The 72089-nt window shown below is 40.2% G+C and overlaps 2 protein-coding genes across 3 annotated transcripts; both read right to left on the bottom strand.

The window, feature by feature from the left end:
• Window positions 1–7132: 7132 nt before the first annotated feature.
• On the bottom strand, window positions 7133–57294 carry LOC149188338 (glutathione S-transferase TCHQD-like). Of its 2 annotated transcripts, XM_089411647.1 has the most exons (4): window positions 56925–57294; window positions 9258–9451; window positions 8437–8977; window positions 7133–8113 (listed from the first exon to the last, which is right to left on the bottom strand). In XM_089411647.1, exons 3-4 carry the CDS (start codon window positions 8643–8645, stop codon window positions 7528–7530), a joined length of 795 nt encoding a protein of 264 aa, XP_089267773.1. In that variant the 5' UTR covers window positions 8646–8977; window positions 9258–9451; window positions 56925–57294; the 3' UTR covers window positions 7133–7527. The 2 variants fall into 2 exon arrangements, with proteins under 2 accessions (XP_089267773.1, XP_089267772.1); XM_089411646.1 differs by lacking the exon at window positions 9258–9451.
• A 7659-nt stretch (window positions 57295–64953) lies between these two features.
• Window positions 64954–70704, bottom strand: LOC149188339 (uncharacterized). The gene is made up of 2 exons (XM_089409926.1): window positions 69322–70704; window positions 64954–69186 (listed from the first exon to the last, which is right to left on the bottom strand). The coding sequence occupies exons 1-2, from the start codon at window positions 70702–70704 to the stop codon at window positions 64954–64956; spliced, it is 5616 nt and encodes a 1871-aa protein (XP_089266052.1).
• Window positions 70705–72089: the final 1385 nt, after the last annotated feature.

Consider the following 72089-nt stretch of genomic DNA (forward strand, 5'->3'; position numbering starts at 1 on the left):
TAGCAGCGACAACTAGTACTGCCAGCATTCTGGAAGATGTAGCATGATTGGATGCAGCATCGTTGGATGCAGTACGGTGATGGAATCACCTTGAAGAAATATGTCGTCACCTAAGTTTAGATCTGCAGTCCTTGTCGTCTTATCTGCAACCTCATTATATCATCTTCATGATGAAGATCTCTTCTCTTATCTTGTCAAGTCAAAGTTTTGACTTCTGATGTATATGTACTCTCTCTCTCTCTCTCTCTGCTGAACTTTGAAGATAAAAGAAGATTTGATCAAAGGGTTTCCCCACACATTGTGGGGTTTGTCCCTGGGTCGCGCCATATCTTGTGTCCTCTTGTCTTGGCTTGTCTTCTGCATATTATATTTATGTTCTATCTGCAATTTATCGTAATGCTGATGTGATTGCTGACTGTGAAAATTTAAATAAATTGCTCTAACATAGAACATACCTAATCTTAACAACAACACTCGCCTCTATCAATGCTCCAAGTCCATCTGGCCACTGAAACTCAGTTATCCAATCTACTCACTAGTTGTGCCTTAGTCCATCAAGGGCACAACACATCGAAACTCCTGTTGAGTTGTTCACAACTCCATTTGTGAACTCACGACTGCCCACTATTGCTCCTTAGCTACTCAGGGACTTCAACCCACTATAGTCTTCTTGTGTTGCTCTAATGAAAACTAACATTGGGCACGGAGGGTTGCCACATTTCACTACTACAAGTATCTTCTCCAACAATGAATATGGGTACTACAACTGCTCCTCTGGCTTATCAGACCTGAGCTCCAACAAATTGCGTCTCCTAGCAGCCCTTAATCCATCAAGGCACTGCACATAAGGCTCCATAATTGGACCCTCTCACGCTGCCCTCCACCAGACCTTGAGGTTTCCAATCCTTGTTGTAGCATTTTCTCCTGGATAGGGCATCCAACACCTATAAAGACCCTTCCTCTTGGATGCCACAGACTCCTCAACTGTCCTCTCCAAGGACACTACATCATCTAGCATCCAACTGTCAACCAAGATGACAGCTGCAACTTATTCTTGTTGTCTTCTTGCCCTTGGGATCTGTGCTTCTAGTAGTCTGGTTAAGGCACACAAACAACCCTAAATCCCTACTCCAATCATTGTACAAGTAAGATGCTCCAAAACTGAAGAGATACACGGCCCAAATCGTCCTCCTAGCTTCCATGCATGGTGCCTCAGACCTACGGCTCTCTCTCCCAAGGAAACTGTACCCTAAACCGAGATAACCTTGTTGATTTTTGAGTAGCTTGGGAGGTAGTCCAAGCCCTAGGGTTCGAGGATTAGAAGACGAAGCGCCACAACAGTCACTTGTGGGCTTGGAACCCAAGGTAGGGGTTTTGCACCCATCGGGATTTGGGTCAAAACCATGATGAAGTTGAGTATGAATAAATTTAAAGTGATAGATCTTGGCGTGCCGATTCCAAAGCTCCAAAGATCACTCAAATCGGAGCTCTAAAAATGAAGTTATGAATTTTTGAAGTTGGCATTAATATTTGGACAGGACAAGTCATGTAGGCTTGAGGCATTCATCCAATAGACATGACCCTTCATCAATTCGTGGAGCCCTTCTCTATTTGTGTATAAGTATGAGGTGAGTGGAGGTCATTCAAACCATCCATTTGTGCGACACACACTTGAAGATAAGCTCGTGGAGGAGAGATAAACCTCTATGGAAGTCGCATCAAAAGAAGGCTAGGGCAGCGAGGGAGATAAGGACTATTTTCAAGGCCAGTTAAGGAGACCAAACTACTGGAAGAAGGCCGAGTAGCCTTGCTAGGAAGGCCGAGTTAGGAGACCTCTAATGTAGGTCTGTTGGAGCATTGTTTAAGGGACATATGATTGGTTTTATGCTGGTCGTATGCTACAAGAGGACTGTGTGTTAGGCCGCAAGCCATAACACCACAGCTAAGGTATGCATAGGGATAATTGAGGGCTTATACATGTCCAGAACAACAACATAATAAAGGAGCTTCCCCATGAAGGTAGCTTGCGGGGATTGAAGGTTGTTTGAAAATTGTTCAGTGATTGTTTTAGGGTTGTTGCAGTGTGCCAAAGTGCCCTAGCTAGGAACAGTCAAGGATAGCGTTGGACAACAGATTTGGAGGTAAGTTTGTTGTGTGTTGGGTCAATGTGTTGACCAAATTTGGATCAGATTATTAAGCAGCCTGTGGAAGCCATGAATTGAAGTTGACTTGAGTGGAAAGAAGACTTCAATTAGGAGCATATTTCACAATGAAGGATTGGGCATCTTTGGATTGTTGGAGGCAGTGTGTGGATGTCCAAATTAGCCCTAGACAAGCCATCTTGACATGACGAAGAGAGTTGAAGGTTGGGTGCAATTTGAGCCTAATGAGCAGCGCTTTGATGGATGAAAGTGACTACTAGATTGGCAGATTGGAGCTCAGGAATGGACCAACCTAGAGAGAAGATTGATGAGCCCGTGTACATGCAATAGAAGTGACTTGCAGTAGTGTTAGGTGGCAACCCTCCTAGAGTCTCTATATGTTGTCCTTTGAAGGACTAAGGGGCAACTAGAGAGCATTACGAAACCAAAGGATCAGCAGGACAAGATACGACATATAAGCTACAGCGAAGTTTGTCATTGTATCTTGTATACCATAGACTGTTGTATTATTCATATTTGGTTTAATATAACAAAGATTGGGTTGTACATTATTGTACAATATTTGTTAAAAATTGTGTATACTTGTGTACATGTGATTTACTGCCTTATATTTTCCGTTGTGCAAAGTAGGTGTCTCACGTAAAGCCTCCCAGCATTATGCTCTCAAATAAGAAGAGTTTGTCAATTAAATGCCTTACTATGATGATAGTGTTGGTTATGATGTTGATGCTTAAAAGATGGCTTATCAATCTAACTCTTCTTATGAGAACTTCTCTGTTTGAGAATACTCTTATACCAATTGTACAATTATGAATACCTCCCTAGTTAAGAGGGAGTGTTGGAAAATGTAACTAGTTTCAGTCTTCATAATTATCATTGTACTTATGTCATTATGTATATCTTATGTAACAAGCAAAAGAAAAAAAGAAAAATATCATTTTCTAGCAAGGGTTTCATGCTCAAGTTGATGTGTCACTAGATCAAGCATGATCTTCATGCTACTAGGGTTTGTCAAGTCAAAAGATTCTTTGTCATAAGTCTTGAAGTCAAGTCCCATTTGGACTTTGACAAGAAAGAGAAACGAAAAATTCATTTTGTGTAAAAATGTCAAATTTGTCCCTACAAACCCAAGTCGGCCCTATCAGCAAAAGCCAGCCTAGAAGAGGCCCATTTGATCTCTTGAAAAGGGTATATATAGAAGGAACTTCGACTCATTTGAAGTACATCCAATCCAAGTTCGATCTCTTGTGAAAGGAGGAGCTAAATCTGCGAGAAAGTCAAGCAAAGAAGCCAAAGAAAGGAAGATGAAAAGCGAAGTCAAAAGGAGAAAGAATCTACCCCAGAAAGACTCACACATGCGAAGATTTCATAGTTATAGGGAGGCCAAAAATTACAAGAGTATTGCAAGAGGCTGAAATTTTGTTGCAGGGGCCGACATTTGAAGTTTGACAAGTTTTTGAAGGGTTTGACCATCGTTGACTTGTGAAGACTTCGACTTGTTTGAAAGGCTTGGAAGGAGGGATGACTTGGTGCTTGGAAGTGGACTTGGTCTTGATAGTTGGGCCTTGGACTTTTCATTTGAATTGATTCTATAAGAAGGGAAGAAGTTCTTTCTGGGTTTTTCTCATGGAGAGGTTTTCCCCTTGCTTGGAGCCTATATTTTGTGTCCATTGTCTTTTATGATCTTCATGGTTTATGCTCTTGATAATAGTTTGATGAAAACAATCTAATAAAGAATAACAAGAAGATAACGTAAGTTCACAAGATTTTATCAAGGATAAGGAGAATTGTTTTAATAGTTGCCCTACTTGATTCTCCAACAGGGAGCCCTAAGAATTCCAATCATAATGGACAATATAATTTGAAGGTTGCTTCTCCAACAAAGAATTATTCATGTCATTCAACAATAACAACAAAGTTGTTCCAAATCATCTGAGGACAGAGGGATATCACTTCATGGCACTGATTTTCCTTTTCAGAAGAAAATTGAAAGAAAAAAATTAAAATAAAACTAATTCAAAACAAAAACAAAAATTCCTTAGTCAAGCTACAGATATCATGCAAATCCATTCAGGGGGTCCCATGCCTCTACCCAGGTTTTAATCACAACCCATGAAATAACCTAGCAATGTGCATTTTTCATATCTTAAAATAATGAATAGCGTTAAAAATCTTAAGTATCAACAAGAAACTCTTTAGGAGGGATTTTAATACACCATGCATCACCTTTGTGATGAGCTTCCACAAGACTTTGGGAAGAACCATGTTGGTCAAAGCCTTGCACGATTACCAAAATTGCAGTTTCAAGGCATCGGGGACCATTTAAACAACACGGTGCACTCTTGTGACAACACAACGTCATAGCCTCAAGGCCATGTAGAATTTCACTAAACCCAAAATAGTGAATGTTGTGACCAGGGCAATAACGTCAGACCTACTCTTATATCTCCTCAATCTGAAATCACATCAGAGCTCTTTGAAATCTCAAATAACCAATCTTTCGTTCAAGACACTATCATCGAAGAACCACTCACCAATAGTGAAAAAATGATCCATAAATATTACAATTTGCAAAAAAAATAGAAATGCATGTAGAACACAATTTTGTTTGTATCATCTATTAAGAGAAAATGGCTATGCGGGGATTTCTAGCTATTTTCATTTGGGCAATCTCTTGTGTTTTGATAACTCTATCAGAATGAGGTTGTCTTGCCAAAAGCAGATTCCCTGGTCAGTGAAAATGATTAGCTAATATAGCCCCCACTAGTTCTTTAGTAATACTAGTACTTGTGGATACATGTTAATACACAAAACAATGGTTTGGGTTAGGTGCAAGTCCTAGGCAATAGTGGAATAGATAACCCACACTCGCAGCTGCTTGGCAAAATAGTATCTGGGCACATTAACCTTAATCATGAAAAGAGTAAGCTTGTTCAAAAAAATGAGGTTGTCCTGAGATTAGTGTCAAAACATAATACCCTCGCATAAGCCACTCCAAAAGGTAGTAATATGCACTGTCAACTTGAAACATGCAGTGAAGCACAACATGGCAGTGTGATGTCTATTAGACAAAGTCCAACCTATCGGCAACAAGTTTTGTCCCCAACAGTCCTTGAACCCTGTAAAATTGTAGGCTTAACAATGGCACAACACAATTATTGTTAAGTATGGCTTAAAAATTAAGATGCATCCCATGTCAAGTTTCTGTTGTTGCAGGCATGTTAAATATGTTGATTTTTGGTAGTATCGGATTTGCTCTATCCATGAAAATTGGTGGAGAGGCTAAGGCACATAATATCTTCAAGACCAATAAATCGTTTGGAGAAATTCCACCCAAATGAGGAGATATTAAAATAATTAATATTTTTAATGGGGTTCCTAAGTCTAAACTTAAAATGGGTGAGAAAGTTCTAAATAACGAGGATAAAGCCAAATCTAATCTTAGCCGTTGATTAAGGACTTAATATCGGTCGTTGAATTGTCAACGAGAAAAGTATAAGAGGAAGCTTGAGGGTCAATTGGAGACACACCAAGAGAGCTCAGTCAGTTTGATTTTCTGGAGCGAGGTTTGTTGAGGAAATCGAACAAGTGATCAGTTGCAGTGAGGGGCAAGTCGGCAGGAGGCCGAAGAATACATATCATAGAGGCAGCAAAGAGCCGGAAGAGGAAGCGCAAAGCCTAGGAAGGCTAACGTCGAGGCTAAGGAAGCCAGCGCAGAGGACGCAGAAGCCGCAAAGGTAGACGTAGAGGACACAAAAAGCCACAAAGGCTGACGCAGATAGCGCAAAGAGTTGTAGAGGCTGACGTTGGGCTGAAGAGGTTGCGCTGGGAGGTTTTGTGGGGGGTTGGGCTGAAGAGGTTGCGCTAGGAGGTTCTGTGGGGCAGACTAAGAGCAGATCAACCAAGAGAGGGTGACGTAGTTCCAGAGGAGTGTTTGGAGCAGCTTTCGCTGTCTAGCACAAGGAACAATCAGAGTCACTGTGGGGTTGTTCATCAGGTTGTTGATTTGCCAGAATATCTGTCTCCGGAGTGAGGTACTACTGCCAAGGAAATTCTTTAAAGGGTGAGCCATTTCTGGCACCCTAGTTGTATTCAGACTCTGCTTAATAATAAAACCCTCATATATGTTGCACCGATTTTTCCGAATTGGATTTTTCCGGGGACGATTGTCCAAAAATAACGGTGTCCCTTGTGTTGTCTCAATTTATTTCAGTTGTTGAGCTGAAAATTTGTAAAGGCTGCAATTGTGTTTACTTCGATGCTTATGTTATTAAATAACTTGTTAATGTAAAGAACAAGTAGGAGATAGTAAACCAGATATTGCAGTAGGGGTTTCTGATGTGTTAGATTCAGAAATTTTCACAAAATTTGACAAAAATGTACAGGAAAGGTTATATAACACATATATCTGAAAGAAACCAAAATAAAATTATTAAAATTTGCACAGCAACAGCTTAATAAAAACACATACAGCCAAATTAGAAAGAAGATTCAGAGAACACAAAGTTACAAATAAAGCAATAACAAACATGAATCCATTCAAAGCAAGGTTTGTGAGAATCATCACAAACCTCCAGCCATATTTTTACAGTTCCGAGGACTTGTCCAATCTCTGACAATATCACCAAACATCAAGTGCCAAACATTTTTTTGATTATCTGAATTTCATTTCCAGAACCTTGGCTCAATTTAAGTGCCAAATATTTTATCTGTATTTTGTGTCCCGTGCCTTGATTTTAATGGATTTAATTAGGATGATATAATTGATCACACCACCAAAGATTGTTGAAAACTTAAATAAAAGCATGCTTAGTAAGTAAATAATTACTAGGGTGGTACCATCTACTGTGAAATTCAAATGCTGTAACGGGGTGATAATTAAGCGATTATGAAAATCAAATCTTTGCATCTTTGTGCATCAGACCAAAGGTCAATGCCCCTCTGGAAGCCATTGAGTCATAACAATCAAATGAACAAGTAATCATCTCCCATTGCATGAATTAATAGAGGCAGAGAAGCACACATCCTTCAAAATTTAACATTCTATGATTCTAAGCATGATCTCATTCAAAGCGCAAGATGATGCATAGTCTGTGCATATATCGTTATATGCAAATAGACTGCTAATGGTTGTGGTTATCTTATTCAACCATAGTTTCACGTAATTAAAACAGAAGATACATGTTGCAATAGCCTGTACACATTTGTGATAGCCTGAAAGAAAGAGCCAAACATGTGGCTTCATAGAGTATATCTTGCTTAACAAGCAAAATGCTCTTATAAGCTTATGTTTGAAGTTATGTACACAAAAAAAATCAGGAACTTTGGCACACATACAGACTTTGAAATATATTAAAGCCCAATTTCAATACCTCTTAAATAGGTTTCTAACCCAAACAGTGCAATAGGTGCTGTACAAAGTTCTATATTTCCTCCATCCAGAGAAATACTTGCCTATAACTGCATGATAGCTTGGGCGCTTCTTAACACGATTCCAATAATCCGAAAGATGTGTTCTTGAGCTAATATACTCATCCCCCTTATTCAGCACCTCAATACGAGCTAAAATCGGAACAAACATTGCATCTGCCATAGAAAATTCTTCACCTGATAAATAAGTGGACTCTGCAAGTTGATTGTCTGCATCATCAAGAAGATTGATAAGTAGTTCCTTGCTGTGATTCAGAGCATCTGGGTCCTTCAATTGCTCCTCTGTCGCATAAGCATCTTGAAGCTTTAAATGATACTTGCCAGCAAGTTCGCCACTCTCAGCCATTCTTGCAATTATAACACGTCTCTTGAATCTTGTAAAGAAGAGAATATATTTCTTAGGGACATGCATGAGGGTGAACAGCTTGGGATTCCATTCATCTATTTTCTTCATCCACTCAAGCATTTTCTCACGGTCTACAACATCTCCCCCTAACGGTGCATTGATGCTATCAATATACCTGAGTTGCAAAATAATTGAAATGACCCACAAATTAAAACTTAAAGTCAAATCATTGAAGTAAATTAAACAAGAATCATCACAAAATAATATACACAAACACGAAAAATGGCAGCATTCATACTCTAGAAAAAAAAGTTAATTACAGACAAAACATGCAAAATCTTGAAGAAAATTGAAATGCCTGCACTTGGATTTAAATTCAAGACGATTTGTTTATACTAGGTAATGCAAATAAATTCTCCCACCTATGCCAGCAACTTGTTGCATTTCATATATAATGAATTGAAATAGCAGATAAGTGAATGGTTAAGACAAGCATACCCAATGATGGAAAGTGTGTCAAAAATAACAAGTTCCGCATTCTTAAATACAGGAATTTTTCCACTTAGATTCATGCTGAAAAAGTCTAAATCAAGGTTCCTGGCCTTCAGAGGATTCAATCGATGAGACGAATAATCCACGCCTTTCTCCTCCAAAGCAAGACGCACCTTCTGACTGTCTAGAGAAAAGGGATGGTGATATAGCTGCATTTCTGTATACCGCTTCACAGCATCTCCAGATAAGCTATGGGATAGTTCAAACTTCAGCAAGATTGGCTCCTAATTTAAATGTCAGCTTTGACACCTGAATTACAAACTCCAAGATGGGAAATAGATTGGACTAGTCATTCTCCCCATTAAGTTTCCTGTCTCATTAACAGCCAACTATTTAACCCAGTCAGCAATCATGGAATATCTTAGCCACGTCTGCATTTAGATAAAACCTCTTCAATCACCATCCTCAATTTACATCCAGATTGTGATGTCCATGCATCTGAGGCGTGGATATCCTCCACTGTCTTCACTGATGCAGTTTATAAGCCCTGCAGCATGAAATAGCGGTAGTTTTAAGAAAAGGACCAAGCCCTGAGAATAGGATAACATTAAAACTAGATAGAATAGGAAGACTATGTAAGCAGAAACTTGGTGGATACCAGTACACCTAAAAAATCCCATGTTAGATGACAAACTTTCTTGAAAGCAATTAAATCAAGTGAGTGAAAAGCCAATGAAACTCGAGTAAGTGAAAAGAATGAAACTCAAGTGAAAAGCTAATGGCAAAAAATTTTAAAAAGGGTTAGCCATTGCAAAGATATTACTTGCCAGATTATTTGCTCTTCCAAATTGTGGGCAAGTAGGTCTCCAGTTTTATTGAAATATCAAGGACCAAAATAATTTACAAGATGCTGTCACAAATTCAGAGTTCCTCGTCTTCATGTTGTTGTATTAAGGCTCAATCTGATGTGAAGGCTATTCTCTTAGCCTTTAAGTAGATGAACCCAGTTGTATTCTTTGCTCTGCCATATTTTTGTTAGTACAAGTTATATTCTTCCAAACAAAGTAATACATAAAAAAGCAAGTGTCCTCTTAAAGAAAATATAATGGAGAATTATAACAGAAGCACTTCTGATAAAAGTCAATGAAAAAGATTGGAGTCTTAAGTTAGAGAAATTCTCAGGCAGATAGTATGCACAGAATAATAATGAACATGTTTTAACTTCTATTCCAATATGTTCAATGTTCTTTGGTACATCATAAGACATGCACGGGAAGCAGCAAGAGTCTCATGAGACATGAACCACCAAGGGAAAATTTCATCGGGGTGGCAAGAATTATCATATGCTTGGGTGATTAGGTACGCTACCGACAATGAAGCTGAAGATCTAGTGGCCTTCCAAGGACTCAAAACTCCTAAAGGATGGAACTACCTCTGATGTCATCATAATTGACGACTCCAACATTATCATCTGAGCTATCTTTAATGGTTCTTTTGCCTCACAGCCATCATCACCATAATTCTTCAAAGAGGTTCCCCCTAATTACAGTGCATCTGATGCATTACTCTGTTTCATGTATGAAACATCATCTATACTTGAAGGCAAATGTCATGGAAAATTGATCCAAATGGATCCTAAAACACTCTCTAAAGTCTTCGAAATCTACTTAAAATCGTTTAAAAGACCAAAAAAATCGCATGAGAAAACCTTTCAAAAAGGCAGAAAACACTATCGGCAACCAAAATTATGAAGAAATAGTGAAAAAATGGGTTATTGGCAACTTTTCACAGTAGCTGTCAGATCTGGCCGATCAACGGTCCAGATCTGATCAGCGAATCGCAATCAACAGTGGCAATCGACGGAGATCATATGTATGTTGCGATAGCGATCGGCAGGGTCAACGAGGACCGTCGATCAAGCACGCAGATCGATGGCCCACGTTGCACCGCCATATCACATCAGCAGATTTCAATAGAAGCACTTACCACGACCCGGGGCCCATGCAACATGCGACTGCGACTAGTCCCATCGCAAAGTCGCATCGGAGCCATGCCGAAAGGCGAACACACATATATATACACGACAGCCGGACCCGATAGAATTACAAATGATATGCTATAAAGTTTTAGATTCGTCGATTGGCATTTTTAATATAATTCCGTGTATTTCGAAATACAAAGAAACAGCACCAATGCAATAAAACCCGGACCCGAAGGGGTTGGGAATGAAAATACATAATGTTTGAAGTCCGGAGGGAGCCATTTTTACGTTATTTTCACAAGTTTAATGTATTTCTAAAATACAAAGGGACAGGCCATTGCGACATACGATAGCGACTTATAGGTGGACCCGATAGGAGAATAGGGCGCAATTCTGAAGATTTGAAGTCTGGAAGACTGTGTTTTGGCGGATTTTCTCAGTTTCGAATACATTTCTCTGTGTTAACAAAGAGCGGCTGGTTCAGGGGTTCCAAAGGCCCGAGGCACTCTTACGTTGCAGAATAGGTGGCCACCTCCCCTTAATGCGTTATGCAATGATTGTGTAACGCTAGAAGGGGGATTTGAGCGAATAGAGGCCGAGAGACAGAAAGCCGAGCAGGTGAAATGAACAGGCAAAGCAGATTGGCTTTAAAGCCACAAAAGACAGAAACAAAGACAAGCAGTATTGCATACAGTGCTAAGACATAGAAAACAAAACACAGAGACAGAGAGGGATTGAGAGAGTCTGTGCACTCAGAGAAGCTTGAGAGATTCAAGCAAACTCTTGTTGTTGTATCTGTTGTGTGTTGAGACTCAAGTTGAGCTCACACTGTTGTAAAACTCTGTTCTGAAGACATAATAGAGAGGTCACCACTGAAGGCTGGACCAGGAGATGTAGCCCAGGAGTATTGGGTGAACTCCTTATTAAATTTGATGTGTTTATGTGTGTTGTCTATTATGCTTCTTTATTGCTTCATTGTTTGTGTATTTCGCAATCTTATCGATCCATTGCATAAAATAACATAGGAAAATCCATGCACATGAGTCTGTAATACCTTATTAATTGTCTTAGATCTCATTATCAGATCAAGTGGTATCAGAGCTTTAGGTTGCTAAGGTTAGACAAGCTTGTGCTGGATTGGTGAATGATAACTAGGTCAAAGCTCAAATTAGGAGAAGGAGAATTGGTTGAGACTAACCCAGAAATAGGAAGAGTCTATCCTAGGAGGAAAATGGCAAAAGAAAATCCATTGGAATTAGACTCTTAGTTCATGGACAGTTTCATGACCATGAGAGCCATGGTAGAAGAGATGTATCAAGAATTTAAGAAAGGTCGAAGTGAAGATTCTTCAACCTCCAAACAAGACAAAGGAACAGAGGAATCTCTTCTAGATGGCCACTCTGAAGGCAAAGGGAAAGGAAAAGAGGCTCCTCTATCCACACCTCCTGATAGCCCTGAAAATAAAAAGAAGAAAACATCTCTGATTAAGTTAGATGTAAAATTTGATTTGCCAATATATGATGGAGAATTAAATGCAGAGAAGCTAAATAACTGGATTAGACAGATTGATGTTTATTGCAGGGTGTAGAATATTGATTCAGACATAAGTAAAATTCAGCTGGCCAGCCTACGCCTTGGAGGAACTGCCTTAGTCTGGTGGGAAGGCAGGACACAAGCTGACTTGAAGAAGCATGGTAAAATTCTTTTTGTCTGGAGTGAATTTGTTTCTGCCATTAAAAAACAGTTCTATCCACTAGCTTATATGCAGCAATCTATGATGAGTTGGCAAACTCTTCGCCAATTAAAAGGGCAAAGTGTACAAAGCTATACCTAGGAATTTAGAAAAAAAGTTTTGGTTCTAGGCATTTCTTTAGACTCACCTGAAACTTTGCTGAAGTATATAGGTGGTCTGCATAGTTATTTGAGGCACACCATTCTCATGTTTAACCCTACTAGCATAGATGAGGTATCTGTTCAAGCTACACATCTAGAGGCTAGAGGCAAGAATGTGAACCCAGAGATTGGGGGATCATCAAAACCCACTGCAAGCAAGAACAAGGAAAAGAGGAAGCAGAAATGGAAAGAGAGGAAGGCAAATGTTGTACAGAAGGCCAAACCTTCATGCACTCACTGCAAGAAGGATGGACATGATGATGAACATTGTTGGTCTTTGCATCCAAAGCTAAAACCCAAGAAGTTCAATGGCAAGAAGAAGAAGATTGTTGCTGCTATACAGAAAGATTTGGGGCCAGACTCAGGTGATGAAACAACAATCACAACTACAGGTATAAAAGGTAAAAATTCTGAAGCATCTACTAGTAATTATGCACAAACCATTGATAGTGAAGAAAATGAGAGGAAAAGACATGAGCTTTTTCATATTAGAGTTATTTCCAAGCATCAAAAGATTGATACTTTATTTGATAGTGGCTCACAAGTAAACTTGATTTCTGAAGCAATTGTGAAGAAGCTGGGTTTACTAACCACACTTCACAAGAAGCCATATCCATTAGGTTGGGTATGTGATAAAGCAAAGCTACAAGTGACTAGACAATGTAAACTTAGGTTTTCTTTTGGGTCAGCATTTATAGATGAGGTTAAGTTAGATATCATTCCCTTGGATATATGTGGAATTGTTTTTGGAAGTCCTTAATTGTATGATAGAAAATCCATTTTCTATATAGCTGAAAATAAGTATCAACTCATTAAAGATGGAATAGAATATATTGTAAGAGCTCATAAACTCAAGAATAATTATACTCTCATAAACTCAGGGCAGATGAAAAGAATTGTAAATTCATGCAAGCAATTTTTACTGATGGTTGTAAAGAAAAAGAAGCCTGATAAAACCAATGTATTTGAGGGCTGTGATGCTAAACAGAAAGCTGATTTAGAAAAAAGTTGTTTCAGAATATGATATCTTATTTCAAGAACTTAAAAATCTGCCACCTAAAAGGGAAATTGTACATGATATTAATTTGCAGCAAGATGCTCCATTGCCTAACATCGGAATGTATAGGTTATCCACTTTAGAGAATGCAGAGATCAAGAAGCAGGTACAGGAGCTGCTCGAGAAAGGGTTCATAAGACCAAGCACATCACCATGCGGATCTCCAATCGTGTTGGTGAGGAAGAAAGATGGTTCGTGGAGGATGTGCATTGATTATAGAGCACTGAATAAAATAACGATCAAGAATCGTTATCCCCTTCCTCGCATTGATGATCTATTGGATCAACTGAAAGAAGTTGTTTACTTTTCCAAGTTGGACTTGCGTAGTGGTTACCATCAGGTCAGAGTAGCAGAGCAAGATGCATGGAAGACTGCTTTCAAAACAAAGCAAGGGTTGTATGAATGGCTAGTTATGCCTTTTGGCTTAACTAATGCTCCTGCCACTTTCATGAGAGTTATGAATGATGTACTCAGGCCTTTTATTGATGATTTTGTAATTGTATATTTGGATGACATTCTTGTTTTCAGTAAAACATGGGAAGAACATTTGAAGCATGTAAAGCAGACTCTAGATGTTTTGAAAAAAGAAAATCTCTATGTTAAATTATCAAAATGTGAATTTGGCAAAACATCTTTGAATTATTTGGGTCATATTGTAGGGGGTGGTGAATTGAAGATAGATCCCTCTAAGGTTGAAGTCATTGTAAACTGGCCTAAACCCAAATCTGCTATAGAAGTTAGAAGCTTCCTAGGAGTAGCACAGTATTGGAGAAAGTTTATTGCTAACTTTTCCTTAATTGCAGCTCCCTTACATGCTTTGACAGGATTGAACAAGGTGTTTCAGTGGGGAGGCAAATAGCAGAAAGCCTTCGACACCTTGAAAGAAAAAATTAGTACAGCACCAGTACTAGCATTGCCAGATCTTCAAAGACCATTTGAGATCGAAACAGATGCTAGTGACTATGCCATGGGAGTAGTGTTGATGCAACATGGTAAACCCATATGCTACCATTCTGAGACATTTAATTCTGCAGTAGTTAATTGTCCCACATATGATAAAGAATTGTATGCATTAGTACAGAGTGTAAAAAAGTGGAAACATTACTTAATGGGCAAAGAAACAGTTATACATACTGATCATCAGCCACTTCAGAGTTTGCACTCACAAACTAAATTGCAGCAATCAAGACACTATAGGTAGATGGGTTTCCTATAGCAGTTTCATCTAGTCATCAGATATAAGAAGAGCATACACAATAAAGTTGCAGATACATTGTCTAGACCAATTATAAATGCATCAACTATACTTAAGCATAACTCAGTAATGCATGAAAGCTACATTGAACAATATGCTCAAGATATAGATTTTAAAGATGTATATGCAACTTTATGTCATGGAAAAAAAGAAAAAGAATTGGACTATTATGTTTAGGACCAACTCTTGTATCATTTGGGAAAGTTATGCATTCCACAAACTGAAAGAGTTAACATAATTAGGGAAGCAAATACTTCTCTGATATCAAGTCATTTTGGTGTAAGTAAAACAATTGCACAACTGCAAAGATTCTGCTATTGGCCAAAAATGCATGAAAATATATTAAAGGGTGTACCATGTGTGCTAAAAGCAAGCCCAATAATAGAAAACTAGGCTTGTACACTCCACTTCCAGTTCCTTCTCGTCCTTGGGAAAGTGTTTCCATGGATTTTGTTGGGGGATTGCCAAAATCTAGAAAAGGTCATGACTATTTGTATGTTATTGTGGACAGGTTCAGCAAAATGTGTATTTTAATACCTTGTAACAAACAGATTACAGCTGAACAAACAGCGAAATTGTTCTTTCAGCATGTCTGGGTGCATTTTGGGTTACCCACTTCCATAGTATCTGATCGAGATTCCCGATTTGTTGGGAAGTTTTGGTCAAGTCTATGGGAATTGATGGACACCAGACTGAAGAAGAGCACAGCCTTTCATCCACAAACAGATGGCCAAATAGAGGTGGTCAACAGGACAGTGATCTAGTTGCTCAGGGGTTATTGCAGCAAGCATCCCAAGCTTTGGGATGAACATTTATGTTATGTGCAACATGCTTACAACCGTGCTAAGCATTCTTCTACACAGAGGTCTCCTTTTGAGACTTGTTTTGGTTTTATACCAAGGTCTCCCTTGGATTTTGTCTTTGAAAAAGACATAGCGGTTGATGGACACAGCGATGTGGACAAAGCAACCAGGTTCATTGAACAGATCCAAGAAATTCACTAGGCAGTGCAAGAACAGCTGGAAAAGAGCCAAGCCAAGTACAAGGCAAGGCATGATAAGCATCGGATGGAGCATAGCTTCCAAGTTGGTGATCAAGTCTGGTTGTATATCAGCAAAGACAGAATGCAAGGTGAAGGAAAGAAGTTGAAGCCAATAAGGTATGGGCCTTTCAAGATACTTGAGAAAATTGGTGAGAATGCTTTCCGCCTTGATTTGCTAGCTTACATGCACATCTATTCAGTGGTAAATGCAGAAAATTTAAGATTGTTTGAACCTTCATTAATTGAAGATCCCGAAGAGCAAAGTCAATTGCCTTCTATTGATGATCTGTTGCCTGAATATCTCAATGAGTTGCAGGAAGATACAGTTCTGGACAGGAAGGTGAGAACTACGCGCAGAGGGGATGTTGAGTACCTAAGAATTGGACTCAAAGGTTCAAAACCCAGTAGTGCAAAATGGATAGAGATTGGACAAGTGAGGAAGCTGTATCCTCACTTGAGCGATGCTTGAAAACCAACTTTTGGTGGTCCAAAAGCCTTTTCAGTGGGAAGGCATGATCCAAATGGATCCTAAAACACTCTCTAAAGTCTTCGAAATCTACTTAAAATCGTTTAAAAGACCAAAAAAATTGCATGAGAAAACCTTTCAAAAAGGCAGAAAACACTATCGGCAGCCAAAATTATGAAGAAACAGTGAAAAAATGGGTTATCGGCAACTTTGCACAGTAGCCATCAAATCTGGCCGATCAACAGTCCAGATCTGATCGGAGAATCACAATCGGCAGTGGCAATCGGCGGATATCGACAGAGATAATATGTATGTTGCAATAGCGATTGGCGAGGTCAACGAGGACCGTCGATCAAGCGCGCAGATCAACCGCCCACGTTGCACCGCCATATCGCATCGGTGGATTTCAATAGAAGCACTTACCACGACTCGGGGCCCATGCGACATGCAACTACGACTAGTCGCATTGGAGCCATGCAGAAGGGCGGACACACACACACACACACATATATATACGTGACAGTCGGACCCGATAGAATTACAAACGATATGCTATAAAGTTTTAGATCCGTCGATTGGCATTTTTAATATAATTCTGTGTATTTCGAAATACAAAGAAACAACGCCGATGCGATAAAACCCAAACCCGAAGGGGTTGGGAATGAAAATACATAATGTTTGAAGTCCAGAGGGAGCCATTTTTACGTTATTTTCACAAGTTTAATGTATTTCTAAAATACAAAGGGACAGGCCATTGCGACATGCGATAGCGACTTATAGGCGGACACGATAGGAGAATAGGGCGCAATTCTGAAGATTTGAAGTCCGAAAGACTGTGTTTTGGCGGATTTTCTCAGTTTCGAATACATTTCTCTGTGTTAACAGAGAGCGGCTGGTTCAAGGGTTCCAAAAGCCCAAGGCACTGTTACGTTGCAGAATAGGTGGTCTTATGTTGCAGAATAGGTGGCCACCTCCCCTTAATTCGTTATGCAATGATTGTGTAACGCTAGAAGGGGGATTTGGGCGAACAAAGGCCGGGAGACAGAAAGCCGAGAAGGTGAAATGAACAGGCAAAGCAGATTGGCTTTAAAGCCACAAAAGACAGAAACAAAGACAAGCAGTATTGCATACAGTGCTAAGACATAGAAAACAAAACACAGAGACAGAGAGTGATTGAGAGAGTCTATGCACTCAGAGAAGCTTGAGAGATTCAAGCAAACTCTTCTTGTTGTATCTGTTGTGTGTTGAGACTCAAGTTGAGCTCACACTGTTGTAAAACTCTGTTCTGAAGACATAATAGAGAGGTCACCACTGAAGGCTGGACCAGGAGATGTAGCCCAGGAGTATTGGGTGAACTCCTTATTAAATTTGATGTGTTCATGTGTGTTGTCTATTATGCTTCTTTACTGCTTCATTGTCTGTGTATTTCGCAATCTTATCGATCCATTGCATAAAATAACATAGTAAAATCCATGCACATGAGTCTGTAATACCTTATTAATTGTCTTAGATCTCATTATCAGATAAAAAATATAGGCATAACGACAAAACGAGAACTTACTCTCTGGATTCAAGAGTACCTCCACGAAACCTCACATTCTATCTCATGGCTAAAATGATTAGCGAGAAAGCCACTTGAAGGTGGCCAACGAATATGGTGATTGAAGATTTTAAAAGCGAGAAGGGGATTAAATCCCTCCATCCCGTCACCCTGCCTAACATTATCACCAGTGTTTAATGGACTTCACAATCCAACATCCTCACCCATGGGAGGCTTGTCACATCTACCGAGATCTACTAATCCCCTGTTGCACACCTCAAATGGATCATTCAAGTCCCTTTCCCTCTGGCTCTCTTCTCCCTTGGCAATATTCATATGCCTGACCTCTTGCCTTCAACTTTGCACAGGAAACATGGCCCTCAGGTAGGTACTGTTGTTGATGTTGTGCCTCTTATAGGGAAGTAAGGGCACTGAAATGATGCCTCAACAATAGGGATATCATGGATACCCAAAGGGATTCGACCTACAGCACCCTCTAGTCTGCTTGATGGAAAGCCCAATTGGACTCTCAGCTGGCCTACATGGAACAAAATGTGTACTGCGAGTGGAATGCCTCCAAGCCATGGTAGATAGTTAGAATGAGACTAATACCTATATCGCCAGTCTCAAAATGATAAATGTGGTGTTGGATGCATCTCCGTTAGCACTTTCAGAATTATTGATCAAATTCACAAACTTTGTGCTATTCCTGTTCAGGATATGATCCCATTAGGACCATTTTATGCTGGCCATGTAGAAGAACCTAATACTGAAACCCAAGTGGAGCATGTGGCAAGCACAACAATGAGGTTTAAATTCTTAGTTATTATTTTATGTTTCGTTGTTGTATATTTATCTACTAGGTCAATTTGTAAGTCAGAATCCCTTCCATCTCCGGGGCAAAAGAACATTATTACTCTAGTTTCTATATCTTGAAGAATGAGAGACCACCCCTACTGACATCAAAACCTTCATTTTTGTACTTTGTTTAGAATGTTGTCTGGATTAGCCCTCGGAGTAAGTTTTTATGAAATATATATAACCATTGTTGGGAAAAAACATAAAGGAAACTTATTTGGTATTACTAAATCATTATAAACTAAATACAATAATGTCGTCATTATTAATATTCTATTACCCTCCCCTAAAATGGTCATATGTGAAACTACACCAAGCTTATCCTTAAACTTTACAAACTTATATGGACCAAGAGGTTTGGTGGGAATCTTTGCAGTTTGTTCCTGCAGTTTATTATTAAGTTGTATGGTAGTGTAGTTCGATCTCTCCATTATCTACAAGCTTACCTATGAACTCCTGAACCAGACATTCTTTGACGTTGCTTTAGAGAAAGCAACCTTCTATATGATTTATTCCTAGCTCAATTATCGAGATTTGATTAGTGACAAATCAGCACGTGTAGGGTGCCCCAGCCTTGTTGTTTTCGACATGCTACAACATGAGAATGTTGTCTTTAGGCAAGCTTTTGTGCAATTCACACTTTTATTGAGCATACGTAGAGCACTGATGTGTCCCCAGTTTAGACTTTCTTTATTGTGAAAATTTCTAAACAGAAATTCTATTACTGCAGCCACTGATTTATTTTACCTACTTATTTCTCAATAAGTTATTTACGAAATCCCTTCAGTAAATACTAAAATAAATTCTACTGCAGATATCACACCATTATATAGAAACAAATATATGCACAAGAATCAAACACATCAACACAGTTATTTTTGGACAACTGTCCTCGAAAAATCCCAATGCGGGAAGACATGTGCAGCAGAGGAGAGTTTTATTAATCTTCAGCAACAATCGCTTTTACAGAAAAATTTGCATAGACACTGGGAGAAAACACCTGAGACTTTTCTCTGAGACTTTCTGACACCCTGGAGGAGTTCCTTTACCTATTGCGTCATCCTTGCATCATTCTGTGTGGCTCTGCGCTGCTCTGTCCTTCTCTGTGTCAGTCTTGCGTCATTCTTTGTGGCTCTGCGCTGCTTTGTCCTTCTCTACGCCATCCCTGTGTCTCTATGACCTGCGTTGTCTCTCAGAGTCCCTGCGTCACTTCTTCTGAGCTCCCTGACTGCTACTAATCACCCCCTCTTCCTCCACCCTGCAACTCTCCCTCTGAAATCGAGTGCACTCTCTCTGAGAATCGATTTTCCTTGGGATATTGAGCATCTGTTGGTTGCTCTCCAAATGACCCTCAAGTCTACTCTTATACTTTTCGTGTTGATGAATCAACGACCGAGATACAGTCCCTAATTAACGGCTAAGATTAAAACAGACTTGATCCTCGTCTCTTAAAAGCTTCCCATCCTTATCTTTATAAATAACCATTAATATTTTTATTTTCCTAAGTTTAGACTTAGGAACCCATTAAAAATATTAATTGTTTTAATAACTCCTTATTCGGATAGAATTTCCCAAAATGATTTCTAGGTCTTGGAGATCTCATGTGCCTTAGCCTCTCCACCAATTTTCATGGGTAGAGCACATCCGATGCTACCTCAAATCAACACTCCCTCTTAGTGAGGAATGTGCTCTAGTAATGCTCCACCACTGAACATCACACTGATCCTTCTGCACCAGTACCTGTGTTGAAGTTGGGCCTATTGCCCTACATCCACTGCACTGTTGTTTCCTGTATTGTTGCCCATGGCTTTGCCACTTCCACTGCTACATCTATACTACATCTCCCTCTCAACATGTTGCTTATGCAACTTTTGATACTTATCCATTACTGAAATGGATTCTTTACCATCCCTATCTTCTCCATGAAATGAACAAACTTTGTTCTTCCTAGAGCCTTGGTGAGGATGTCTGCCACCTGTTCTCCTGCAGGAGTGTAGCTCAATTGTACTGCTCCTCGTTGGACACAGTCTCTGAGAAAGTGACACCTGATATCAATGTGTTTCGCCCGATCATGAAATACTAGATTCCTAGAGAGCTTGATGCAACTCTGATTATCACACATGATCTTGGTCGCTTCCATCCTTCTACTGAATAGGTTCGCAAGCAATTTTCTAAGCCATATGGCTTCGCACGAAGTTGTGCTAGCGGCCATATATTCTGCTTCTGCTGAGATCAAAGCTACGGATTTATGTTTCCTACTGCACCAGGGAGTCATCTCCGATCCAATGCTAAAACAGTACCCAGTGGAACTTTTCCGATCTACTGAACTTCCAGCCCAATTTGTGTCAGTGAAACCACTCAGTCGATGTCATTACTTCTGGTGTACAATAGTCCATACTCGACTGTTCCCTGTATATACCTGAGAACATGTTTGGATGCTTCCCAATGCGCCCTCTTAGGCTCCACAAGGCCCTGACTGAGGGTGTTGACAGCGTAACAAATGTCTGGCCTGGGATTGACCAGATACATCAGGGACCCTATGAGTTGCCTGTATAAGGTGGGATCAACATCTTTATTTTCTGATGCATCAATTTTCTTCTAGTTGGTGATCATTGGAGTAGCCATAGGCCTACAGTCCTACATCCTGAATCTCTTTAGGATTTCTGTAGCATATCTCCCTTGTCCAAGGAAGAACTCATAAAACATTTAGAAGATAAAATCATCAAACATTCAAGTAACTTATCTAGCAAGTGAGCAACTGTCAACATGAGTCATGTCCAAAATTCAAATAACATTGTTTACAAAATAGGCCACTTGGCCACTGTTGCATCCTTTTTGTCAAAGTTCTGAGGGAGCAGATGTACCATATTTTTCTTCAAAGGATCAAGATCATCAACCATCAGCGCTATGTTATTGTAAACCCATTCTGCAAATTTTTAATGTAAATGATGCTAGTAATACCATGAATGTATGTAACAACCTACGTAAGCCTATCATTTTGGCAATAATTTCATCCTAGGAGGTTTTTCGTCTCACTAACTCATTTGTGTTTCTAAACACAGATAGTCGGCAGAGTTTTTCCCTCCAACCTCACCCCAAAAGTAGGGTGGAATTCTTCGTCAAAGTCTTAGGTGAGTCTTAGTGTTATAATCAAGTCTTATGTAAAAGTTATTTGGGAATAAGTTAAGCTAATTCGCTAAATTATTTTATTACAAATCACTTGGTCTGCTAAATCATATTGTGTCACAGAATTGGATATGTAATTTGAGGGTCTAAGCCGAACGGGTATTCCCCCTTTGTGGGTTGAATTGTAAGAATCTTATGTAAAAAATATTTTAGTGGATGGTCCCTCATACTTAAACACCATGGCTAAAATATTAGAGGGTGGAAAAAATATTTAATCCACTCAAGTGTCAATTAATTAAATTTTCTAGCAAAATTAAATTAAAATCCTAAGCCAGAGATTTAATTAATTAGAGTCAAAATTAAAAGTCTAGAGAAATTAAATTCTCCAAGTGGAAAAAACCGTGGGTATCAAAAGAAATAATTTTTGGAGGTCCCCCACCAAGAGAATATTGGAAATTTCAAGAAAAATTGAACCCTTGGACCTTGGTAGTTAAGTCAAAGTCAATTTTTTGAGGAAATTAGCTCAAAATAATTAATTTTGAGGTAATAAAAACGGATTTGATGAGAAATTTGAAAATTCCTCAAAATAAATATTTTCAATGGCTAAGATTAAAAAATCATCAATGATTTATCAATGGCCAAGATTATTTTGACAAGGATCAAGCCAACTAGTCGTTATTTTTTCACTTAGAGGATTTATCTATATATAAAGAGTCATTTGTATGTCAAAGCCATCTAATGTTTGACTAAAAAATTGTTAGAGGAAGATTGATGTAACACTACAGTCCCGTTGGGAATGCTTCTTTGAATCATAATAAAGACTTTGGGGCGTAGTTCATGGTGTTCGGTGTTCATTGATTTGTGGTATGTGTTGGGTATGAGCTTTCCTATATTATGCTTATCAAATTTAAAATTTGTTTTTCATTAGATGGGAATAGAATCATTCTATTGATAGATTCTGGGTTTATCTTAAGATGATTTGATTCAACATATGTTTGACAAATTTTCTTGAGAAAGATATATAGTGTTTGCAGGTTCCCCGGTCCTTGGTCCCCAAGTTCACAAACTATGGGCATGAATTGACCTTGTTTGGGCTCCAGATATTTATGTGGTTGATTTAACTTCGCTAAGGCTATAGTGTGCATTAATTTTCCAAAGTACTATTAGCCATTTATCAAAAAAAATCTCAATTTTTTTTGTAAGATTGGCAAATCCTTCCATTTCATTAAAATATGAACAAGTTACAAACACATAAAAACAGGTTAGGTGGTCTCAACTTGCCCATCGGGAAACCAAGTCTGTTGACCACCTTACCGCATGATACTGAGTCTATCTATCCAAGCTATATAAGTTTGATTATCATCTCCACATCCATACTTTATTTGTTTGTGCATATATATAACTGTAAACTGGACATTAAAAGTTATCCACATAAAGAAATCAAAAATAACTTAAAGCCAGCAAACTATTCATCTTGTTCGACGGAGGCAGATGCAACCAGGGCTGGATCTTTAGCACTGGAGCCTGGCAGCTCTGTCGGCGAAAGCAAACAAGGGAAGTGTCTCTCCATGCGGCCAAGGCGTCCATCTTGTTTCTGCAATTGAAATTGCAGCTTTTGAAAATCCTATTTGTAATTAGGGAAATCCTGAACAGCAGTCGCCATGCTCACCGAGATTTGTTCCAAGGCCTTGCCTAGGAGACTTTTCATCAACCAATAAAGATACAGAGTTTGTTTAAATTGAGTCACTCTCCCTCTAGTGTGACCAGGATCCAGAACTAGGAGTCTCCAGTCCTCCATTTCAACTTCATTCGCGCTCGCTTGTCGGTTTAGTTCCTCCTCCCATTCTTCTATCAGCCTTTTGATCTCATCGCTGGTGCCTTCCTTGTATGCGGTGGACACTTCGTTTATCAGGTTAGCCACAGGCTTTCTGCCACGTCACTTGCTCGAGGAGCTTGGTTCCTCCTTTACCTCAACCACCCAAGCCCTGTTGCCTCGACCCTTCCCTTTCACTGTTCTACCCATTGCCTCATCGTCTCGATGCCCGCCTGTCAAATTCTATGGAAATGGAGAGGCTGGCCTCAATGCTCTTGGCACCCCAGACTGCTTACCGTGTCGAGGACCTGATATGGAAACACAACACTAGAACTGCCAGGACATTATATTATATTTTTCCGTCACCCTCAAGTTTTGCCATTTCACAAACTTCCCCACCCTTGGTTCAATTGCATAACGATAGAATTTAAGGATCCCAAACCCAACATGTCCATAACCCGCATCCTGGTGCAGGTTCCTTTGCCTTAGCTGATGCCCTGACATAACCAATGCTTTGCAGACGCTTCGACCCCAACCTTGGGCACGAGGCCCCAATAGATGGCCAGTCACAGACCCTTTCGCAGGGTGCCCCAGCCCACTAATGCCAAGCCTCTCGCCTCTAATGCCAACATTTGTATGGCTATTCCCCCAACCTAAGTGACTCAGCACCGTCTCAGCATGACCCTTACCAACACTGCAACACGAGCTTTGAGCGTCTAGCCCCAAGAGACAACCATCCAGCTCTCTGCTTGCCGCTCGAATTCCATTCAACCATCCGAGGTTGGCATGTCCAGCGCCAGATTCATTCCCAGTCCCAGACCCCAGATGACCCTGCCCCTCGACAGCATCCCCACAACTTTTTCGACTCAGGTGTTGGGTGCCTACCCTCAAGAGCCAACCTATCAAAACCTCCGCAGCAACCTCAGTGAAGACAAAATGACAAATGGTGACAATATCACAGACATTGACAACATCCCAGCTCCCAACCCCCTGGTTTACAAGACAGCCTAGACAGAAGCATACCCCCAGGCTAACACCCTTGCCCTCAAGCCAGATAAGCCCCATGCGAGAGAGGAAAATCCCATAGCAGATTGATACCAGGGAGGTTCCAGTGCAGTTGGGGTTCTGCCACCAGACTCCCAACGTCGAGCACTTCTCCCAGCCCGATTTACTCCCGCCCACTAGCCAAATGCCCCCATGCATATCCCAATTAACAAACCAGACAGAGAGAAACATGATGGAGTGAACGTAGAACCAATTTACATACCCGGTAGCCGGCGTTTGGAGCCGATGGAACCTCTGCCTCTTCCAAAGTTGTTGCTCCACTCTCGCCTCCAGGACCTCTACCCCTTCTCTCACCTCACTGTTATCCTCCACAGCAATCCGAAAACTTACCAAAGTGTTTCTGCCACCTTTCTTCCTGACGGTTTTCTTAAACATGCCAAAGGCCACCGCACCCATCACCTCGAGCGTGTGGGGGGCGGTGGCATCATTCCTTTGCGTACTCATCATTAAGACAGTCGTAATGGATTCGTCCGACGGCGTGCACCCCGATCAGGGGTTGGATCAGGTGTTTGGATGCACTGGGAGCTTTGTCTCCGATCATGCTCCAAGATCTCTTCCAAGGGCCGAAACCTCTCATCCCCAGGTTGACATGGCCATATTTTCTCAAGAGGAGCATTTTGGTGACTACAACCCCAGTTTGCAAGGAAGTCCGTCACTCTGTTACCATCCCTTCTTACATGGTTGGTCATTATATAGTTGAAGTTGTGGAGGAGGCTTCCTATTTCGTGGATCAGCCTTGTAGTTCTCCAACTATGGCTAAGCTTTTCCCATTTGGTTCCTTGATTTAATTTTTTCACCGTTGATAACTAGCCTGGAATCGCCTTCAACTACAATATTTTTATAGCCCATTTTGATAGCTATTTGTAGTCCCTGTCTGACGGCAGCAAATTCTGCTTCATTGTTACTAGCATACCCACAATGATTGGCATAGATGAGATTGGTGTTGGTTCTAGGGTCTCAGAAGAGACCTCCCAAGCCTGCCAAGCCCAGATTACCCTTCAATGCTCCATCAAAACTAAACTTCATAAATCCCTCTGGGAAGCAGTGAAGTAGTTGAGAGAGTTTTCTCCCCTCAAGATGACCTTCCAAAAGGATGGGGGAATCATCGTCGACGATAGGTTCAATCTCTGCATAATTCTAGCCTCGTGGGGGGGAATTTGCTAGTCCTCAAGATGCCATTTTTCTACCAAAATTGTTTCCCTGATGTTCTGGATGATCCCTTTCCAGACAGCCTCTTGGGGAAGAAGATGGTCCTTAAAGATTCGGCGGTTCCGCTCTTTCCAGATGGCCCAAAGTGTTATTCCCAGAGCAAGCCCTCAGGCCCTATTGAGAACCGGGCTTGAAAAAATGCCTGCTCTCCAAAGGAGGATGGTTTCTCGAATGCTCTGGTTGTCCTGATCCATTCTTCCGAAGAGATCCTCCATTTGTCGCCATTTTTGTTTAGCAAAGGGGCAAGTGTTGAGCATGTATTCTAGATCCTCGTTGTGTTGATTACAGAGCATGCAGAGCGAGGGACCGTAGAAATCCCGTCTTTGGAGCTGATCCCAAGGAGCTGATCCCAGGTTAGAATGCGGCCTCTGCATACTAGCCAAAGGAAGCAAGCCACCTTTGGCCACCATCCCACTTTCCAAATCTTCTTCCAGATCAAATTCTGGCATTCTAGCTCTCAGCCTACCCTTAGATCATAAGCCTCCTTGCTAGTAAAGGTCCATGTTGTGGTGTAGCCCCATCTGAGGATATATGGTCCATTTAGGATAGATATCTTTCTAGAATCTAGTTCCTTATGTAGCTAACTCCATTGTTCCGACTCTAGGGCCTGTGGCCAATCCGATCTCTCTTTCCATTTCCTCCATCCTTCCCGAGCTTGTTCTGCTTTCCAGAATTGATCTACCGTATGAGAGTTCCTCCCACTCGTGAATAGAAAGAGGTCACTTAAGTCCTGTCTACCAAGAATTTTCTCCCATTGCTGCCAGGAGTCTTACCAGAACAGGGTCGTTTTCCCGTTCCTAATTTCCCAGAGGACATGTTGTATGAGGTATCTGTTTTGGGTTGCCATGTTCCAGATAGCCGACCCTTTGGGGCGGATCTCGATATTTTAAGATGTCTTATGTCCTGGCTAGCATGTTGTACTTTCGAGTCCATATTTGTTTCCAGAGATCAGGTCCACCTCCCATCCACTGCCACCATAGTTTAGCTCCCATTACTTGGTTTAGGATGTAAGGATCGTGTAGGCCAAGGCCTTCATCCATCTTATGCTTGGTTAAGTTGGGCCAAGATACCAAAGCCCATTTCTTAATTTGTTGAGCTCCTCCCCATAAGAACTTCTTGAATGTTTCCACCATCTTTGCGCAGGAGGTTTTTGGCGCTGCCATCCCTAAGAGTTGATAGATCGAGATAGATTGGAGAACTTAGTTGAGAATAACTATCCGACCCGCCAAGTTTAAAAAAAGGAAAGCCCAACTGTTGATTTTCCCAGTGATTTTTTGGAGGGGGGATTGTCAGCAGGAGATCTTTAGGGAGTTCACCAACAAGGGCATTCCCAGGTATTTGGATGGTAAAGAACCAATGCCGAACCCAAGAACCTGAGCAAGATATGACTAAATATTCCCCGGAGTGTTGAAAAAGAAGATGCAAGATTTGTCATTGTTGATCATTTGTTCCGGAGGCCTCCATAAAGATGAGAAGTGCTTCTTTTATGCTGCGAGCTTCTCATAGTGACACATGACAAAATAGCAGAATATCGTCTACAAATTGTTGGTGGGTTATGGGCAGATCACTACCCCATAGCCTCAGGCCTTTGATCTAAGAATTTCTAGCTTCAGTCTTCAGGTATCAGCCTAGACCTTCCGCAGCGATAATAAAGAGGAATGGGGAAAGGGGATCACCCTGACGAAGTCCGCACGAGGGGTTAAAGGTATAAGAGGGGGAGCCATTAAGCAGTATGGAGAACACAGGGAAGGATACCAAAGCAGACACCGAGTTAATCCATCTCTGGTCAAACCCAAAAGACTTGAGAACACTGTTGAGGTAATCCCAGCTTAGTCAGTCATAGGCCTTGGAGAGATCCAATTTGATCATCATGCCAGGGAGTTTATGATATTTGAGAGAGTGCACAATCTCTTGGGAGGTGACAAATCCATCAAGGATCTATCGTCCTTCCACGAAACCAGTTTGTTCTGGAGAGATGAGGTGAGGTAGCAGAGGTTTGAGGCGCTTGACAATCACCATGGTTATGATCTTATAAATGACATTACAAAGAGCGATGAGTCTAAAACCTTGAGGATCTTCCGATTTCGAAATTAAGGCAATGAATGTAGCATTTAAGCTAGGACATATCTTTTGGTTCCGACGCGATTCTTCCACCACCTCCAGTACATCGAACCCTATGAAGTTCCAGGTAGCCTGAAAAAATTTCGTCATAAAGCCATCCGGTCCAAGGTCCTTGTTTTTTCGCCATTCCCTTGACTACCTCCTCAACTTCTTCTAGCGTTAGTGCTTGCATAAGGGCAAGGTTATGATCTCTTAAGATAAGTTGCAGGATGTTCCTCATGATCCTTTGTGTAGCCTTTGTGCGATCTTGGGGAGGTTCAGTTAGGATGGATTTGAAGTGGTTTACCAGCAAGTTCTTGTTAAGTTTAGGTATGTTCTATGCTAGAGCAATTTATTTAAATTTTCACAGTTAGCAATCACATCAGCATTACGATAAACTGCAGATAGAACATAAATATAATATGCAGAAGACAAGCCAAGACAAGAGGACACAAGATATGGCGCAAGCCAGGGACAAACCCCACAATGTGTGGGGAAACCCTTTGATCAAATCTTCTTTTATCTTCAAAGTTCAGCAGAGAAAGAGAGAGAGAGAAAGTACAATTACAACAGAAGTCAACACTTTGACTTGTCTAGATCTAAGCATAGATCATCTTCTATAACAATGATACATGAGAACAGTTGAAGACATTCTGCTTCAACTGATTCTCCAAGGTGACGGCTTCACCTAACATAGTGTTGCAGCTTGTACTCATGTTGCATCCGTCACTGTGCTACACCTAGTCACTGAGCTGCTCCCATCATCATGTTGCTCCTTACTAATGTGCCCATCATGCTGCATCATGCTGTCTCTTTCATCATCATGCTGCTGCTATACTTTTGTTGCTTCATCATGCTGCAACACCTTGTTGCTACATCATGCTGCTGCTATACTTCTGTTGCTTCATCATGCTGCAACACCTTGTTGCTACATCATGTTGCTGCTATACTTCTGTTGCTTCATCATGCTGCAACACCTTGTTGCTACATCATGCTGTTGCTATACTTCTGTTGCTTCATTATACGGCCATATGTATATCAGCCTTAGCTGCTTGCTATGGCTTGCAGCCTAGCAAAGCAGCTAGGCTATAGTTCCAGATTCCTAGACCCAAGGTAGTAGCTTAGCCCTCTGACTTCTAATCTGATGATAGTTGCTCCTAAACATATCTCATCCAAGTTACTGTCATATACAGTCATCACTTTTATGCACTAAGGTCACTGTCATATCTGAAATTTCTGTCATGGATAAACTGTATCACATATCACTGTAACATATTTTGATCAAAATCCTTGTCATATAACCATATGTATCTGCCATACGAACATTCATAACTGTAATGTGAGCCTAGCCATATTGAATACAATTCGAGTCCACTGTAGTGTGATGTGATGCCAGAGATAGAGAAAATTCGAGCCACATAAATTTCGTGCCAGAGAGAATATAGTGACCTTGCTGCTGAGATTAGAACCTTTCCAAAATTGCATGTCTCAGAAATCATTAGTGTGCCACTGTAATTCAAATGCGTGCCTCAATGTATATTAGCGTGCCATTGTAATTCAAATGCGTGCCTCAGATTATATTAACGTGCCACTGTAATTCAAACGCGTGCCTCAGAGTATATTAGCGTGCCACTATAATTCAAACGCGTGCCTCAGAGTATATTAGGGTGCCACTGTAATTCAAACGCGTGCCTCAGAGTATATTAGCGTGCCACTGTAATTCAAACGCGTGCCTCAGAGTATATTAGCGTGCCACTGTAATTCAAACGCGTGCCTCAGATTATATTAGGGTGCCACTGTAATTCAAACGCGTGCCTCAGATTATATTAGGGTGCCACTGTAATTCAAACGCGTGCCTCAGATTATATTAGGGTGCCACTGTAATTCTAGCGTGCCACTGTAATTCAAACGCGTGCCTCAGATTATATTAGGGTGCCACTGTAATTCTAGCGTGCCACTGTAATTCAAACGCGTGCCTCAGATTATATTAGGGTGCCATTGTAATTCTAGCGTGCCACTGTAATTCAAACGCGTGCCTCAGAGTATATTAGGGTGCCACTGTAATTCAACAAAGTCTTGGAGATATTCGAACCACAGAGCCTTAGAGATATTCAAGATACATGAGCTACAGAAATGCGAGCCTTAGATGAGGACTAAATCTCTTTCTTTTCTGCGTGTAGATCTCCTCATAAGCTTGCGGCTTACTGCGGTTAGGGCATCAACCTTGGGCAAGTGTATCTTTTGGTTCTCTCCTTCCAAAAACCCAGACGTGGAGAGGAGATCACCTCAAGAATACATGTCCAAAATGACTTCCAATCCTCACCAATTTATACTAAAAATGTAGAGGTTGAATAGACACGTCGGTTGGGCTTCTAGAGCCTACATAAGTGCTGGTCGGCTTGATAATAATTACATAAACAAAATAAATTCATATCTCCATAAATACTTATCGGAATCGGATGATCTTTGGATCAACCCTACACCTCTCGACGAGAGGGATCCAATAAAAATATCAGCTGCCAGAAATAAGCTAACCCACATGGAGTTTGGCCCTAGTTGCCAATTTAACAGTTCTCCATCTCCTCATGTTGGACCACACGGTTTCTAGCTTCATCCTTCAGAGAGTAGATCCGGTTATGTTGCCAATGCTGAATCATAGCTTTGTGGAAGAAGTTGGTATTTTGTTCTCCTTCCCGCAGCCAACTAACTCTTGATTTCTGCTTCCATAGTATCTCCTCTTGTTTTCTCCCTTCTTCTAACTGGTTGATTAACTTCCCTTCTTCCTCCGCAAGGTTATCAGTTCTACCCTGTTGGATGATCTGCTGTTGTAAATCTTGGATTTTGTGAGTCAACTGGTTTTGGTCTTTCATAATATGGCCAACCTCTTCCCGGTTCCATTTCTTAATCTTGTGCTTAATCTCCTTTAACTTCAGTTGGAAGGTATGCATGTGATTTCTTCCTTTCTCCTCAATGTTGTTCCACCATTCTTCGATTTTCTCCATTAGGTTGGGGTTTCATAACCAAAAGGCTTCAAATATGAATGGGCGATCTTTTGGTCCAAATTTCAAATCCATCTCCAATCGGATGGATCGACGATCAGATCCCATGCATCGAAGCATCAAAGCTTCGAAGAAAATGTCCCTATTGATGACTTGCTCCGAGATCAGAAACCTGTCTAGCCAAGAAGAAATTTGATTAGTTCATCCCCGTCAGTTGTTCTGGAATAGACTCCATTATTCGTCGTGGGGTCCACTACGTGCAGGTCCTCTATGAGATCCCCAAATGCTTCCATGTCTGCCTCTGTGCGACAAATACCTCCTCTCTTTTCTTCTAGCAATGATATCATACTAAAGTATCCACCTACTATCCAGAGATCTTCCTGGTATAGTTTTCTCAGTTTTGTGAGGTTCTGTAAGAAAACCCCTTTTTCTCCTAGAATGTGAGGCCCATAGACCCCTGTCAAGAGGACCCAGTCTCTGGATCCAATATGTCGAAATTTACCTGAGAGTATCCTTGGGAGCCTAATCCAGTCCTCAAATATTACCTCCGTTGGGTTCCAGAGGACAGTCAAGCCTCCCACACTGCCCCTAGCATCCTGAGCTATTACTTCATAATAAGGTTTGTAGTTCTTTAGGCTTTCTTTGAGCTTTAATTCCACAATCTTGGTTTCTTGGAGTATCATGATGCTTGGCTTATCTTTTTTAATTCTATCCTTCAGGTACTGTTGTTTGCCCCTACTATTGAGGCCTCGGACATTCCAAGTTGTAATTATCATTTTAAAGGTTTATTAAATTGGTGGAAAACCACTGACAACGGTACCACCCTTCCAGAATTTACCAGCATTTCCCCTACCATTTGAATGGATTCACTCAAGTTTTTCCTTCCTCGTTTCTTCCCTCCTTTCCCTTGAGGTCCTTGTTCCATCACTTGACTTGCTTGGGAGCCCAGCTGCTCTGGTTGGTCTGTCACTAGCATGCCCTGCTTGACTTGGTATTGTTGGAAAGTTTCTTTGTACAGTTGTTTCTAGTCCTCTAGGATAAATCTCTCATCAAGATGTCGGCATTCGCTCAGTAGTCTCTTCATCACTTGTTCTTCAGTGCTAAGATCCTCCTTCTGACTATCGATCTCCATATTTGCTTGGTCATCTGTTTGCATGGTGACTTTGTTTCCCTGAGGTTCCTCTTCTTCTTTTCGTTTAGTGTTGCTCCCTCCCCTTTGAGGGTCTGGTTGATTTGTCAGGCCCGTCTTCAATTAAGGGGATTCTGCACTCTCTTCATCCTCCTGTAGGATCTCATAACGATTGTGGTTGCGGAGGCCTTTTCCACTTGGGCCCTGATTGGGATTTGGCAGATTTTTCTAATTTCTTTTCCTTCTCTGGACTTCTTGAAAACCCTTTGCATCTTCTTTTGCTTTGGTCTCACCATTTGCAGTAGGTGCTTCTGGTGATTTGTGTTGATTCAAAGGACATGCACGAAACAGGTGCCCGTACTCGTGGCATCTGTGGCATCTGAAGGGTATGTGTTTGTAATCCATGGGTTGTTGTGCAAACCTCATCATGGTATTCCAGCTCTATGAATTCCGGTAATGGCTCTGTTATATTCATGTAGACACAGATCTGGGTGTATGAGGTGTACCTTCCCTTCCTTGTGGAGTCTGCAACCTTGACAAAGTTTCCAATGGAGTTGCCAATCCCCTCTAGGATCTCTGGATCCCAAAAGTCGACCAGTAGGGCAAATAACCGAACCCAAACAGGGGTTGCAAAGAGTTTTTCTTGATTAGGGTTGTAACGTTCCTCCTAGTGTCTCATAAAGAGGCATGCGTTGTTGAAAAAGTAGGGGCCCTCTTCAAAGACTCATTCCTTGTCTTCCAGATTGGTGAAGATTACTGTGAAAAAGCCTTTAGCTCCCAGCTTCAGCTCAATATGGCCTTTTGGCTGCCATTTATAGTGGATCCATTTGACCAAATCCCTTGTTGTCGACTAAACCCCAATAAACTTGCAGATTAGGGCATGGTTTTTCATGTATTTCCTATATGTTTCCAGTTTGTTGTTGGGTATGATAAATCTCGACTTTTTTGTGGTCGTTGGAAAACATTGACCTCTCAAGCGTGCTTGCCAATGGGCTCCCAGAACCGAAGGTCCTTTGCTGCTACCTTCGTGTTGGCCAGCCACCATCGTTCCTTGATTACTTGTTTCACCCATCGCTACATTCTATTAGGAGGAGATCTCTCCCCCCTAGTTGTCGTGCTCATAGCTCTGTCAGCAGGCTTGCACGTGGTGGGTACGGGTGATTTCTTCTTCAGACTCTGAAGTTTTGCTGCAAGGACGTCAAGGTTTGCAAGCTGAAACCCTATCCAAGACAATCATTCGCTCGCTCAATAACCAACTTGAAACTCATCCTTTTCTTCTCAAAATTTATTTTAAAACCCTTGTATATTTGTAAATTTTGTAAATTATTTTTGCTAATTGGGGTTTTGGGGTTTTAAGATTTTGTACATATTTGGGGTTTTGGGTATTTGTAAATCTATTTTTGTATGTGAGATCAAGTGGAGAAAGTTCAAATAGAGCTAGATCTAGGCCCTTGAGGATAAGATATAACCTCTACTATTTTTTGTAGGGCCAGCCATTGAAGAATTTGCAGTAAAATTCAGATTTGAAGCAAATTATTTTTTCTAAAGTTGGGGTTTCAAGTTTCACTCCTCCCGAACCCGAATCTAGCCCCTCCAAGGCCAGCGTCCTCCTCTCTAACCTCTGCGTCAACCCTAGAGCACTTTACATCTAAGTTTTGAGCCTCTCTGAGGCTAGCCGTGAGGCCTAGAGGCCTCAACCTCCCTTTATTCCCCCTGCGTCTTGGTTTTAGGCACTTCTAGCCCTAGCCGTGAAGCCTAGGGCCTTTGGCTTCCCTCCTCCCCTCGTTTTTCCTTAGGTCGCAGCCCCTAAGGGCCTCTCGGCCCTCTCTTAAGCCAAGCTGCAGCCCTCTAGGGCTTGTCGTAGGATTATAGTTGCTCAAATATTTTCATACCATCGCAGCCGCCTCCTCATCAGGGACTAATTTATCCAATGCTTTCATATAACCAGATAGATCCTTGGATCTAGGTGTGGTTTTTTCCGGCTCACCCCCCCCCCCCCCCCGGGGTGTTGGTGTTGAAAGCCATGATGGATGATAGTATTTAGGTGTTAGAACATATGCTTAGGCATGCAATGGAACGTTTAGTATATCCCATCGTTTTTCCACCTTTGCACGAATATAATTATACAATGACATATCTCTAGGCTCAACAATGTCTTTAATCTACCCCAACATGTTATCCATTTTCTCATACACCTCCCCAATTATTGGTCGATCTAAATCTACAAACTTGATCATGTAATAAATTGGTTTGGTGAATTGCAAAACATATTTAATCTAGGCTCAACAATGTCTTTAATCTGCCCCAACATGTTATCCATTTGCTCATACACCTCCCCGATTATTGGTCTATCTAAATCTGCAAACTTGATCATGTAATAAATTGGTTTAGTGAATTGTAAAACATATTTAATCTGTGACCAAAAGTAATTGTCAAGAATAGTATCCTTGGCTACATTAGCACCATCTTTATCAGTGTTAATTTCCTCCCATGATTCAGAGGTCATCATATTAGTTAAAGCTTGTCTCACCCAATGTTTTTAAAACCGGAACCGGTGACCGGACCGGTCCACCTAATGAACCGGTTTACCGACCGGAACCGGTCTAACCGGGACTGGTTTGGTCTAAACGAACCGGTTTTAAAAAAATACATTAAATAATTAATTTTTAATGAAACAAAACTATTTTTAAGATGTAAAACCATAATTCCAAGCCAATAGAGACAAAATATGCAAAGTTTGCTCATTTATATACCATGTAAAGGTGAATATATCAAAATGGCACCGAGTACAATACATATCATCGACAAAATAGCAAAATACATAAGAAATGAGGCTCTAAATGGCCTATAAAGTCCAAAAACAATGTTGCAAGCTATGAGGCCATTGCCCTATTACAAGTCTACAGTGTACACATGATCAATCATCAAGTTCATCACCACTACTAGACACAGGATCATCATCAGGAGCTACATAGACATCATCTGGTTCAGAGTCTGAGGATGCCTCAGCCTGATCTGCAACCTCAGTATCAATGCCACCAATGACAATAGAAGTGGACCTAATGGAAGCACGAGTTTGTCGACCTGCACGAGTAGTGCCTTCCATTGGTTCTTTGCCTTTAATTGATGCCGCTACTGATTCTGGTTCTAATGCCGCCACATAATCTGCCTCATCCCCCGCTATGTAGAAATTTCTGTTTTCCCACCCCGGTTTTCAGTTTCTCCTTATTTCTCCCATGTAGTTAAATGCCCATTCCCATAATCATACATTTAACAGACTGAAAAAAATAAATATTGCTGAAAACACAAATTCTGGAAATTTTTCAGAATGCTGGAAATTGCAGAATTAAAAATCAGCGATCAAAAACAGCCATTAAAACACATTAAAACACTGGTATTTTTGGTCAACTTGACCCTGGAAAAACCCCCTACAACTCTTGGGGAAAACCAGTTTGAGAGCTCTTCTTTATTTCTGAAAATTGCCTTTTTACAGTGAGAATTATTCAGCAAAAAATCAGCAAGCAAATTTACAACTTATTTCCTTTCCCGTGCCTCACAGCAATCTGGAAATTACAGCAAACAGGACAGCAATAAATGCTGTACGACCTCCGTTTTGTGTGCAGAAAAATCAGCAAACTGCTCCTTGATTTTTGTGCAAAAATTTGCCTTTCACTATGTGCTGAATCAGCTGTACAAATCTGCTCAACTGCTGCCTTGGAATGTGTGCCAAGCTGCTGTCTCCTTCTCCTCCCTGCTCAGAAATCTCTCTTGCTCTCTTGCTCTCCTTCTCCCAATCTGCTCATGAAAGAATGAATGACCTTTTCCTCCTTTAATATAACTCCAAGTGACTTTTGGATGATCCAAGTGACTTTTGGGTAATCTCTAAATCCAATGGCTGAAATAGATTTAGATCAATGGCTGAGATTAAATGCTCATTTAAATCTCACTTTCTATTTTTTAATTCACCCCACTTTAATAAAGACCCACTTAGTCATTTATTTCCAAAGTCACTTTTCCTTTCTAATTTTTCATTGACTTTATAAAAGTCACTTTAAAATTAGACTTAATAACTTTATCACTTAAAGTCACTTTTAAATTAGATTTAACTTTATAAAATTATAAAGTCACTTTAGGAGAAAAATTAAATTCTTTTGGACACTTTTCCCTAGGCCAAAGATCAAAGCCTAAGGGAACCACCTGTCCTCCGGTACCAAATTTCAACACTCCCTCTTACCGAGGAAGGTGTTCCTCACCACACCCATCTTGTCTCTGAAGTAGACATGCTTGCCCCGTGGTAAGGCTTTGGTAAGGATATCTGCAACCTGCTCATCAGTGGAAATATACTCAAGCTTCACAGCTCCCTTCTGAACATAGTCTCTGATGAAATGATATCTGATCCCGATATGCTTTGACCTGTCATGAAACACTGGATTCTCTGTGAGTTTAATGCAACTCTGATTATCACAGTAAATCACTGAAGGTCTCAACGGCTGACCAAATAAGCCAAACAACATCTTGCGAAGCCAGATGGCCTCACAACTAGCTAGACTGGCTGCCATATACTCTGCTTCCGCTGAACTCAGTGCTACTGACTGCTGCTTCCGACTGAACCATGACACTACTGCTGAACCCAACCCAAAACAACACCCTGAAGTGCTCTTCCTATCAGAAGCACAACCTGCCCAATCAGAATCAATGTATCCTGCCAATCTCACTCCATCTCCCTGCCTGTAGTCCAGACCATAATCCACTGTCCCCTGCAAGTACCGCAAAATGTGTTTTGCAGCCACCCAGTGAACCTTCCTAGGCTCACACATAAACTGACTCATCGTGTTGATTGCAAAACAGATATCTGGTCTAGTGTTGACCAAATACATCAAGGAACCAATCAGCTGCCTGTACAATGTGGGATCCACCAACTCGGAATCCGAAGCATGAAGCTTTTTCCAGTTGGTGATCATCGGTGTCGACATGGGTCTACAATCCTCCATGTGGAATCTGCTAAGGATGTCCACAATATACTTCCCCTGCCCCAGGAAGAAATGCCCCTCCTCATGCCACACCTCCAAACCCAAAAAGTAATGCATCAAGCCGATGTCCTTCATCTCAAACTCCGCCGCAAGATCTCTCTTGCAGTGCTCTATGAGTCTCTCTGCACCTGTAATGATCAAGTCATCCACATACAGCACCAGAATGAGAGGCTCCTCACCAATCACAATAAAGTAAAGGTTCGGATCTGCCTCACTCTTTGTGAAACCCATCCCCTGCAAGTATGCATCTATCCTGGAGTACCAAGCTCTGGGAGCTTGCTTCAGGCCATAAAGGGCCTTCTTCAATCTGCACACATGGGACTCCTTCCCATGCACCTCAAAGCCCTGTGGCTGCTCAATGTACACCTCTTCCTGTATGAAGCCATTGAGAAATGCGGTCTTCACATCCATCTGGTGGATCTTCCAACCCATCTTTGCTGCTATCGATATAATGGAGCGGATCGAAGTATATCGAGCCACGGGAGCAAAGGTCTCCTCATAATCAACTCCCTCTACCTGGGAGAACCCTCTAGCCACAAACCTCGCTTTGAATTTCTCAATGCTGCCATCTGCAGCATGCTTTACCTTGTAAAGCCATCTGGAAGTAACCACGGATTTGCCCTCAGGCCTCGGCACCACCTCCCAAACATCATTCTTCATGATAGAAGAATACTCCTCCTGCATGGCCTCTCTCCAGACCTGCTGGCTAGCTACCTCCTCATAGCTAGAAGGCTCAGAGTCAAGGATGCTGGTAACCATCGCCATATAACTACAAAACCTCTCAGGTGGTCTACTCTTTCTGACCGGCCTCTTCAGCTCAGCAACAGATGTGGCATCTCTCAAGGTGTCCTGAAGCCACTTGGGCTTCCTCTTCCCTGAGCATGCTTCTCCCATAGGAGAATGAAACTCCTCCTCCTCATCACCATTAGTAGCCTGAACTCTTAACTGTCTGTCTGCTGTCCTCCTGCCTGCACCTGAACCTGTAGAAGCTGAGGTACCGTGTGAACTGTCCATCAGTGGACTCCTTAGTGAACTGCTCTGCATGCTGCCCGGAGCACCACCCCTCTGGCTCGATGAGCCACTGCTCACTGACGGACCTGACATCCTCATAGATGTACCTCCTGATCCTTCTGATCCCTGCCCATTGGATCCCTGCGACTGACTCAACTGCTGCTGAGGGTCTGGCTGATCCAGATACTCTAACTCCCGTGACCTCCTAAAGGCCCTGTCCTCCTCGAACTTCACATCCCGTCTGACAACAACTCTCCTATGTGCAGGAATGTAAATCCGAAAGGCCTTTGAGCCTTTGAGGTCTCACTGTAGCCCACAAAGATACCCTTCTCTACGGTGGGCTCTAGTTTGGTCCTCTTCTCCTTGGGTATATAGGAGTATGTAATGCATCCAAAGATATGAAGATGACCAAGATCAGGCTTCTTCCCAGAGAAAGCCTCCTCCGGAGTCATGTGCCCCAAGGCACGATGCGGACTCCTGTTCTGCAAGTAAATAGCTGTGTTGCAGGCCTCTGCCCACAAGAACAGTGGCAACCCCTGATCATGTAACATGGCTTTGGCAGCCCCTATGATGGATCTGTTCTTCCTCTCCGCAACCCCGTTCTGCTGGGGGTTGTAAGGAACAGTGAACTCCCTCCTAATGCCTGCCTCCGCACAATAGTCAACACACTCTCCAAGGGTGTACTCTCCTCCATTGTCCGACCTCAAGGACTTGATCTTTCGACCTGTCTGAGTCTCCACAAGAGCTCTGAACTCCTGAAACCGCTTGAAGACCTCACTCTTGGTCTTCAAAAAATAAATCCAGGTCCTCCTGGAGTGATCATCAATGAATAAAACATAGTACTCATATCCACTCAAGGAAACATGAGACATCCGACCGCTCACATCGGAATGAATCAAATCAAGTATCCCCGTCGCTCTGCTGGGAAAAGGGGATTTGGCAAACTTGCCCATCGCACAACCTCTGCAAGTATCAAAGTGATCAGTACTGAAATCTGGCACACCTGTAGTGATCTCCCGCAATGTCCTCAAGGCTCCATGATACATATGTCCCATCCTGCGGTGCCAAATCTCACACAGCTCAGAACTGCTAGCTCTGCTGTCGGTACTACTGCTCAATGCCAAAAGGGGTTGGAATGCAAACTTGTACACCTTTGCATGGCGTACACCTATCACTCTAGCTGAATCAGCTGGAGTGCCCCTGGGATACATCAACACCTGTCCTCCCCTGAACAGTACGTCATATCCTCTGTCCTCCAAAGCTGAGACGGATATGAGGTTCTTCCTCATCCCTGGCACATAAAGAACCTCTGACACCTTCAAGGGAGGTTTGGACTCCCTCTGAAATGTCACTGTCCCCACCCCGACTGCTCTAACAACTCTGTCATCACCGAGTACTACCTCAATATCAGTGCCACTCTATGAAAGCTCTGAGAAGTACTCACGGACTCCTGTCATATGACGTGAAGCCCCACTGTCCACATACCAGATACCTGAGGATGCTCCGCTAATCGAGGGAAAAGCATGCTCCCTCTGAACCTGTGTGGCAAGTGATCCTGCACTAGAGGACTCACACGTAGTGAACGCAAACTCTCGGTCAAAACGACCAGCAAAGTCCTCAATCTCTGCTGAAGCTGCCACGTCCTGGTTCTTCCCCTTCTTCTTCTTCTTCTCCGGACACACAATTGCATAGTGTCCCATCTTTTGACAATTCCAACACTTCACCTTGGAATAGTCCTTCTGTGTGTTCCCCTGTTTACCTTTACCTTTGCCTTTGCCCCCACCACTGCTTGTGGAAGCCTGCTTCTTCCCTTTGCCTTTCTTGCCTCCTGCCACCAGTGCTACATCCTCATCCTGCTCAACTGGCTTGGCTGCCCCAAGCTGACCTTTCCTGATCTCTGTCTGAATGCAATCATCCCAAAACCTCTCCCATGTGGGAAGGGTCTCACGTGCACAAACCCCATCAGCAAAGTTCAACCATGAACGGGGGAGGCCATTCACTGCAATCCGCACCAACTCAGTGGGTGGAATGGCCTCTCCAATCGCTGCCAACTCATCTCTCACATTGGTAATCTTTGTGAGATATCCAGCTGCACTATCATTCCCCATCTTAATGTTCTTCAGCTTCTCCTTTAGGACCATCTTCCGGTTCTCATTGGTACTCTGGTAGAGATTGGACAATGCTGTCCACATCTCATGGGCATTGCTCTTTCCTCTCACATGAGGAATGCAATGGTCTTTGATTCCGTCTAGAATCAGCCTCTTACCCTTATTGTTCTTCTTTTTATACTCAGCCAACTGAGTAACATCAGTTGGCACAACAACAGGGTTCTGTGCGGTATGCACCATGATATCCCAAACTTCTGCCTCCTCAAAGATACTCTGCATTCTCTCCTTCCAAACACTGTAATTTGTATGCCCATCCAACCTATCCTCCACCCTCAATCCCAATGACATCCTGCTGTCCTAAAACTGAAAAATAACACTGCTGTAGTAAAGATAAAACTGTTGTTTATGAAAAAATCAGCTTGCTGGAATTTTCTGAGTGAAAAATCAGCAATTGTAATTTTTCCTTTTGCTGTCCCAAACTGCCCTTCAGCACTCAAGCTCTGATACCATGTAAAAATTTCTGTTTTCCCACCCCGGTTTTCAGTTTCTCCTTATTTCTCCCATGTAGTTAAATGCCCATTCCCATAACCATACATTTAACAGACTGAAAAAAATAAATATTGCTGAAAACACAAATTCTGGAAATTTTTCAGAATGCTGGAAATTGCAGAATTAAAAATCAGCGATCAAAAACAGCCATTAAAACACATTAAAACACTGATATTTTTGGTCAACTTGACCCTGGAAAAACCCCCTACAACTCTTGGGGAAAACCAGTTTGAGAGCTCTTCTTTATTTCTGAAAATTGTCTTTTTACAGTGAGAATTATTCAGCAAAAAATCAGCAAGCAAATTTACAACTTATCTCCTTTCCCGTGCCTCACAGCAATCTGGAAATTACAGCAAACAGGACAGCAATAAATGCTGTACGGCCTCCGTTTTGTGTGCAGAAAAATCAGCAAACTGCTCCTTGATTTTTGTGCAAAAATCTGCCTTTCACTATGTGCTAAATCAGCTGTACAAATCTGCTCAACTGCTGCCTTGAAATGTGTGCCATGCTGCTGTCTCCTTCTCCTCCCTGCTCAGAAATCTCTCTTGCTCTCTTGCTCTCCTTCTCCCAATCTGCTCATGAAAGAATGAATGACATTTTCCTCATTTTCCTCCTTTAATATAACTCCAAGTGACTTTTGGGTGATCCAAGTGACTTTTGAGTGATCTCTAAATCCAATGGCTGAAATAGATTTAGATCAATGGCTGAGATTAAATGCTCATTTAAATCTCACTTTCTATTTTTTAATTCACCCCACTTTAATAAAGACCCACTTAGTCATTTATTTCCAAAGTCACTTTTCCTTTCTAATTTTTCATTGACTTTATAAAAGTCACTTTAAAATTAGACTTAATAACTTTATCACTTAAAGTCACTTTTAAATTAGATTTAACCTTATAAAATTATAAAGTCACTTTAGGAGAAAAATTAAATTCTTTTGGACACTTTTCCCTAGGCCAAAGATCAAAGCCTAAGGGAACCACCTGTCCTCCGGTACCAAATTTCAACACGCTAAAGCCATGTCGATATCAAAATCAGCCTCAAACACAGGATCTTCAGTCTCCTCCACCCATTCTAATGTTGGATCAATATCGTCCAACACAATGGGATCTAGATCAGGTGATTTGCTCATCATTTGGTTCCTCCTCAGTCGAAGGTTGTATTGCACAAAAACAAGATCATTTAACCGTTTTTGTTCCAAACGGTTTCTCTTCTTTGTGTGTATGCGCTCAAAAACAGACAAATTGCAATCACAACCTGAAGCACTGCAAGTTTGACTGAGGACTCTAATTGCAAACCTTTGCAATTGAGGACACTGGCCACCAAATGACTCCCACCAATGTGCTGCAAAGAAAAAGACATTAATTAGTAACTTAGTTTTATAATTTGAATTGTAAAGAACGTAAACAATTTTAACTTGAAAAGAAAAACAAAATGGAAATTGGAATTGCTTACCTGGTTGGTCCACATCTCTTGCCATCTTTGCCAAGTTTTTGCCAAAAGTACCACTTGCCATATTGAAAATAGTACGCTGTCTATGTATTTCCAACTAGTCTACATGGCTAGGGACCATGTGCTCCAAGCAATCCAGCTCTGACCTCCCCATCATGCTGATCTCCTAGCCGATTTTTATAGTGATACCTTGGGTTCAAAAAATACCTAGCTACATGTATAGGACGATGGAGTTGATTGTTCCATCCGTTATCAATGATCTCCCATATACAGCCATATTTAGCTAACCTGTCCTTGTAAGTTGCCCGTCTCTGCTCCTTTGCCTGATCCATAGCTTCATAAATGTAGCCCATGGCCAATCTTTCCCCATCCACCAACCTTAGCACCTTAACAAGGGGCTCGGTAATTTTCACAAGCTCTACAGACCTTTTCCAAAAATAAGTGTCTAACACTTTCTTTTTGGTGTCTTTTCCATCTGGTCTACGAGCCCACCGAGATTCAGACCATTCTTCAGAGGAAAACATTTTCTGCAAGTTTTTATATTGACCATTGAGACATTGCAACGTGAGGAAGTGAGTTGCAAATCTCGTAATTGCAGGCCTAACAAGCTCTTTGCCCCCAATGTGTTTCCTCATTAGGTTCAATACCCATGAGTGGTTGTAAATGTATTTGTAATGCACTTGGCATGCTCTACAGTGTTTTTTACCCACTCCACTTTGCCTATATCCTCAAGCATGAGGTCTATGCAATGTGCAGCACATGGAGTCCAAAATATGGTCTTATATTTGGCCTCAACCATCTTTCCAGCAAGAACATAGTTTGAGGCATTATCAGTGATGACCTGCACAACATGCTGCTCCCCAACTTCCTGAATAACGTTATCCAAAAGCTCAAATAGAAGGATTGCATCCTTCACCTTATCAAATGCATCAACTGATTTCAAAAACATGGTTCCTTGAGGGCAAGAAACAAGGAAATTAATGATAGTGCGGTTCTTTCCATCGGACCATTCATCTGACATAATGGAACAACCTGTTTTAAGCCATGAATCTTTAAAATCAACCAAATACTCATCAATATCTCTTTTTGCAAAAGAGCTCCCCTCAAGTCATGCATACTAGGGCCTTTGAAGCCCTTTCCTGCAGCTATAACAGAGTCCCACATAGCTTGGTAATAAGGTGAGCGAGCAGCATTAAATGGGATATCTGAATCATACCACCATCTAGCAATGTATTGGTGAGAAGTTTCTTTGCATTGTCTTTTCCAATGTTGATCCAAAGTGGGTTGAGAACTTGGCTGGGAGGAAGTGGGATTAGAAGAGGCAATGTTGGCAGAAGATGAGAAATAACTTTGGATGTTTGTTCTCTTTGTTCCTTTTGATGGTTGGCCAACAAAAGGATGAACATAGTGAAAGGGGTCATTGGTGGAAGGGATAGAAGTGGAGTCTTGAATCTCATAATCATCATACCCACTCTCTTTCATGGCTTTTAATAATTCCCTCTTCCTTGCAATGTCATCTTGGATGGCCTTCTCCCTAGCCTTATCCTCATAAAAATTTTCAAGCTTGGAAATGTATTCTGCCCTAATAGGACCTAACAGTGCATTTGGTGCATCACATGGCTTTACTTGGCCTCTTATCCCAGCCAAGTGTTGTTTCAACCTAAGAATACCCCCACCTCCAATAGATTTATGGCATAATTTGCATATCATTTTTCTATCAATTACATCACAATGAGCCCATGCACTATCCTTTCCTTTTGGAGCCATGTTTGCTTGAAATAATAACAATTTGCAAATAAATCTGCCATTTAAAAAAAAAAATTGCAGCTAAGCAACATGGAAAACCAAAGATAAATGTAGGAAAACAAATGCACATGCAAGGCTCAAGCTACAAAATTTGATAGATCATAGCATAGAGCTAGAGAGTTTATAGCATACATGATAGACCATAGAAGTGAGAAGTTTATAACACATAATAAAATAAAAAAATAAATAAATAAATCATGGACAGCAGACTCAAATGAGGAATTATCAAGTGCAAATCCTTACCTGGAAATGCAAACTAGCTCCCTTAGCCTCCTCTTGAAGATGGCAACTCCACTGACAGCTACACACTATCTCCAAAATAGCTCCAACTCCAACTCCAAGATGACTACTTCAGCAAAAACTCCACACTCTCCAAGCTCACAAACAAACTCACAAACACTCCAAATCAGTTGTGTGAGACAAATGAGAGTGAGAGGGGTCTCTTATAGCTTGGAGAGGGTGTTTTTGGAGGGAAAACACCTTTACCTCCCCCCCAAAATCCCTAAACCACAGTGAAAATCCGCCTTTTTGCATGGTTCGGTGGGCGTGCCAAAAACTGGCCGGTTTAGGACAAAACCGGCTGGTTTGATACAAACCGGCCGGTTTCATCCTAAATCGGCTGGTTTTCACCGGTTAGGGCCAAAAAAAGGTGAAATGCCCTATCAAACCGAGTTTTTTGGCCAGTTCGGACTGGCAGCCTTGCTAACCGGCCGGTTTGACCGGTAACCGGTTTTTGAAAACGGTTTTAAAAACACTGGTCTCACCTTCACTAGCCACCTAAAGGTGAGGAAATAACTTCCAAATCTTGCTTTTGCAAGTTTAAGCAACTGCAACTTCTAGTAAATGCCATAAAAGTAGTTCACCCTTGTATGCCCTGTGATAAATTTAATGAGTTGCTTCCCTCTCTTGTAAAGCTCATTAATCCATCCATATTCTTTATGCTTCACAATATCATGCATTAAAAGGTCAATGTGTGCACCAAGCACCCAGACCAAAAGATGTGTGGATGAGTACGCTCAATAATTTTTCTTGTTGATTGCTGGATTATTAGTGATCACTTGAACCACATTATTAGGACCAACATCTTTGATTGAATGCAATAGGAGATCTGCAATGTTTTGGGCAATTGCACTGATGGAGGAGGAGTCGTGAGATGTAATAAATATTGCACCACTAGAAGAAACACCAAGAACATTTATCAAATGTTGGCTTCTTACATTTGGCCACACATTTGATACAATGGATACCCCCACAATCCACCCACTCATTTGTAAAACGTGTCAAAGCTCTTTGAACCTTTTCTCTTTCTCTTTCTAATAACATTGTTCTAGCTTTCTCATAGTTGGAGCTCTTGTATCCTTTTGGGGCTTCATTGATGGCCTTAATCATATCATGCCAATAGGGAGAGCGAAGCACATTGAATGGTACACTGCAAGCACAAAGAAATCAGGCTATCTTTCCATCCACATCATCCCTTCTAGCAACATTCAAGAAATCCTCTATTGTTCTTCTACTTCTAGAGGTTGCATAAGTACCATGAGGAGATGAGCTACCAAATCTAGAGGTTGCACTTGATTCAAAATGAGATTTTTGTTTCTTGTTTTTTTTTGTGCAGCCTCCTCTATTTGAATGTATTTTCTTCTTTGTTCAACTGAAAACTTTAGGCAAATTGCTATTTCCACGACACCCTTTTTGTCATCACTATCCAAAACCCCACAAAGATGCCTCCTCACATGGGCATATGAACCACTATATGGTTTTCCTCCATGAAAACCATGAGGGCACAAAAACTTGTAGCTTCCACCACCTTTTCTCCCTTCAAGTTTGGTCACATAATTCCACAAGAGTGTCAATGCAACTTTCCCCTCTAGCATTTCAGTGTTCTCTCCATCCTCTTCCTCTTCAAACCCTTCCTCCTCGTCATACATTGGGTAACTCATATGGGAACCACTATCCTCTTGTTCTTCTTCCCTTCTATTCCTACTCCCCCTTGCCATCATGAAAACCAAAAGTGGAATGATACATAGAAGCCAAAAGAACACCATTTTGGAATATGAATATAGATGGACAACCTGCAATGAAATGAGAAAGAAGAAAGAATGCAAGAGTAGGAGAGGGAGAAGAAAAAATACAAACAACAATGACAGAAAAATGAGGGAGTTTGGGGTTTGCACTTACCTCTTTAGATCTTGTAGATGGAAGCCTTTCTTTACTCCTCCAAGTTGCTCCTCCTTCACTGCTCCTAGCTCCTTCTCCTTCACTCCCCCAAGCTCTCTTCAAGCCTCTCTTCTCCAAGCTCTCCAAAAATACAAGAGTGAGGAAATGAGTTTTATCCCCATCTATCATTTCCCTAACTCAACCTCAACCCACCCCCAACTCAAGTTAAACTATAAAAAAAAATGTTTTTTTTTGGGTCGGCCACGCGGAACCGCCCGTCGGGCATCAGATCCACTCAGGATCTGTACGGATCCATGCCCGATCCACCGCGGATCTGTTGCCAGATCCGCAGTTCGGAAATCTGGAACCGCAGATTGGGTTGGAACGGTTCCAAAATTCCAGGAATCGTTATTTCCGGCCCGATCTGCGGTTCCGAATTTCCAAACTGTGGATCCCGCAGCGAATGTGTACGGGACACGGATCCCGGTTTAGATCCCGAGGGGCATGGGGCGTTTTATTAATGACCTTTATATTTAGTCTACCATAATTTATTAATGACCAATATATCTAGTTTCCTTTGGACCCTTTGATTTAAACAGTTATTATTAAATTAATACACACTTACCTATTGTAACTAAATTCTAAGAATAATAGTAATTTAATACTATTTAATTATATTTAAATAATTTGGGGATAATAATAAATATAGGTTATTTAATAAATATGATGATATAATGACCATTATATTTGAACAATAAATTTATTACTCAATTAACTAATAATAATTAATTATATACTTCTATTAATAAAAATCAAGGGTTTGACTTTGATCCTCAGGTCAAAATTAGTCGTTGCAATATAGCCGTTGGAGTCTCTGCACACTCTATTTAATCAGGCTAAGCCAGATCAGTTCTTCAACTTGTCCTGACGATGAACCACACTGGTTGGTTCGAAACGCATCGACAAAAGATTTTTTATGTCTCAGACAACATTGTTCTTGTTCACCTTAGTTTTGAAACCATGTTGGAAAATGCAAAGTGGCAATTATTAATTCAATTTTCCTTAACCTTAATACTTTCTTGTGAACCTTATTATTCTTCTTGTGTCTCCTTATTAGATCTTCTTCATCAAACAAATATCAAGAGCAAAATAAAGTCAGTGGACACAAAAATTAGGCTCCAAGCCAGGGCAAAACCCCTTCAAGGGGAAAACCCAGATATTCTCTTTTTATATAATCTGCTTCAAATGAGACCACAAAGACCCAAACCCTAGACCAAGTCCTCCTCCAAGTACCAAGTCAGCGCTTCCAATATCACAGCTCAATCCTACATCAACCTACTTCTAGCTGCAACTTCAACCACAGCTTCAACCCTGCAACTTCGTCCTGCATCAACCTACTTCTAGCGGCAACTTCGACCACAACTTCAACCTTGCAACTTCATCCTGCAACTTTGTTTCGCAATTTTGACCCTGTAGCTGCTGCAAAAACCCTAATTTTGCTTCTTCAAAAGATCCTTCTTAGAGCAAGATAGCTCCTCCCAAGGTCAACAAAGTCAAGACAGAGTATTCCTTCTTCTAGCAACTTAATACTGCACCTCGTCCTCCTGCAACTTGGACCTGCAGTTTCGACCTTCCTTATAGCTCCAGTAAGCCTAGAACTTTGCATGTGTGGGAGAGATAGAGCCCAAAAACAAGATTTCTTTGCCTCCTTTTGCCTTCTAGACCTTCGCTCCACCTTCCTTGCCTCTTCTAGTTGTAGATCAAACTTTTCAAGAGAGATCAAACTTGTTGGTGAGTGAGTTCCAAATGAGGTTGAATTGCTCCTTTATATAGCCTTTCCAAGGGGTTGAATTCCCTCCTTTAGGCCGACTTGTACTTTGGAGGTTTCTAGGACTTTCTAGATTCAAAATAAATTCTTCTACAAGATATATTTCTTCCAGAAGAGTCTTATAAACATGATGTTGGCATTCTTGACTCATGAAAATAAATCCTATGACCTAACAAACCCTAGAAGCATGAACAACATGCTTTTACCTAGAAGACTGTCAATAAAGAGCATGAAACCCATGCTTTAGAATAATAATTTTTTATTTACATTTCCAACATGAGGAACCAGATGATGGCTAATGAGGTGGGTAGAGCTCATGCTAGGATTTTGCCCAAGCGCTAAATATATCCCAGCCATCTTTTGCATTTTACATTTTCTTTCCATCGTGGCTTTATATGATTTTATTGTTCTTTCAACTACATTAACCTCCAAGGCCAAGTTAATCGGCCCTAACTCAATGATGTGGATATAGGATGCCAATCCCGATGACCAATGATTATCAACCCAAAGAATGGAGATGGATAATTAGGAGAGATGAAAAGTGTTAAGTATGGATTACCTTGGACATGTTATATCAATCAATGCCTCTCGAATAGTGCCCTTCCTAAACTCTCAGGCCTCAATGGAGGTCCCACTAGACTAGAGTCAAAGACTAACCTCCCAGGGGAAGTGTGGGAACAAGGATATAATCAACAACAGTCAATCATCCAATTTGCTCCATGATCCATATTAATATGCCCATAACAACAAATGAATCACATGATTGTCGATAGATGACCTGCCTTCCTTCAAGAAGTATGTTATATGGTTGACTAGATCAATGGGTGGAGAACTCTGACATAGTGATATCTGTTGACCATCATACGGTTGCTGGTTGGTTGGTTGTTAAATGAGGAGAAAATTCTTTTCCAATGGGTTACCCACTTTTGGTGGGTAATGACCCCCACAAGTCTTCCTCAATCACAATTGAGCCAAGTACTTGACTCAAACTCGGCATGAGATTTGGCCAAACTCACTTGAACTTGCCAACACTCGCAATTCTGGGAGAGATTCACAGGTCCGACTTAGTATGTTGACGTTAACCAAATGTGAAAGTTTTGAAGGTTAAACATATATTGGAGGGAAAGAAAAAGGTGGGAAATGAACAAAAAAACCCTAAAAGACATTGTTAAATAGAAACTCCATCCTTTCTCACTCTCATAATTTATCATTGCATTGATTTTATGTAAAACCCTAAAAGTCATGGTTAAACGGAAACTCCATCCTTTCTCACTCTCATAATTTATCATTGCAATGATTTTATGTTGTAGCTATGACTATGAGGAGCAATGCCATTTGCTGAGTGTATTTGCCAGCATGTGACAGGAGCAAATTCTTCATTATAGGAGACCCAACTCATCTTTATTGATTGCATTTGAAGGAGTAAAGGAGGTTGTGTTCATCATTATTAGCCGACATGTGAAGGAGTAAAGGTGGTTGAGTTCTTCATCATGGGTTGCATGTGAAGAAGTAAAGGAGACTGAGTTCATCAATATTGGTTGCATATATATGAAGGAGTATGGTTGTTGTGTGTGTGAAAATTCGAGAATCCCCAAATCACCACTGCAACAAACTGATATTACTTCTCCTACTTATTAATCCATGCAAGTTATTTACTGTGTTCTACTGTAAATATCGAAGTAAATACAACTGCAGCCTTCACAATTTAAATAATATGTGGAAACAAGAATCTGAGCAAGAAAGAAATAACACATAAGTGACACCGTTATTTTTGGACCAATGTCCCCGAAAAAACCCAATGTGGGAAAATCGGTGCAACAATTGAGGGTTTGTATTATTAAGCAGTAATTTTTTAATACAATCTTTGGATGCCTTGTTGGCTATCCAATACAGAGAATCTGACTGACAGAGAGATGAGTGAGATATACCTCACACTATCATTGGCGATCCAGCACTGATCCAGCCACTGAATGGCTAGCCCCTAGCTACCTCTACGCAATCACTGCGCTACTCTGCGTCACAGCTTCTGCGGACTGCATCACTCCTTTTGCTGATCGATTTTCCTCTGGAACTTCGATTGTCTGCCCTCCCAGTCTCACACCCCGGCTTTCGGCTTTGGAACTCAATTCTCCAGCAAATTTCGGATCTCCTCTCAAGCTCAGCACTACCTCTGCGTGGCCCTATGCTGCCCAGTGTGGCTCTGTGCTGCCTCTTCTAGATCTCTCTCTACCTTCTCTACGATGTATCCCCAGATCAGGAAACTCTCCAACCGGAAACTATCTCTGCCCCTCACTGTAAGAAATCACCTCGATCACTTCTCCGACAATTGTTGTGCTACTCTCTTCAGAAATCAATCTCTTGTGTTGAAGAAAGTGTAACTAGGTTCAGTCTTCATGACATTGATTTTTGTAAACAAGAAAAATGATTTTTTCATTATAACTTGTTGCATGGGTTTCATGAGCAAGAAGTTTAGTTATTTAGTAGTGGCTCCCATTGAGAGCCTTAGGATAAGTCAAAGAGTCAATGTCATGTATTAAGAAGCTCTTCTTGAGCATGAGAAAAATATGAGTCTATAGAAATGTCAAGTAGCCCTCCAAGACAAGCACAATCCTCCAAGAAAAAGTTTGCCAGCAAAACAATGTGAAAGACAGTCATGTCAGCCTCAAAGCATATATAGATGACAAGTCGGCTCAAAAATAGAGACACATCGGTTCACCCTAACATGTCGGCTTATTATGGAGACGTGACAACTATATATACCCAGCTAGGGTCACCACAGAAGCTTAGAAATCTCGGACAAGTCTGCAACTTCGGATGAGGACAGAATCTCGGCATATCTCTGAGATCTCAGTGATCATTATAGGAATATCCTCGCATATATCTCAGAAGTCTCGGCCTAGTTACAGGGTCACAATGATACAGTCTCAGCATAGCTACAACAAACCTCAGTGCAAGGAGAACTTAGTTACAGTCTCGGTGAAAGTGCAGGAGAAGACACAGTCCTAGTCTCATGTTAGAAGAAGGATCTCAGTGATACTTTGTCTCGACATAAACATCACTGTCTCACAGTCTTGATGTAGAGGATCTCTGTGATCAACCAGTCTTGGCATACCTTCTAAACACAGTCATGATCCCAATTGTAATCATGGTCTTGGTGGTGGTCTAATGAGGATCTCGGTGCAGCATACATTCTAGACATAATCATGTCCTCGACATAATTGCATTCATATCAGTCATGATCATAATAAAGATAAGGTCAAGATCTCGATGAAGGTTGCAACAGTGATGAAGATCTCAATGAAGGAGCAGTCATGGTACAACAATGATGATGATGATCTCAGCAGTGACAAAGAAGAGGATTGGTGTCTTGGTCTTGGAGTGGCATAGTAGGTCAAGGGTCATGGTCTTGGTATTCGTAAATTGAAATCTCTATAAGAAGAATTTTGTACAGATTTTCCTCTCTGAGAGGGAGAGGGGTTTTGGCCCTGGCAGAAAGCCAACATCATGTGTTCTTGTCTCTTTGTTTGGTAGCTATTTGACGAACTAAGAAGACACACTCTAATAATAACAAGTGAAGACTATGCTAAGAAGAAAAGTTAAAACACCTCACAAATAGTTATCAAGCTAAGAAGAATCTCATTAACTCTAACTGCCCTAGATTCTTCATCATCTTGATCTCTTACTCGATGTGTCTTCCAAATGCCCATCAATCCTCTTCTTATAATATTCTCATTGAGAACCAACAGCCCATATTAGATTCTAATCAATGGCTCAGATCATTCTGGCTTGATCCTCATCTTCTTCTAGAAGTTTCACCCCCGGTTTAATTAATACCCTTTAATTATTTTAATTTCCTAAGTTTAGACTTGAGCATCTATTAAAAATAATTAATTATTTTAATAAAACTGACTCCGGGTGGAATTTCCCAAAACGATTTCTAGGTATTCTGAAATACATGTGTCCTAGCCTCCCTGCAAATTTTGAGGCTTAGAGCACATCCAATGCTACCAAAAATCCATAGTGTGCACTAGTGATTCGTGAAGAAGTAAAGGAGTGATTCATTACTAGTAACCTTTTCAATGTGTGAAAGAGTAAAGGAGCCTGTTGTGTGCATTTGTGAAGGAGGTAAGTTCACAGTCATGATTTTGTTTTTTTTTCTAACAAACATTCTGCTATAGAGGCAAGAAAGATATGTTGTGTCAAGAAACCATGACAATTCAAATTATTCCATTACTTTGAAATTGAATACCAACTATATTGCTCAGGAAAATAGCGAATACTGCCTCATGTATTTTGAAGAGACTCTAAAGGCTAGCATACACTTTGTATCTTTGCTTTGGAAACAAAGAAGGATAGCCATAGAAAAAGTTGCCAACAACGTGCAAATTAACATAGGAATCCAAATGTTTTAGTGTGTAGAATACCATAGATGCCAGTAGAATGTTATGGTTAGTCTATCAATGTATTGTACATCGATCGTTCCTTTAATTTGTTGTGTAAGATAAGATAAGATAAGTTCATTAATGTTCAAAAAAGTAGGTCAAAGAGACTGAAAAGTACATCCAGTATGAATATAAAGTGGGAGTGCAAATGCAACTCCAAGGAAATGCAAAGAGTGCTAAAAAGAAAGATACACATATAGATATAGCTAACATAGGGAAGGAATGAGATGTACAATAAGGGAGTCTCCCAGTGTAAGTAACAAGGTTGCGAGTCCAATGAAATCAAGGTCGTCGAGACCATATGGCCAAGGGCAAGGGGGGCCAGCTAATCTCTCGATCACCTACGAAGTCTATTGGACCTATTAGAGGTGGGCCTATCTAGATTCTATACGATCCTGAGGTGGGATGTACGAGCTAGAGATACTTCTAACATTCGAGGTCGTAGGGAAGAGGCTCTGAATAGATCTTTGGTTGCTTCTTTGGGAGACCAGAGTATGCGGACAAGCGGAAGGCCCTCGACTCTGCAACCATCTGGAACTAGTAATGTTGGTCCTCGGAGGATGTGTAAACTGATGTACGGGTCAGCATCTCCAGAACGACCTCGATGATATACTCAGCGGTTGGGGCGGAAGAGATATACGAGGTCTCCCAGCCGATAATTGGGGGCACTATGAGACTCGTCTTGTCGCTTGTTGCTATGATCTGACAAGACCACCTGAAAGTAGAAGGTGAGCTTCCAATTTGTCCTTGGACAGGATATGTGTAAGTATTCTACAACTACAAGTTCTAGCAATGTATATAGAGTCCCTTATGAATTTGTGCATAAACTGTTGTTTTAAAACTAATATGGGTTGGAAATGTCATTAATATAGTTTTTGTGCACAAAATTTACTATATTTTGAATTTTTTTTCTATTTGTCAAGTTTTGCTGAGTCTTGAACCAAGTCTTGTTGAACCCCAAACCAGCCGAGTCTTTGTTGAGTCCAGGTCTGACAATGTTGGTAGAAGACCTGTCAGCTATTCTCAATATTAAGTGCTACAACGCATTTCCAGGAGTCATATTTGTTGAATTCAATGGAGCAAATATGTGCTAATGATGGTTATATATTTATCTTGCCCTAACTTCATTTAAAAGCCACGGATCATCTTGTCATACATAACTTCATGAACAATGAATATCTGCATTTAGACATTCCCCATATGGGCAATGAAGCTTAATATTTACATAACAACTGCAGAAAAGTCTCTTTCTTTGTTCTTTTCTTTGATTTTCATCAACAAGCTTGAAAGAAAACCATTGAAAATCTGCTTTAACGGTTCAACCTTCAATGGAGAATATTTCTATAATATTGATCATACCATTTATGATCTAATCTGGATCATGCTGACAATGACTAAATCTGCTAACTCCACTTTAAATTATTTGAAACATGACTACAATTCTGTCGTATATGATACCATTTATGATAAGCCTAATGGACTAGATCATGCAAAGAATAAGTTAAAATAAGGCTAATACTTGGATGCATCATGCCACAGGTGTTTTTAAGTAGATTTTGACAGTTATGCAGTTTCTTTGCAGTGTCTACCAACCGAAGCAGCATGAGGACTCCAAAACCTTATTTTCATTAATTTCTTTAACTTGAAGCAGACTCGTGCATAGGTGGATTAACTAACACAGAACAACAAGCTTTCTCATTTCACCTTTGCTAAATCCACCATGAACAAAATCGCGTGAAAAGGTACTTGGTATTTACACTAATCTGCCTAGAGCCAGCTAATCATCAATAGAAAAGGTATCAATGAACAGAGAAGCCCAGAAAGTTGAATGGGCAAGGAGCTTATATGGCAGTACTTGTTCATAATATTCTGAAACTTCCAAAGGCCTATCGTAGTCAAGAAACTATGCAATCCATAAAAAAGGGTACACATAAATTCCATATTTCTAGAATTAATTGCACAGAGAGTAGCGAGGTGCTTTACAGCCCAGTATGGGGAGATTTTGTCCTGTTATGTTTAAAAAATACTTAAAAATGCAAGTTGGCTTTAGAGTAAATGAATACAAGTCGATTTCAGAGTAAATTTAGATTTATATTAGTTGATCAAGTTTAAATCAAATCAGGGCTTTTAAATCTAAAAAAAATAAACCGGTGTAGATCCATCTTAATCCCGGATTGTAATTTTTGTATCATTTAATATAAGGAATTAATACATGACATGGAGTTAAATGATAAGAAAATTTACACCTTAAGTAATTTGATCCGTCTCGGTACTTGATAGATCCGGGTTTAAGATGGATCTACACTAGCCCATTTCCAAGCACACTGACAATGAAATGTTTGTTAAAACGTCATTTATGAAGGAAAACACATAAGAGTGTGCACCGTTGAAAGGAGGAATAAAAAATGGAAAATAGTATGTCAATTTCCACACAGGAACAACAGCAATGAATCAGACTAGTAAAGTTCCACATCTTAAAATCAATTATGGAAACATCCTTAACCCGATAACTATAACTCCCAGTAACAGAAAATAAAATAAAATGTAGCCCTATCAAGAACGCTAAGATCCAAGCATGTGATTGCAAAGGAGAAGTGTGCAAAAGGGGATGTATGCAATCTATGAGAAGCTGACGCATATACTATTAGGGGTAACAGCACTAGTACAATCACAAAAACCCTAATGACCTAAAGCTTTATAGCCACATGTAGCCCAAAGGAAATATGCTCAACGAGTATAGAACGTACATTTTCAATGTTAGCATAATGTACCCGTGTATGAGAACGTAGCTGATAATGCCAAACCGAGTTTAATAAATTAATAAAGATATGAAGAAATTCATGAAGAACACACAATAATGAATACAATGTGTAATTTGCAAAATCATAAACAAAATGCGAAAATATTTACTAAGGATACAAGAAATCAACTTCAAGCCCTATATCTCTCCTACAAATTGGTTGATAAGATACTATTCTTGTCCTTTTTCATGTCTTAATGATGCAGAGATTAATCAGAGAACCAAACTTCCAAATTATGAAAGATAATAAAGAAGAATGCAGTGCTGAGACTCATAGAAAATGCTTAGGATAATTGGGAAGCTATTCCTTGGCATATGTCAATACAACATTGCAAAAATGAAATATGGATTGGATTATAAAATCTGACTCTCGTTCAATATTGGAAACCAAACACTGCAGGCTTGTCACGAGTTCTGGAAGCCACTCTAAATTTCTAAAATTCGTAAAGACTTAATAAAATTCAACAAATAGAAAGTGAAAAGCTTTAGGGAGAACGAAGACTAAGGCTACATTTAATTTTAAAAAAAAGAGTTACGTGGTCATAGATAACAAGCAGAAAGTTACCGAAAATAAGCAAACAAAATATCTGAGCATGATAATAACTGAGAAACAGAAAGAATAACAAATACAACTGACTACCATAGTACCAAACGGTACTACTACTACCATAGTGCGAACGCTAAAAGGATCTCCCATATTATAATTAACTAAAATTTAATGGGTCTGCCATATTATAATTAACTAAAGTTTTTTGGGATTGTTTTGGACTAGTATAACTCGAAAATTTACTCGGAAGTGGCCCAATTCTAAAACAATTGGAACCATTTCGCTTCTACAAGAAATATAAGCAATAGGATAACAAACCCTTCCAACTGTAAAGGGCATCGACCCCTACTACCTTAGAGAAAACTCAAGCTCTAAGATAACCAAGTAAATGCCTTAACATATTGAAATTTCCAAATTCAGGTCCGACATTTCAACAGTATGTCATTATGAACTAACGAAGTTCGGGGTTCAAATGTACCCTGGAGCTTATCGGGCACCAACTTTCTTACAGTGGAGCCGCCCACTTTCTTTCCCGGTTACGAATTTCCGCTTATGGCTACGCTTATAGCGGTCGAATATGTATGAATAGCCTATGAGATTTTCAATTCAGTCATGAATCACACCAGATGGTTCTGGTTTGACTGAATCACACTAGATGGTTCTGGTTCTAAAGGCCTAGACAAAATATTCTTGATATGATTATTATCAAAAAAAACATTCATAATATAAATATATAAATCACAGAAGCCCCAATTTCAACATAATCCCTACTCAGAAGTCCTCAATCATCATGGGAAAGAGAATTCAAAGTAATCTGGGGCCACTACGTACACACAACATTCATTCATTCACCAATAGACCAAGAGAAGCTATTTCCCACGTAATTCAAAGTGGGTATGGTAGAATTTAATCGAATATCCTCGGAATCAAAGTGGGTGCAGTCAGAATTAATGCGTAATCAGAACCAAGGTGGGTCTAGTCACAATTGAATGAGGTTCAATCAGAATCAAAGTAGGTTTAGTCTGAATCTAATAAGATTTAATCAGAACAAGCCCTGAATAAAGTTCAGCAACTTACAGAAAACAAAATTGCCCTTCCAGAGTATCATTGATAAAACAAAACCCACTTAAAAAACCTATGATTATTATTATACTTTAAATTGTCTTATTTCTGTAACTCTAATTCTACATAGTTGGATTCGTAGATGCGATATAGTACGAATAAAACTCACTGGATAGCTGAAGACTGAGGAAATCAAAGTGGGTATTCTTCAAATTATCACAGTTGATTGCTACTGCTCCGAAATTTTCTCCTGCGTCTTCTCAGCCTGCGGGAAACAAAGGCAATAATTGTTGTGCGCGCAGAGGAAAGGTTGTGTGAAGACCGTTGTAAGCCTAAATAGACATATGTCGACAAAATATAGGACATCAAAAGCCATCAAATTTACTTCCTTAATTGGGTTTCATTGCAAATTTGATGAAAAAAATAATAGTAAAGGTGCGCGCAGATCATGACAAAGCTCTTTTAACGCCTTAGTGAGCCCTGAGTGGGATTAGTTTTTCAATTCTGTTTCGGTGGCTTGATGTCAGCACAGAGGTTGCTTTATTGTTTCGCCATGATGACTCAACCTGAGTCATTTTGTGGGTCATGGAAATGCTTTTCAGGGAATGAAGTTATTAAACTATAATTTAATGACACGGTTATATAGATACAATCAACTATTAAATTTGAAAAATATGACCCATTAAAAATATTTAATAATAACAAAAACTTTTGGTTTGTTTATTTCACAATATCTTATAAACCAACGAGCATACTGCATCTGTACAGTTAAATTGCACATACAATTCTATACACGGAAGGAAGATTAAGATGTAAATTCTCTCTTTCTTGTTCAGACAAAGGAGGTAGCTAAATAGTCATTGTCATCAAAAAAATGTTTGAAAATATGGCAACGAGCATACTGCATCTGTACAGTTAAATTGCACATACAATTCTTTACACGGAAGGATTAAGATGTAAATTCTCTCTTTCTTTTTCAGACAAATGAGGTAGCTAAATAGTCATTGTCATCAAAAAAAAATGTTTGAAAATATGGGAACCATTGCCTGATGGCATTATATTAATAAGCTCTCTCATTAAAGTCAGTCGGTTTGGTTTTTAGATGAATCAAATAACGGATATAAAAGGGTGAGTAGCAATTTCACATTTTTCCCAAGTTAAATTTTAATAAGATATTTAATTTGTTGCGATAAGATTATAAATATATATATGTTTTTTTAAGATATTTAATTTGTTGCGATAAAATTATAAATGTATATATATATTTTAATATGTTGTAATAAGATTAAAAGTATATATGTGTTTTTAGTAATTTTTATTAATTCATTATTTATTGGTGTGTTTAATTTATGAATAATTGAATATATTTATTTTTCACATTGAGTGATTAATGAAGAATTTATTAATGAATATGAGGTTGTATTGTTGGATACTCGCAACAAACACTTTTTAGTATTTAGCAATCAATACAAGTATTTAGTAATCAATACAAGTATTTAGTAATCAATACAAGTTATGTGAGTTACACAACTCGTTGTCATCGCCAATGGAATTGAGGCAAGCTCTCAGTGTAATGGCAGGGGAGGTTTTCAAAGCGAGGAAAGGAGGAAAGACCACAAAGTTGTCTATTGCACAAGAACCTTAGAATTATGATGGGAACAGGTCACATTATCACACCTGTTGGTATCCGGAATGAAGGTACTCCACTCTTGTCAATCACTTGGAAGGACATGCTGGCTGGTCTTCTTCAATTTGATGGGCCTTCAATGAAAGGTTTGAGTTTAACTTAGTTTATTATCCATTTGTGGTGGTTGTTTCCATTATGGTTTGTTTTTCTCTATTTGTTTGTTTGTTGGCTGAGTTGTTGTTTCACTTTCTCTAGGGAGCTCTCCTTGGTTTTCTTCTTGGTTAGTGGGAATTTAATCCATGCTCAAGGTACTCTTCTATGTTACTCTTCTTAGCATGGGTCTCCCTTCACAAGATCACTCTTCATTTTTAGTTTAGACTATCGTCTATTACTATACTGCAACTCCCAAAGCTTTTTCAAGCCTATGTGATCATATTCTCACTTCTCAACACTACTTTCTCCTTTGTACTCATTTGATTCCCATGTCTTATTTGGTAGTTGGTGACCATTGGACTCCTTGCTCGTGGTTGTCTCTAAATTCTTTCTATGTCCTACAGCTACAAGGGAGAATTCACGGTCTCACTTTTGTCTAGGTCGTTAAAGTTCATGTCCATGACTCTAGGGGTAACAACCTTTGGGTCCTCTAGCTCTCCAATATTTCCTTTGGATTTTGTGCTATGTTTAGACTGAGAGCCTCTCTCCCACATCTACTTGTGGTCACCATAATTTTTCTCATCTAGGAAATATGGGTTGAGGCAGAGGAGCCCATAATAGAAGAGCACATCATCATGGAGTAGGTCCCTGCACTTCATGGGTGCAAATTTCTGCAAAGAACTCAACCAAGGTCTAACATACTCGTACTCCTTTATTTGTTCACTAAGAGATAGAAAACACAAAAAGAGAAGCAAGGATTAAATGAAGGTATGTCTCAAATGAAGAGCTATTAGAGCAACTAAGAAGTTGGCTCACACATATAGGCACAACTAAGATGAGGCACACAAAGTACATGCAAACATTTGACATATATTGGCAATTATGGGCAAGGTGCTAGTTGAGATATCAAAGGAACAACAAGAGATCTTGCTTTTTTTATGAAACACCAAAAAAGGTAAGGAAGTTGAAAAGAAAGGTGACAAAGATGGAAAAAGCAATAGTAGACTTGGAATTTTCAAATTTAGAAGAAGACATTAGTCCACCTGTCACCATCCAAGTGGATACCCCCTCTGATTAGTTGTTATGTTACAAAATATTGGTATTTTACTTAGTAATATTTTGGGACTGAATATGGATAAGATAGATAATATAGTGAGCAGTCTAAGTGATAGAAATTTAAGAAATCAATATATTTGTGGTTTTTACTTTCGTTTCAGACCTTTTTTATGAGCTAAAATAATTTTGATATGTAACTGCTCTAGATTTCCTTAGTAACAAATTAATTCATATAAAGGGCATATATAATGTATCTTTTTTTTAATATGGCCTAATATAAAATACCGATCTAACTTATATTAAAAAAAATTAAACATAACTTTTAAAATTATAATAGCAACAAATTAATTTGATCTCACATTTAACCTATATCAATTTGACCAATTAAAAATTAATATAAAAACATAACCAAATATACAAGTAAAAACTTTATATATAGAGAAGAGATGAGACTTTATGTATGCTTATTTTGATTATAATATTTAGTTACATTTTACATATATATATATATATATATATATATATATATAAATCGGTGAATCAATGATTCTTTGGAGTAATTTGGGTGAGGTTTATGATCAAACATTTTGGTTACCGCTATAACACCAAGAGTATATCCAACAACTCGCAAGCCAGATATACCAATAATTAATCACTCAGCAAGAGCGAAGACATCTTAAACCCCAGCACACGGGAGGAAGATCTATCCAAGGAGTTGCCTACACTTTGAACCTTATCACAATGGGCTAACATGTCCTGAGGAAGGAACTTGGGTAGGGAAGATCAAAAACAAATTTCCTCTCCACTCAAACTAAACCTAGTGTACTTAAGATTAGGAGGACAAGGCGGTGTGTTTTGATCCACTTCTATGTTCACAAGTCACAAGACCATTTAATATAACCTCTTTAGGTACAACCACATGTTCGACCTCTACCTCAATGTGTCTCCATGGCTCCAATGGAAGCTCTCATGAGAATTGAACCTTTCCAAGCAATGAAAACCTCCTCGCTCTCCACCATTGGATCTAACCCCTTTGGGCATACACCTCTTCAATTAATTAATTAATTTTTTAACCAAAATTTTTGTGGAGCTAGTGACAACAACACGCAAGCCAACACTAGTGGTAAATTGTGACTTGGGAAAGGTTGAGATGTTCAGAGACACTTAGGTTCCACTCTCAGGGGATGCCCACCCCTTGAGCCTCATCAAAACAAGCCAAATATTACTTAATCAACATGTACAAACTCTACATTACCCCCCTTTGGTTTTGAACTTGTGACCTCTAAGGAGTAAACACAAGCTCTTAACCATAGGCCCACTTAAGTTTGCACATACAACTTAAATTTTAATAATCAAATTATTATGTAAAAATATGTCCCTTATCCAACAAATAGGAGGGTCTCATACACTAATTTAGTATTTAACGTGGTAGTGAATTTAAAATTAACTTGTTAGTAAGTATAAGTAATTATCATATATATAGCGAGAAAGAGAGGAATCAACAACTAGGATGGTATTGTACTCGCGTGACACAAAGTTGATTCCAATAATCAAATTAATTTACAAAAATTCTATTATAAAACAAATTAATTAATTATTTTAATAATTATATTTTAAATCTTATATTTGAAAATTGTACGCATTTTATACGAATATTTTTTTTGTTAAAATGTTAAATTTTTTAAATTACCAACAATTGTATTATTTGCTTTTATAAATGAAATTAAGATTAGATGTTTTTTTTGTCAATCAACCAACCTTCATTAATTTGTCAAGAGATTACATGAAATTTACAATAGACTCCCAACTCTCTCGGCCTCACTCCAACCATATTTGTTGGCTAGGAGAGATAAACAAAAACTAGATCCAAAATGCCAAAAATTACAACATTGATGTGGTCTAGATACACCTAAACACCAAAAAACACTCAAAATACATACTTGACCAATATACCTTTAAAAATTATGAGGTTGGGTTGGGGGTTGCCCAGCTTGATGAAATCCTAAGGGTTTGGCCCCGTGTGTGCATGAAACTCTAAATGTTCCATTTGCCCCTCCAACTAATCTAGCCTCTCAGTGATGCGGTGTTGGCCTCTACGAACAGAGTTGGATCTATCAAGCATAGCCCACTCGTTGTGTTGAAGATCATTCATGAAGGCTATAACTTCATTCTTGTCATCGTACCATTGTTGTTGTATCTCTACCAAGCTCCTTGCAATGCCATGAATTTGTCGGGAAATGGAATCCAATGAGGGTGGCTCATTCATCAGGATGGGAGCAAGGATATTTTCCCTAACCAACTCGCCATCTGAAATCACCTTTGGAGCCCATTCCTCGCCCACACCTTCCCGTGTTTCGCACCCGACCCCTTCTCCCCGTTGCACCCCACCGTGTTTGGCCTGCCCACGCTGACAGAGCATGGCTCTTAGAGTAACCCTGTCACGCAATTCAAACCACCCCCTTCCACCACTTACCCTGCTTGAAGAATGCAAAATTTCCCACCGTTTGAGGGATGAGGGGCAAACTTGAGCAATAGAAACCTTTGTCGAATGCCACCAACACTCTTGGATTTTAAGAGCGCACTCACCAATGGAAATGAGACCCTAATTCCCCACCTACCAACCAAAGCCCTGAGTAATTCCTCCCTCCCACACCAATCAAATGTCGTCAATCGAAGATCCTTGATGTCGAATGAGGTTTCCCTTCCACAATTCACTATCCTTCTCAGACTGCTCACCTACACATGCAAGACAAAACACCAGGAAACAAGGGTACTAGATCACACCCCACAGTCCAAAAATTACCAAGAAGTTAAGACGACTTCATTGATATTAACCTGAATTGTCACAACCCTGGAGCTAGGCCTGAACGAAGCCACCACCGTGCCCTATTGTCACCCTTAGCTCCCTGCTAACTTCAACCACCTTCACACAACAGGGTCCCAAACCCACTCATTCCATCGCTTGACCAAGTCCTGCTCCCTTTCACTCCCCTTAACATAAATCACTAGACGCGCAATGCACCATAGAACATGCATGCACAAGTGACGCTCCCATGCATACTCAGCGTCTCGTTCACCACCCTCAACTCCCATTACCTACTAAAACAAATGTCGGAAACCCTGCCTTGCATACCTTATAACCATCCTCACCTTCTTGAAGGGTCTGGGCACCGGCTGCCCACACACCACCTGTCCTCACCTGTCATCATAGCTTGTCAAATCACCACTTGGACAACGTACCTCATCGCCTCCCACATTTATGATCCCCTGCTCGCTCACCCCATAAAAGTGAAATTAAAATTAAATGTTACTAAAAACATACAAGTAATTTTTAAGATAGCGATAGATACATACTAATTTTTTTAAAATATTATTTAGATTAAAATTATCTTTTAATATTTAATACAATTTAAAATTACTTATAAATAAAAACTCATTGTTTTCAAATTTAATTAAAATAAATTTTGATATTTAAAAATGTATGTACATTTTTGAATTAAATCTTATTATTTAGTTATATAATAAAGTTAGAAAAATATTAATATTAACATCAATAAAGTTTATAAATGATTAATTATATTTGCAATTTTTAAAAATCTACACTGAATAATCTAAAATGATGACTGCAAATTGAAGATATGATTTTAATTAATTTGATGAGGTAACTATAATTGAACATTGTTTTCAAATTTAATTAAAATAAATTTTGATATTTAAAAATATATAACATTTGTTTGAATTAAATCTTATTATTTTTATTTTTTTTGTAAGCTCAGGTATTACTCATTCTATTACTGAAAATTTTTCAAAAAGATACATCGTCCAAACCATAGAAGCCCGCCCTCAAGGGGAAACCGGGTCAAAAACCATCTGTAATTTTTCAGTCCAGCCCAGAAGTAATAGGCTCTCAGTCTAACCAAAGTAGCTAACACAACATAGCAGTTTTGAAACTTACATCAAACCCTATTCATGACTATATTTATGTTCCTACTATTCATCTATAAAGACACGAAACAAAATCAGAACAAAACAGAGAAACAGTATTCAACATATCTCCCGTCATGCATTTTCCTTTTCCACTGGCCGGCTGGCTCCTTGCGCAGGATTCGGCTGGCTGTCTCCTTGAACAGGATCCTGACGTTCACTCTTCAGAAGGTGAAGAATCTCATCCATTTTATCCTCCTGTCTTGACAAGGCTGTACGAATATAGCCAAGCTCCTTGCTCATATCCAGTTTCTTCTGAAGTAAATCAGCCATTTCTTTGGCAACCTGTTCCAAGGCCTTCGCCATCAAGCCTTTCATTACCCAATACATGTGAAGGGACTGCTTGAACAGAGTCCTGCGACCACGAGTGTGGCCCGGGTCGTGGAGGATTGTTGCCCATTCTTCCATCTCGTCTGACGAATGCTCTTGAATGGCCTCCTCTTCAAGATATTGCATTATCCTACGAATATCAGGGTCAGCATTGTTTTGAAAGGCCTTTTCCGCCTCTCGAATTTGGTGCATCACTGTTCTTTTAGGCTTCGCAGATTGCTGTTGTCGCTTTCCAGAATTTTCCCCTTCCTCGTGCTCTGTCGTGCTCTGGTTCCTATCCCCCTTCTGCGTTTTGCTTTGACCACTGCTCAGTGGACAACCCCTCTTGCGAAGCCCCGAACGTCTATCATCAGAGGCATTCAGCATAGGCGAATTTGTCTCCGGCTGGGGCGTGCTACCTTTCGAGCTCCTCTTTTGCATTTCCTTAAATCTTTTCCCAGAGACTCCAACGTCTTCCTCTTCTGAATCATCATCTATATCCCAAATTATGAATGGGGAGTCTCGTTCTATGGGGCTTTTGCCCTTCCCTTGCTCCTGATCTTCATCAATTGCATTCCGCTCCCCTACACCACGGCCTCTCTTTCGAGTTTCCATACCACCTGCAGTCCTGTCGCTCTTCCTTCTCTGATTATTTCCCCCCTTTGAATGCCTCTGCTGGAGACTATGGAAATGTTTCTGAATTATCCCGCAAGGGTAGTTGTTTCTCGGTCTCTGTTTCTCTTGACTTCAGAGATTTATAATATGGTGAACATAGGATGAGGCCCGAATTTTAATTCCCGGCTGCTTCCCATCCGGATCCGGTACCCCACTACCGTCGGCCGTTCCATCCGTAATCACGTCCACTGCAATGTATCCTGACGCCTCGTTAATCTCCCCTCTCAGCTGATGCCTATTAATTATCGCATCAAATGTGTAATCTTTGGTACTCATCCCCTCTGCCGCCATAATACCTCCTTTTAATTCCTGCTTCATCATTGTGTGGATTTGCATGCCACTTAGCACCTTATTCAATCGAACCTTGGCCATGGTTCGATCGTGCCTCTGCCAATTAATAATCCCTTTCATTGATCAAAGTGTGATCCCCGATAGCACCATCATGATCAACCTTAATGAGCGTAATCAGATCTTTCCACTCTCTATTTGCCTCCGCATTCCTCCACTGACTATCTATCCTGCTTTGCTGGCCTCGGCTGCCCCAGTTGGCAAGCCAGTCCGCAGTTTTATTGCCATTTCTTCTAACATGATTAAAGATACAGTAGTCTATTCTTTTAATCATATCTGCTATCTCCTGTACGATACCTGCTGTGCGCCAGCTCTTAGTCACCTTTTCCCACCCCTTGCCATTCCTGAGTTTCTTTACCATTTCAATGGCAATTTGGGAGTCGCCCGTAATTTCCAAGTTGGAGTACCCATTTATGATAGCAATTCTCAATCCAGTATGGAGAGCCCAGAACTCGGCCTCATTGTTGGTCATCTTCCCTCCCCAATCGGCATATATCCATCTTACTTGTCTGTTGTTGTCACGGAATATACCCCCGAACCCTGCATCCCCAGGGTTGCCCTTAGAGGCCCCATCGAAATTTAGTTTTATAAATTGTCCCCTAGGATAGGTAAACTTGTCTGGGCTTTTAATCCTCATGTCCTGCTCTCTCCTTAATTGATAATGCACCATCTCAAATTTAAGGTTGAGTCTGTTCAAAATTTCTTGCTCCCTTGGTTCTGCTTTCCAATCCTCGTCCTGCCATCTCTCTACCAGAATGGTTTCTCTCATCGCCTCTACCACCCGCTCCCAGATTACCTCAGGCTCCTTATTGACACTTTTGAAAATTCTAGCATTGCGTTCCTTCCATGCCATCCATATTACAAAACCTGATACAAGATTCCAGGCTCGCTGTATGACTTTGCAGTGGAAAGTTTCTTCCCTCCAATGGAAAACCATTTCGAGAAAATCTCTAACCTCCACCCCAGGTTTATTAAAGGTGCGCTTGGTATTAGACCAGAGTTGATTAATAAACGGGCAGTGGATCATGATATGATCTCTGTTTTCTTCGTGTTTTATACACAGATAGCAGCTCGAAGGTCCCGAGAAACCCCGTTTCTGGATGCGGTCCCAAGTTAAGATTTTGTTTTTCGAAGCTAACCAAGTGAAAGTGGTCACTTTGGGCCACCAATTTAGATCCCAAATTTTCCTCCAATCCTGCTGGCCATCATTGTTATTGTGAGAATTTACCAAATAATAAGCTTCCTTAGCTGAGAAAAGGCCTCTCATGGTATTACCCCAGCGTAGGATATCTTTTCCGTCTCTTACTCTGATTTTCCTTGAGTTCATTTCCTTTTTGAAAGCCGTCTGCATGTCAGGACTAAGATTCTGATCCCACTCTAACGGGTCCTTCCAGGATCTCCAACAGTCATCCATGCTGGCAGGTTTCCAATAATCCTTGACACTTGTTCTATTCCCCTCAATTCTTCTTCTGATTTGATGAAGATTCTGCATATTGTTCAGTCTTTCTCTTTGCTGCCATTTGTCGTCCCAAAAGTGAGCCTCATTCCCTCCTCTGATTTCCCAGAACGCATGCTGCTCGACAATGTTTCTATTTTGGCTGGCCAATTCCCATACAGCGGATCCGCGAGGCGTTTCTTCTTGTCTTAGAATGTCTACCTGTGAGTCTGGCATTCGATATTTTGTTCTCCATATTGATTTCCAGAGGTCATTTCCCCCTTGCAACCACCTCCACCAAAGTTTAGCTCCCATTGTTTGATTGAGCAATTCTGGGTCTCTTAATCCTAACCCACCTCTCTCTTTCCTCTCTGTAAGCTGATTCCAGGCCACTAAGGCCCATTTCTTCTTTTCCTCCGACCCTCTCCAAATGAAATTTCTGATAATTTCTCTAATCTTCCCATAAACTCCTCTCGGGGCCGCCATAATTGAAAGGGGATAAATAGGTATAGCCTGAAGAACCGATTTGGCTAAAACAATTCTGCCAGCAATATTCAGGACCCTAAAGGCCCAGCTCGAGACTTTTTTCCTCATTCTATCTAAGATTCCCTGCCAATTCTTTAATCTTTTTGACGTGAAGTCCAGCATGTTACCCAGATACTTGGTAGGTAGTTCACCCGTTTTGAAGCCCAGAATTCTAATAAGGTGAGTCTTCACTTGATCCGCTGTGTTGAAGATAAAAACACACGATTTATCCCGGTTAATTTCAAGTCCCGATGCCTCAGCAAACAGGTCTAGAATTTTCTTTAGATGTTTGACTTCCTTAACAGTTGGCTCTCCAAAGAGCATTATATCATCAACAAATTGTTGATGCGTTAGAGGAAGTCTGTCTCCCCATAAGCGAAGTCCTTTTAATCTGTGAGCTGCTCTTTCCTGAGTAATATACCTTCCTAGACCCTCTGCTGCTAAGATAAACAAGAAGGGGGACAACGGATCACCCTGACGGATACCTCTGGAGGCATTAAACGTGTTCGAAGGGTTTCCATTGACTAAGATTGAAAAGTTAGGGGAGGAAATGAGATTGTGGATCCATGTAATCCATCTCTTGTGAAAACCGAAACATTCCAGAACTCTTTCCAGGTACCTCCAGTTAAGCCTATCGTAAGCCTTGGATAAATCAAGCTTGATCATCATTCCCTTTCGTTTTTTATCTTTGAGTGAGTGAATAACTTCTTGAGAGACAACTAAGCCATCCAAGATCTGCCTCCCCTCCACAAAACCAGTTTGCTCCGCCGATATTAAACTTTCCAGCAAGGGTTTTAATCTTCTAGCAATTAGAGAGGTTATGATCTTATACACTACATTACAGAGAGCTATCGGCCTAAAGCCATTAGCATCCTCCATATTTTCTCCTTTAGGAATTAGAGTAAAGAAGGTTGAGTTAAGAGCCGGCCATACCTTCTGCTGCACCCTTGACTCTTCTACCAAATCCAGTATGTCTTTTCCAAGAAAATGCCAGCCAGCCTGGTAGAAATCTACTGTAAAGCCGTCCGGGCCCGGTGCTGTGCCCTTCCTCATTGCTTTCACTGTATCTTCCAGCTCTTCCAAAGTAACCGCCCTCATTAAGGCTTTGTTCTGGTCCTCCGTAACTAGTCTAGGTATAGCAGTACAGATCTCTTGGATAGCTCTCACTCGATCTACTTGAGGTTCAGAAAGGATTCCTCTATGATGATCCACTAGTGTTTGCTCAATTTCCTTTTGCTCCACCAACCTTATACCATTATTCCCTTTAATGGAAAGAATTCTGTTTCCCTGTCTATGCTTAACCATTGCCTGATGAAAAATTTTTGTATTTCTTTCCCCTTCCCGAAGCCATTTAATTCTAGATTTTTGTCGCCATAGAATTTCCTCTTGCTTTCGTCTTTCTTCCATTCTTCCCAGCAGAATCCCTTCTTTGGTGATGCTTTCCTCAGCCCTGCCTTCCAAAATTATTTTCTGTTGGAGATCCTCCATTTCCTTTTCTAGTTTTTGCTTATCTTCCAAGATGTTGCCAAATTCCTCTTTGTTCCACTTCTTAATCTTCATCTTCAATTCTTTCAATTTTAAATGAAACGTGTGCATCTTTCCTCTACCCTGCACTCTACTTTGATTCCACCATTCTTCTACCTTTTTTATGAAATTCGGATCCCGTAACCAGAATGCTTCAAAACGAAATGGCTTCTTACCCTGGATTTTTTTAATGTCGATTTCCAATCGGATTGGCCAATGGTCCGAGCCCAAGGAGGGGATAATCTTGGCCTCGACAAAGATATCCTTGTTCAAGATGTCTTCAGATATTAAAAATCTGTCCAGTTTTGAGGCAATTTGGTTCTTGCCTCCTCTTCGATTATTCCATGTATAGACTCCATTGATGGTTTTAAGATCTACTACTCTTAGGTCCTCTATCATCTCATTAAATTTATCCATGAACTGATCCAGCCTTCTAACCCCACCTTTTTTCTCTTCCAGGGATCTGATTAAGTTGAAGTCTCCTCCAATGATCCAAGGTTGCCCAGAAAAAAGTTGTCGGATAGTTCTTAAACTTCTGATGAAGTTTTCTTTTTCTCCAGGGTTTGTGGGTCCATAAACACCTGTAATGACCACCTTTTCCTTGGTCCCCACTATCCTGCCCAGCCCGGTCAAGATTCCATGCATGCTAGTCCAATTATCTAGAAGGATTTCATTCGGGTTCCACAATATTGCTATTCCCCCAGCAACTCCTATGGCATCCTGTCCCATAACTTTATAATTCAATCTATTTTTTTCAATGATTTCTTCTAACTGGTGTACCCCAATTTTAGTCTCCTGCAGTATCAAAATGCTAGGTTTTTCTTTTTTGAGTTTATCTCTCAAATATCTTTGCTTTCCCTTACTATGCAAGCCCCTAATATTCCAGCTGACAATAATCATTTAAAACTTTTGGAAGGAAGGAAAAAATACCTCTGACAGAGGTATCACTTTACCAGAGTTGATCAATGTTTCGCCCACCGATTGGATAGTTTCATTTAACGTTCTCCGACCTCTTTTTCTGCTACTTTTGCCAGCATTGCCCATTTCCAGCATTTCTTTCTGCTGCTCACCAACCTCCGTTATTTGTTTTTCCAGGTTTTCCCCTTTCCGTTCCTTGTATTTCTGGAAAGCTTCCTTGAATAACTGTTTTTGTTTTTCTGGTATAAATCTATTATCCAGATACTTCCACTCCTGGAGTAGTCTCTTCATTAACTTTTCCTCTTCGGCCTCATTTTCCATTTGGTTTTCAATTTCCATATGCGATTCCACTGTTTCTTCCGCCTCTTTTTCCTCTGTTTGTTCCTTGTTTGGTTTGTTTGGGCTTTTTGCTTTCTCTTTCTCTTCTCGGGAAATCTCCATGGGCGAGTTCTCTGGATCTTCATCATCATTCAAATTTATTTCATACCCTTCCGCGTCATCTTGTAGCGCCTGGAACTTATTTTGACTTTTTATTGTATTGGATGTTTCTTGCGATTTGGGTTTCAGGTTTTCCTTATTTTGCCGTTTCTTTCTATAGACTTGCTGGAAGCCTTCCTCTTTGTCTGCTGCCCTATCTTTATCTGCCTTCCCCCCTTCCTCCTTATTCAATGGGCATTGCCTATATAGGTGGCCGTACTCATGACATTTCCGGCATCGAAAGGGGATGTGTTCATAATCAATCGGCTGCGTCCAGACTTCATCATGGTATTCCAATTCGATATTTTCCGGGAGTGGTTCAGCCAAGTTCATGAAAACACAAATTCTGGCAAAGGCATTATACTTTCCTCTTCTGGTGGCCTCTGCAGTCTTGACAAAGCTACCTATTGAGTTTCCTATTCCTTCCAAGATTTCCGGATCCCAAAACTCATCGGGTAACCCAAACAGCCTAACCCACACCGGGGCATCCATTAGTTTTTCTTTGTCAGGGTTATACCGCTCTTCCCAATGCTTCATAAACAGACCTGCATTGTTCAGGAAGTACGGCCCTTCCTCAAAAATTCTGTTCTTGTCTTCCAGGTTCGTAAAGATAGCAGTGAAGAAACCCTGCGCTCCCAGTTTAAGATCTATATGACCCCGGGGTTTCCATCGCTGTTCTATCCATCTATTTAACTCCTTTTCTGAAGGCCAATAGCCGATAAATTTGCAGATTAATGCATGATCCTTCATATAGCTATTGTATTCCTCCAGTTTATTGAAGGGAATGACATACCTGGGTTTTTTCTGAGCTCGAGGAAGGCATTTTCCTTTCATTCGCTTCTGCCATAAGTTGCCCATTACCGGGGCCAGGTTTTCCTTGTTTCCGTTTGGAATCCCTTCTGAACTGGTTTCTCCCATCACTATATTTTTGAAGGAGGGGTTTGCACCCCCCCCCCCCCTTGTCTCGTCCATCCCGTTCAGTACTGTCGGCTAGGTTTTAACCCTAGTTCTTGTATTAAAAAACAACGAAGCTGCAAAAAAATCGTTTCAGCCGAAAGAACCACAGACCCTGTCTGAGGATTCCGTCCCCCGACTAAGGAACCGTCCCCTGGCTGCGGATTCCTCTGTCAATCCTGCGCACCTGCGTAAACCCTAACCAGAGGCGCCCGCCTCATGCTCCGAGGAGGTTTTGATGAATGAATGGAACATCGAATTAAATCTTATTATTTAATTTTATAACAAAGTTAAAAAAAAATTAATGTTAACACCAATAAAGTTTATAAATGATTGATTATATTTGCAATTTTAAAAAATATAATACTAAATAATCTAAAATGTTGACTGCAAATTAAGACATGATTTTAATTAATTGATGAGGTACACATGATTGAACATGGGTTTGAAAATTTTTATGCCCATCTAACTTTAAAATGTCGGTGACAAATATCAAAGATATTTTAATGTGTTTTTAGTTATTTGTGGCATATTCAAGGATTCAAAAGGTGTGTTCTAAGTTATCTGCTTATTGAATTTAAATGAAATTTGTTAAGTTACACGTGTCAATTAAATATCAACCAATTCTCTAAGTATTTCACATTTTTAAAGGATCTGATCCAAAATATGATTATCTAAAACATGTGTTCTCCGTCGTATTGCTCTAGAACGTCCAACGGATAAGCATGATAAATATAAATGATATTAAAACGTGTTCTCTAAGTCTCCTTGTTAAATAAACAATAAAAGTTATTTAATAACATACGTAATTAAACATAAAATAATTGTTCAACATTTCTAGATTTATCCTAATGCAATCCTAAAATATTATTTATCATAAATATAATCTTGAAATAATTATTAGTTTATTCATTTTAATTTAGTTTAGTTTTATATATGGTTGGAGGGTATAGTTAACTTAGTTAACTAGTTTGGTTGAGTTGATATATTAAAGATATATTGCAAGTCACTTGGTTCTTTTGTTGAGTTGGCTGATTAAGTTGGCTAAGATAAGTTAGTTAAGACAGTTAAATTATTGTAATTGTTTTTGGAGATATAAATATGTATGTACTAGACTCTATGAAGTTAGTTGGTTGTTTATTGAGAGATATATTTAATACTAGCAATTGCCTCTAAAGGTGCAAAGATACAACAAAGGAATAGAAGATTTGGGAAGACCACGCAAATTGTCAAGACAAAATGGATCAATTCTCACAATGTTACTTATACCAGTGTGGTTAATACAACTTAAAGGACAACTTCAAAGAGTCAAACAAAAAATTGACAAGGCAAAGATTGCCTAGAAGAGA

The sequence above is a fragment of the Pinus tabuliformis genome, chromosome 3_1, assembly GCF_031772625.1.
Source record: "Pinus tabuliformis cultivar Carrire ecotype Pingquan chromosome 3_1, CPIR1, whole genome shotgun sequence".
NCBI lineage: Eukaryota > Viridiplantae > Streptophyta > Pinopsida > Pinales > Pinaceae > Pinus > Pinus tabuliformis.

What these genes read in the sequence shown, in the direction of transcription:
- LOC149188338 (XM_089411646.1), bottom strand. Translation starts at nt 8,645, where the DNA reads ATGCAGCTATATCACCATCCCTTTTCTCTAGACAGTCAGAAGGTGCGT. An exon ending in GACACACTTTCCATCATTGG is followed by an intron (nt 8,114 to 8,436) that starts GTATGCTTGTCT and finishes TTTGCAACTCAG; the next exon opens with GTATATTGATAGCATCAATG.
- LOC149188339 (XM_089409926.1), bottom strand. Translation starts at nt 70,704, where the DNA reads ATGGGAGAAACCAGTTCAGAAGGGATTCCAAACGGAAACAAGGAAAAC. An exon ending in AAGTGATACCTCTGTCAGAG is followed by an intron (nt 69,187 to 69,321) that starts GTATTTTTTCCT and finishes TTGATACTGCAG; the next exon opens with GAGACTAAAATTGGGGTACA.